At 37.2% G+C, this 68,016-nt stretch overlaps 3 protein-coding genes and 2 non-coding genes across 6 annotated transcripts; 1 reads left to right on the top strand and 4 right to left on the bottom strand.

Annotated features, from left to right (window-relative positions):
- Positions 1-8,676: 8,676 nt before the first annotated feature.
- LOC140855933 (small nucleolar RNA R71) lies at positions 8,677-8,783 on the bottom strand. The gene has a single exon (XR_012139376.1). It is a non-coding gene; the product is annotated as a small nucleolar RNA R71 (small nucleolar RNA).
- An 8,430-nt stretch (positions 8,784-17,213) lies between these two features.
- On the bottom strand, positions 17,214-17,320 carry LOC140855932 (small nucleolar RNA R71). Its single transcript, XR_012139375.1, has one exon. It is a non-coding gene; the product is annotated as a small nucleolar RNA R71 (small nucleolar RNA).
- A 27,123-nt stretch (positions 17,321-44,443) lies between these two features.
- Positions 44,444-48,003, top strand: LOC105044436 (rac-like GTP-binding protein ARAC7). 2 transcript variants are annotated; one of them, XM_010922340.4, is made up of 8 exons: positions 44,459-44,881; positions 45,516-45,603; positions 45,696-45,805; positions 46,488-46,551; positions 46,673-46,737; positions 46,854-46,919; positions 47,135-47,244; positions 47,618-47,994. In XM_010922340.4, exons 1-8 carry the CDS (start codon positions 44,783-44,785, stop codon positions 47,649-47,651), a joined length of 636 nt encoding a protein of 211 aa, XP_010920642.1. In that variant the 5' UTR covers positions 44,459-44,782; the 3' UTR covers positions 47,652-47,994. The 2 variants fall into 2 exon arrangements, with proteins under 2 accessions (XP_010920633.1, XP_010920642.1); XM_010922331.4 differs by having other exon boundaries at positions 44,444-44,881; positions 46,673-46,919; positions 47,618-48,003.
- A 51-nt stretch (positions 48,004-48,054) lies between these two features.
- LOC105044428 (protein PLANT CADMIUM RESISTANCE 8) lies at positions 48,055-50,422 on the bottom strand. Its single transcript, XM_010922318.3, has 4 exons — positions 50,116-50,422; positions 49,783-49,854; positions 48,503-48,715; positions 48,055-48,405 (listed from the first exon to the last, which is right to left on the bottom strand). Exons 1-4 carry the CDS (start codon positions 50,399-50,401, stop codon positions 48,332-48,334), a joined length of 645 nt encoding a protein of 214 aa, XP_010920620.1. The 5' UTR covers positions 50,402-50,422; the 3' UTR covers positions 48,055-48,331.
- A 1,970-nt stretch (positions 50,423-52,392) lies between these two features.
- Positions 52,393-59,250, bottom strand: LOC105044421 (uncharacterized). Its single transcript, XM_073252802.1, is given in 7 exon segments — positions 52,393-52,800; positions 52,802-54,336; positions 55,077-56,032; positions 56,111-56,532; positions 57,146-57,341; positions 58,544-58,748; positions 58,870-59,250. Coding segments are annotated over 6 exon segments (3,294 nt in total). The 5' UTR covers positions 58,605-58,748; positions 58,870-59,250; the 3' UTR covers positions 52,393-52,676.
- Positions 59,251-68,016: the final 8,766 nt, after the last annotated feature.

Genomic DNA, 68,016 nt, shown 5'->3' with positions numbered 1-68,016 from the left:
TATTGAGTTAATGGACTCATTATCAAACACCTTAATGGAAGGCTATGACTCAGTTATCTCCATAACTTTATCATTTTAAGGACCTAATAATTTTAGAGGATTTAAATAATATAGAGGATGAAGTCAGATGAACCAGCTTATCATGATCCTCCCACTGGCTTCACCAAGTCAGCTTAAGGGAGATCAGGACTGGTCTAGGAGCACCTAAATCAGTCACACTGATTTACCTAGCTGACATGGGTCAGCTCGAATAGTCAAGTGATCCGATCAAAACATAATTTCACCAAGAGGCCAGGTAAGTTCGATCAGTGGGAGGGTCTACCAAAGCTTGCCTTAGACACCATCAGAAATGGCCAGGTAAGCGGGATCCCAATTAAAAACCACCGGTCTGGTTTACCTTAGACACCAACTGGTTTAATTAGTTTTGATTAGATCAACCTAACAGTTCGTGCTAGACCGCTTAGCTAAGAATCAAGTCCATTTGGTTCTCGTTAAAGACATGGACTTGACCAACTACAACTATTGTAATTGATCTAGAGAATCCTTGACCTAATCTAAGACAACAATTGATTAGATTTAGTCAATTCTCTAATTAAGTCCATCTTCAATCTAACCATAGGTCTAACCCAATTAATGGACCTAATTCCCGCTAACCCATTAACCCAATGTGTTATGGTTTGTGTCTTAGGTTCTTCAATTCACAATCCTAGAACCTATTCAAACAACTTCTTAATTCTTAATTAAGTTTTGGGCTGAGGGTTGGGTTTGGCTTTCAAAAAAATAATTTTCATATTTGTAAAATAATTTTATAATATGATTCTACCAACCATATTGCATGTTTGATTCATAATCAAGATGCAAGTGAAATAAACATGAAACTACTTTAGATCTAATCTAAACAGGTTCATGTAATTGAAATAATTTCAACTTTAAACAATTTTTTTGCACAAAAATTATTAACAAAGAGATTTTATTTTAGATTTAAACATCTTTTAAATCTAATAAATCATAAATTTAATCTAGATCATATCTAACAAATTTATGATTAAAGATAGATTTACACAAACTAGGACAACCTTTGCACTGTAAGGGGTAAACCTTACAGCAGGACAACCTTGCAGTTTGTGATTGATCTAAAATTTTAATTTTAGATTTAATAATCAGATTATAAATTAGATTTAATCTAAAAAATAATCTAAGCATATATCAATAATCATGTAATAAAAAACCTGGGCTCTGATACCAATTGTAGGAACCAGATCTAGGGTTTCAGGGTTAGATCTTGAAACTTTTTCAAGATCATACAGCGGAAGACTAAAATAAATCAAAATTTATTTTCTAAAATCAAAAAATCCCTAGATCTAAGATTCTATTACATGATTATTACATATCATTAAATCAAAAATTGAAATATATAAATATTGCATGAACTACATGTTGATCATATCAACATGTTTCTATACCACATCTAATGTATGTATTAAACAATAGATCAGATCTATTACCTTGCAAGTTAGATGCTCTAACCTCACTGATCCGGGCTTAAGGATGATGTTGCAAGCCGCACATGCGTCCGGCCTCTAGGAGTCATCCACACGAGCCCACGAATCTCGATCAGAAGTTCTGCTTTAGGAAATCAGCACAGTATGCTAGTACTGCGCTGATCCTTCTTTGATGGTTGATCAGGTGCCTCCTTCTTCTTGATTTAGACTCTTTCAAAGATAAAAAGTTGAAGGAGGAGTTTTAGATCTAAGACGCTCTCAGGAAACTCAAGATGGAGGGAAGAAAGATATGAAAACAAAAACCCTAGAAGAAGACCCTCTTCTTCTTCACGTTTTTCTCTCTAGACACTCAAACTTGCATCTTTTATATCTCCAAGACCCAAAGGTATTTCTCTCTAATTTTTGGATGGAACAAAGGTCTCTCAAATCTCTAATTTATTCTAAAATTTTACAAAGAAAATCATCTTATATAGAGAGATATGATAGAGTCCTTAACTAGGTCAAACACCTAGTCAAGGCTTATCCAAACATGGCAAGTTAAGGGTGCCCAACTCTTGAGCACCTCCTTCATATTTTTATATATGGATCACCAAAAAAGGGTGCATAATATATACCCTAAAAGCCACAAAAATTCCAAAAAAAATTTGGATATATTCGGTGCAAAATTAAAAGAGTTTTGGATTTCTAAAACTCTATCTCATAGAATTCGAAATCCAAACTTATTTCTTTTAGATTTGATCCAAACCACCTTCCATGTAAGAAAGAAGAGAGGAGACCTTTTGTGAATGTGGGAGAGATCTGGGAGAGAGCTTTTGTCACACAAAATAAGTGGAGATTGGCATTGAATAAGAGAGAGGGCGTGGAGAAGGCTTATGTGGCGCAAGGTGGAATCCTAGTCTTACTAGGATTCTGTCTTATGACTTATTTTAATTTGGTTTCCCAAACCAAATCAAATCAAAATTAGATCAGCCTAATTAAAATAGGTCTTAACCCAATTAAGAATCTAATTTAATTAGATTAAATTAGATTTAAATCTGATTTAATTTTCTAATCAAATTAGAAATTAGATTGACCCAAGTCCTAGTTGAACTAAGACTAGTTTTTCCTTGCACTTGGCTTATCCAATAAATCAATTGAACTTGATCCAATCATGCCCAAACCAAATCTAATTAAATCATATTTAATTAGACTTAATCTCAGCCCATTGGCTTAATCAAATTAAGCCAATCAGCAATCGAATTGCTAATAGATCCTCCTGCAACACTTACACTGGGTTAAATGTCAATCGTATTGATCATTTAACCCTAGAATGATTCTTAATCGTTGATCAACCATCTGATCGGATCATGAACTCTAATATGTGTGACCTCATAGGTTCAAACCTAAGCCGGTAGCATAAAAATAAATTTCTATACCAATCGAAGTGACCATCTAGCAATGGTACCCGACGACCGGATAGGTCGAATGTGTAGAACAACATCCTTAGAACCCATGCGGATATAGTTTTCATATAATTCATCCCCTTGACCAAAATAATCATAGGACACCCCAGAGTTTAACTGTCAACTCTGATCAGGTTGTCCACATTGTATTTCAAAATATCAAATCCATCTGATGGATTACCCTGGCCAAGGTTTTGCTAAATTGAAATACAGCGACTCATTCTTCTCCAACTCTTAGAGTGGTCAATCCCATCTCGATCACACTCTGACTTCGCAAGTACTTGATTGTACCCAGAAGCCTTCCATCCCTGAATTAGAAATTCAGTTAGTCCAGTACCAAAGCACAGTGAGTTGCTTGCAAGTCACTGAGGCGATCTCAAGTCTAAGGGATACTTATACCTATATCCCATCAGAGACATTCTCGACAGTAGAATACTCTGGAGTTGGTCACGTTCAATGATGATGTACCCTTACATCTCACCTGTATGCCATACCAGTGTCTCCACACTCCTTGGTTAAGAGGACAACCAACCCATATGGCCTATAGCGACCTATGCTCGATAGAAGCTGTTGTCCTTATTAACAGCTTATCATTTGGTCGTGAACAGTTTTAAGGACTAATCGATAAATCCTCTCTTTATCAAACTTAAATAGTCCTAAGGACTTCATCATAACAACGGAGTTCATTAGAAGATGAAAGCTTATGATGAAGATGCCAAATATATTTTATTTATTAACAAATCAATTACAATACTTGGTTGCTCAACCGTCAACAGCTTGACGATTGGCTTTTTGGGACACATTTCCCAACAGGTTGAGCCACCCGAAGGAGTAAAACCCATAGGGTGTAAGTGGGTCTTCAAGAGGAAGAGGAGCGCAGGCGAAAAGGTGGAAACCTATAAAGCCTGTCTGGTTGCCAAGGGATATCGTCAACGTTATGGTATAGACTATGACGAGACATTTTCTCCTGTGGCAATGCTCAAATCCATTCGGATTATGCTTGCGATAGCTGCCCATCTGGACTATGAAATCTGACAGTTGGATGTGAAGATAGCTTTCCTAAATGGAGAGCTGGACGAAGAAGTGTATATGATACAACATGAAGGATTCACATCCATAGATGAGTCTAAGGTGTGCAGACTACAGAGGTCCATTTGTGGACTTAAGCAGGCATCCCGAAGTTGGAACATACGTTTTGATAGGACGATCAAGACGTATGGCTTCGTTAAAAATAGAGAAGAGCCCTGCATTTATAAGTGGGCTAATGGTCCAGTAGTAGTATTTCTTGTATTATATGTGGATGACATTCTCTTAATCGGGAATGATGTCCCTGCATTACAGGGAATAAAGATTTGGCTGTCGTCATAGTTCTCCATGAAGGATTTGGGAGAAGCTTCCTACATCCTAGGGATGCGGATCTATAGGGATAGATCTAAAAGGTTGCTTGGTTTATCTCAGTCCATGTACATTGATACTATGTTGAAGAGGTTCAGCATGGAGAATTCCAAGAAAGGCTATCTTCCGATAGGCCATGAAATTTCTCTCTCAAAGAGGGATTGTCCGACAACACCTCAAGAGAGAGAGCGTATGGGTAGGATTTCATATGCTTCGGTAGTGGGATCTATTATGTATGCCATGACATGTACACGATCAGATGTGGCATACTCACTAGGGGCAGTGAGTAGATACCAATCTGATCCAGGAGAGAATCACTGGAAGGTTGTTAAAATCATCCTGAAGTATTTAAGAAATACTAAGGACCAGTGGCTTGTTTATGGTGAATCGGACTTGAGACTTATAGAGTTTACAGGCTCTAGTTTCCAGTTTGATCACGATGATAGCAAAAGTGTGTCGGGATTTATTTTTACCCTTAATGGTAGGGCTATCTGCTAAAAAAGTTTCAAGTAGCACACAGTGGCTGATTCAGTTTGCGAGGCGGAGTATGTCGCTGCATCAGATGCTGCCAAAGAAGTGGTGTGGCTGAGAAAATTCATCACCGAGCTCAGAGTAGCACCCTCTCTTGTTGGTCCAATTTTGCTCTACTGTGACAGCGCTGGAGCCATTGCTCAGGCGAAGGAACCAAAGGCACACCAGTGGATGAAGCATATTCTGCACCACTACCATCTCATCCGAGAAATTATAGATCGAGGTGACGTCGATCTTCAGAAGATCGATGGAAAGGAGAACCTGGCTGACCCATTCACTAAAGCCATTGCAGTGAAGGAGTTCGACAACTACAAGTCGAAGATGGGTATTAGATACTGCACCGATTGGCTTTAGGCCAAGTGAAAGATTGTTGGGAATAGTGTCCCAAAGTCAATTGTCAGTCTGTTGACGGTTATGCTCATTTTTATATATATACATGAATTATTAATTAATAAAAATTATTTTGGTATTTTTCATCACAAAATGTTTCATCTTCTAATGAATTCCTATGTTGTGGTGAAGTTCTTAGGACTATTTAGACTCAACAAAAGAGAATTTATCGTTTAGTCCTTAAATCTGTTCGCGATCAAATGATACGTTGTTACCAAGGATGACAACGTTTATCAAGCATAGGTCGTTGTGTGCCATATAGGTTGGTTGTCCTCTTAACCAATGAGTATGGAGACACTGGTATGGCATACAGGTGAGATATAAGGGTACATCTGCACTGAATGTGATCGACTCCGGAGCTATTTCTGCTGTCAAGATTTGCTCCGATGGAATATGGATATAAATGTCCCTCTGACCTGAGACCACCACGGTGACTTGCAAGCAACTCACTGCACTTAGGCACTGGACTACCTGAATTTCTAATTCAGTGACAGAAGGCTGCTGGGTGTAGTCAAGTACTTGACTTGTCGGTGCGTGTGTCAAGATGGGATTGACCACTCCAGTTTAGGAGCTGTGTATAGTCGTGTTTCAATTTAGCAAAACCTTGGCCAGGGTAGTCCTTGTGAGGAGTCATAGGACTGTTTGAGTTGAGCACGATTCGGATGATCTGATCAGGGTTGATAGTTTAATCCTGAGTCGTCCTAAACACAGGGGTCAAAAGGATGAATTATACAGTAACCATATTCATGTAGGTTCTGAGTGTTTGATTTATGTCACAAATTGACATAAAAAGTATCAATTAATATCTAAATTATCTAACTTTATTAAGAAATTGATACTTGTTATTATATTTTGTAGAAGAAGAGATCATCAATAGAAAGAACAAGGAAAGAGGATTCCAACGGCGCAAATTTTATGCAAAACGGAGTTAAATTGACCCAGGAATTGAAGAATGAAGAAAGAAGACTCAATTGGATCAAACCCCAGTCAAATCAGATCAAAATTGATCAAAAATCAACTGATTTGGTGATCTGATTAGCCGCCTGGTCCACAGCAACAGGCGCGTGGACCATGGACCCATCGGCGCACCATAAACCCCCCTAACAACTCTCTAAAACCTCTTAGTCCCACATCGAAAGTTTTGAAAACCTTATAACCCCCAAATGCCTATAAAAAGCCCCCTAAGGCCCTTGTTTTATGTATTCTTCCTGGAGATCAAGCTTGTAACCCTAGATAGTGGGGTTTTTAGCTCTCTTTTCAAGCCTCGAGCTTTGAGGTTTTTGTAATAAATTTTTTTTTATATATAAAATCTTATTTTTATGCAATTTCATCTCTTTACATTATGCAATTTATTTTTCTTGCAATTAGGATAGTTTAATTTATGCAATTTAATTTTATGCAATTAGGATAGTTTAATTTATGAAATTAGGGTAGTTTATTTTTCTGCATTTAAATTTTGCAAGTAGATTTAGATCATGTCTAGCTAAGCATCCCTTCTAGGGTTTGCGATGAAGCTAGATCATGAGTAGGGATTTTACATAGAGTTCTTTCTTTTTCTTAGGATTTCTTTTTCTTCCTCTTTTGCCAAGAATTTTTGATGAACTACAGTTGGGTCAGAGTCCCTTCATAGTTCATGCTTGATTCAGTGCATAGGAGGAGAAAACCCTAAGGGATCCTAGTTACTACTCCCCTGTAAAGAATCTTGATGGATTATCGTTGGGCCTTAGTCCCTTCATAATCTATGCTTGGGAAAGACAAGAGGAGTAGTCGTTAGGATCAATAAGAAAAATTCTAGGTAGAATTCCCTAATCTAGATCTAGTGGATTCAAAAAACCCTAGATCCTTAGTCTTATTGTCTTTAGCAAACAACTTTCGACTTTCGATTTTTGTTAAAGCTCGCTTGAGCATAGATTTGAAAATCATTTTAAAAACCAAGTCTCTGTGGGATCGACCCGTACTCGCTGGTCGTGCTACTCTGCACACCGTGCGCTTGCGGTTTTATTTACAAATTTTAAGATTTGCACATCAAGTTTTTGGCGCCGTTGCCGGGGATTTGGCATTTTAAATTGTTTTCAAATATTTGTTCTTCATGCATTATAACTCTCTTTTTTTTTTTCTTTAGGTTTCTATATTTAGTTGGTGATTACTGAAAAACTCAGGTACGCTTCTAATTTTTCTTTTATTATTTTTAGTTAATTACTTTTGCTTTTAGACCTAATCATTTGAATTTACTTAATCACAAAAAAAATATATATATATAAAACAAAACAAAAGACATTTCATAATCGTGAAGTAAAATATCAAAATAAAAAAAAAATTCTAAATTAAAATCTTTTACATTCTTGGTCATCTTGTTTATTTGTATTTGCATTTTCATAATTAATCTAAGGGCATCAACCCATTAACAAGATAAGGTGGGGATTTCATTACCCTTCCTTAGCCCAAAAACCATCTCCATCATATTGCATTACCTAGACTTTTAATCTTAAAATCAATTAGACGTCAACCTTAAGGAATTCGAGCTCAATAGGACAAGGAACCCTAAGAGTTCTACCAAGTTTGAGTTGTTTGATTAGTTGGTGTCTAGGCAAGTCCCTGAGGGTGGTTTGTTAAATTGGTTCAGTTGCTGGCCTGGCCAACTCGTTTGGTGTCTAGAAAGGCAACGATGAGTGAACCTCCCACCTCTTATACTTACCTGGCTAACTAGTTGATCAATCTCCACTTGGAAGGTTTGAAGGGTCATCTTGGAACAGTTAGGAGCTGTCTAGATTTAGGTTAACCCTAGGATAGATTGAGTTTAATTTATTGATTCACTTGTTTGAAAAAAAAAAAAAATTAAAATTTAAATTAATTTGGTTACTTTTCTTTAGATTTAGGACTCCTTAGGATCTTCTCTTTAGAACTTTTTCTCTTTTTTTTCTTTTCCTTATACATAAAAATTTTATTAAAAAAAAAAAAATTGTATAAACATCGAGAACCGTACACCTCGTGTGTGGAGAAGAGTGTCGGGTCGTCTAGTTAGAATTGAGTCAATTCCTGTTGTTCCAATGGCTGAACCAATCCAACCCATGACCCTTGAGGATTTGTGTTATCCAGTTGGCTCCATCCAACCATCTTGTATCAGGTTGCCACAACCCACAGCTAACAATTTTGAAATCAAACCTCAAATCATAAATATGCTTCCAAAATTCACAGGATTAGAGGATGCTTATATATTTATTAGAGAATTTGAGGAGGTATGTGCAACCATGAAACTGCAATTAACAGAGGATGAGGTCAAACTTAGATTAATCAACTTTGCCCTTAAGGACAATGCTAAGAAGTGGCTTTATAGTCTGCCAAACTATTCTGTCACTACCTGGGAGGGCTTTGTGAGAATATTTTTAAAAAAGTATTTTCCCCATCATAAAACAGCTAGGATTAGGAATGAAATAAATCAATTTTACCAACTAGCTGGTGAATCATTTTGGAAGTACTTTGATCGTTTCAAGAATCTTTTGACCCAATGCCCACACCATGGAATAGAAACTTGGAGACTATGCCAGATCATCTATGAGGGGTTAGATTCAAACTCAAGAACCATGCTAGAGTCCATGTGCCAAGGCCAATTTATGGACAAAGAAACTACTGAAGCTTGGCAATTCTTAGAAGACCTAGCCGAGAAAAATTTACAGTGGGAAACAACTAGGGAACCTGATAAAGCTACACCTTCAAGAGGAGGAATGCATCAAATTCAACCAACCCTAGCATCAGAGGCCAAGATTGCAACCTTAACACGTAGATTGGAAGCCTTAGAATTACAGAGACCAGCCAATGTAAATCAAATATCTGCACCCATGTGTAAAAGGTGCAATACACCAGACCATGTCTTAGAAGAATGTTCCTATTCGAATGAGTGTGCACAGGTGAATGCCACCTATCAAGGACCATTGAACAATCCTTATGCACCCACATATAACCCAGGTTGGAGGAATCACCCGAATTTCTCATGGTCCCAGAATCCTAATGTAGGTAATCCAAATTTCAATCAGCAAAATCTAAGGTCCAACCTAGTGATGAACAACCCGCCAGGCTTCCATGATAATGACAAGAAAATTTCCTCTTTAGAGAAAAGCCTAGAAGCCATGATGAAAACACATACCAGCTTTATGCAAACTACGGGTCAACTCATAAATAATAACACCCAAGCTATAGCCCGTCTGGAAATGCAAGTAAGTCAGCTGGCTTCGACCATTAGTGAACGAGAACATGGTAGGTTACCTAGCCAACATGAGCCAAATCCTAGGAACCAAAATGGTCCACGACCCCAACAAGGAAACCAAGTTAATGGTGTAAATGCCATTCATACCTTAAGATCAGGAAAACAAATAGACAATAAGGTAGTTGCACTTGATGATATAGATGACTCATCTGCCGAGTCACCTTCTAAAACTACTACCTTTCAACCTCAAGCACCAGAAACTGAAAATTCACCTAGTCCAGTACTTAAAAATCCTAGAGCTCCTTTTCCAAACAGACTGAAATCCAATAAATCTGAACATTTAGACAAAATTTTAGAGGTATTTAAACAAGTCCAAGTTAATATTCCTCTTTTAGATATAATCCATCAGGTTCCAACTTATGCCAAATTTTTAAAAGATCTTTGCACTAGGAAAAGGACCACTAATGTACCAAAGAAAGCATTTTTGGCTGCAAGTGTCAGTTCATACCTATCTAGCCATGTGCCAATTAAATATAAGGACCCTGGAGCTCCAACAATTTCTTGTGTTATTGGAGAAACCAATATAAAAAAGGCCTTGCTAGATCTAGGAGCTAGTGTGAATATCCTTCCATATTCGGTGTATGAACAACTAGGATTAGAAAAACTTCAACCTACTGGGATCACATTACAGTTAGCCGATAGATCTCTCAGGATCCCTAAGGGAATGGTCGAGGATGTTCTGATAAAGGTTGAAAATTTTATTTTCCCTGTAGATTTTATTGTTTTAGAGACTGAGCCAGTTGCGAATCCTAAAGGACATATACCTATCATTTTAGAAGACCATTCTTAGCTACGGCCAATGCTGAAATCAATTGTCGAAATGGTCTAATGAAGTTATCCTTTGGGAATATGACCATTGAGCTTAATGTTTTTAACTTAGAACAGGAATCATCTTCTCATGCTGATGTCAATGTAGTCCAAGATGGTATTTATGAATCCATTGACATTAGTGATGATGAAGTCGACCTAGAGTCTAACCCCTGGTTAATCCATGAGTCTGAGGATGTCAATGAAATACTTAAAGAAAATCAGATTAATCAAGAATCGACACTTCCTACTGAACCAATCATTGAGATGGTGAAATCATCACCTAAACCATCGATAGAGGAAGCACCCATTTTAGAACTGAAATCCCTCCCAGAACATCTCAAGTATGCATATCTAGGACCCAAAAAAACTTTGCCTGTAATTATTGCATCAGACCTAGATCCCAAGCAAGAGGAGGAGTTAGTGTCAGTTCTAAAAGCAAATCAGGAAGCAATAGGTTGGACCATAGCAGATATCAAAGGAATAAGCCCTTCTATAGTTCAACATAGAATATACTTAGAGGAAGAGGCTAAACCAACAAGAGAAGCCCAAAGAAGGCTTAATCCAGTTATGAAGGATGTAGTTAAAAAGGAGATTCTGAAACTCCTAGATAGTGGAATAATTTATCCTATTTCTGATAGCTCTTGGGTAAGCCCAGTTCAAGTAGTACCCAAGAAATCTGGGGTAACAGTGGTCCAAAATGATGCAAACGAACTTATCCCAATTAGGACCCAAACGGGATGGAGGGTCTGTATAGACTATAGAAAGTTGAATGCTGTGACAAGGAAAGATCACTTTCCTTTGCCATTTATTGATCAAATGTTGGAAAGAGTAGCCGGACAAGAGTTTTACTGTTTTCTTGATGGATACTCCGGTTACAACCAGATCCCCATAGCCGCTGAAGATCAAGAAAAGACTACATTCACCTGTCCATTTGGTACTTTTGCCTATAGACGAATGTCCTTTGGACTATGTAATGCACCGGCAACCTTTCAGAGATGCATGATCAGCATGTTTTCAGATATGATAGAATGATTTCTAAAATTTTTATGGATGACTTTTCTGTTTTTGGTCTAACCTTCTCCGAGTGTCTGAATCACCTGCAATTAGTTCTAGAACGATGTAAGGAGAAGCACCTAGTTCTCAACTGGGAAAAATGTCAGTTTATGGTCAAACAGGGAATAGTTCTTGGCCATGTCATTTCTAAAAAGGGGATTGAAGTGGACAAGGCCAAAATAGATCTAATTGCAAGTCTTCCACCACCTAAATCTGTGAAAGAAATACGTTCATTTTTAGGTCATGCTGGATTCTATAGAAGGTTTATTGCCAACTTTAGCAAAGTAGCACGTCCACTGACTAATCTTTTGGCAAAGGATACCAAATTTGAATTTACTCATGAGTGCTTGGAATCCTTTGAATTTCTAAAAAATACACTTGTATCAGCTCCAATCATTCATCCTCCTGTCTGGTCTGAACCATTTGAATTAATGTGTGATGCGTCCGATCATGTTGTGGGCGCAATCTTAGGTCAACGAATAAATAAGCTGCCTAGAGTGATATATTATGCAAGTAAAACCTTAAATGATGCGCAGCTTAACTACACCACAACTGAGAAGGAGTTCCTTGCCGTTGTCTTTGCTTTAGAGAAATTTAGATCTTATTTGGTTGGGACCCACACCATTGTTTACACCGATCACTCAGCCATTAGACATCTCCTAGCAAAGAAGGATGCCAAGGCACGTTTAATTAGATGGATTTTGCTCCTTCAAGAATTTGACCTAGAAATTAGGGACAAGAAAGGCACTGAGAACGTTGTAGCAGATCATTTGTCCCGAATTCCAGTTGCACCATCTAGTGAACCATCCATCAATGAATCTTTCCCAGATGAGCAACTCATGTCTTTGTCTACTGAACCTTGGTTTGCTGATATTGTAAATTATTTAGCCATAGGCAAGATACCTTCTCATTGGACTAAGCAGGATAAATATAAATTCTTTGCCCAAGTGAAGTATTTCATTTGGGATGATCCTTATCTTTTTAAACAATGTCCTGATCAAATTATTAGAAGGTGTATCCCAGATAACGAAGTCATGAATATTTTATCTTTTTATCATGATCAAGCATGTGGGGGTCACTTCGCGTCTAAGAAAACTGCTGCTAAGGTTCTCCAATGTGGTTTTTATTGGCCCAATTTGTTTAAGGATGCTCACGAATATTGTAAAAATTGTGCTCAATGTCAGAAAATGGGCCGAATCACCAAGCGACACATGATGCCACTCAACCCAATCTTGGTAGTTGAAGTTTTTGATGTTTGGGGAATCGATTTCATGGGACCATTTCCAAATTTCTTTGGAAATAAATATATTCTAGTAGCAGTTGATTATGTTTCAAAATGGGTAGAAGCAATTGCATGTAGAACACCCGATAGCAAAATGGTCATTAAGTTTCTTAAAGAAAATATTCTCTCCCGTTTCGGTATTCCTAGGGCAATCATTAGTGATCGGGGAACCCATTTTTGTAACCGACCTTTTGCAACATTGATGAAAAAGTATAATGTCACCCACAAATTGACCACACCATATCATCCTCAAACTAGTGGACAAGTTGAAGTGTCAAACCGACAAATCAAACAAATTCTGGAAAAAACTGTTAGTGCCAATAGAAAGGATTGGTCTTTGAAATTAATTGATGCACTTTGGGCATACCGAACCGCTTTCAAGACCAATCTAGGAATGTCTCCTTATAGGATTGTGTTTGGTAAACCATGTCACTTGCCTATTGAGATAGAACACAAAGCCATGTGGGCCATCAAACAACTAAATACAAATTTGAACGACGCTGGAAACCATAGAAAGCTTCAGTTGAATGAATTAGAAGAACTTAGAAATGAAGCCTATGAAAATGCAAAGATATACAAGGAACGAACCAAAGCATTTCATGATCAATCAATTATGAGAAAAACTTTCAATATCGGACAAAAGGTACTCTTATATAACTCTAGATTACATCTGTTTCCAGGAAAGCTTAGGTCTAGATGGACAGGACCATTTTTAGTAAAGGAAGTCTTTTCACACGGAGCTGTTGAGATTGAAAACCCAAGTAATGGTGTTATCTTTAAAGTTAATGGTCAACGATTAAAACCATTCTTGGAATTACCTGTCAAGACTATTGAAGATGCCATGGTTCTTTATGAACCAACTTATTCTGATTAAGTTGCTTCGAGGTTTGGTCTGACTGAAGACATAAAACTTAGCGCTTCTGGGAGGCAACCCAGCTTATTTAATTTCTAATGCTTTCTTTGTTTTCAGTTTGCTTAGGACAATTAAATTAGATAAACTCCATTGGGGACAATGTCGGTCAAGTTGGGGGGAGAGCTTGAACAAAATCAGGTGTTATCATTTCCTTTTCCTTCCACTATGAGTTATTTCTTGCATTTAATATATTATGTAAAAAAAAAATAATAATAAATAAATAAATATATATATATATATGAAATAAATTAATCTATAAAAGAAATAAGAGTAAGTTAGAAAGTATTTGCTAATGTAGTGAGTCACGGAGAAGATTAGCTGGTTAGACTCTTGGTGGCTTAGGTCATTTAAAGACTATTAGCACTTCCAATTGCACATGCACACTAACAAGGTAAAGTAGGTGTTAATTGTAAGGTCAATTAAGGATTTGAGTATTATTTAAATTAGATAATTTTCTCTACACCCCAATTGAAGAAATTTGAATTTAAGGAAAGAGCTACCTGCCTGAAATAAAATGCAAAACACAGAGTAAATGTGGATTGCCCTAAGCCTAGTAACCGGGTCTCTTCACCTAAGTCAAGTGTTGAGATTCGCATCAAACGGTGGTGGGAAGGCCAGGATGCTCAGCAAAAAAAAAAAAAAAAAAAAAAAAAAAAAAGATATACAGTGTGAAAGCTACCTTAGTTCTTTGTTTAATCTGGGGTGTATAGAAAATTAATCGAACTAAGTTATGAAAAATGATATAATTGGCCTGTACAAGTTAATACTGAAATACTAAGTTAGTTATCACTCACACAAGTGCTATAAAACTTTAAGTGTACTCTAAGAAAGCTTCTAAGTAGACCGACTATCGATTCTAATTCGAAGCTCATTACTTAGTAATATTAGAAAACTTCTTGAATTTCGATCTTAAATTAATTTGCAAAAGAAGAATCTTTTTGAATTATGATCTTATTTTGGTACATTGCTAAGGGACTAGCAATGATTAAGTTGGGGGGTGTGATTTATGTCACAAATTGACATAAAAAGTATCAATTAATATCTAAATTATCTAACTTTATTAAGAAATTGATACTTGTTATTATATTTTGCAGAAGAAGAGATCATCAATAGAAAGAACAAGGAAAGAGGATTCCAACGGCGCAAATTTTATGCAAAACGGAGTTAAATTGACCCAGAATTGAAGAATGAAGAAAGAAGACTCAATTGGATCAAACCCGAGTCAAATCAGATCAAAATTGATCAAAAATCAACTGATTTGGTGATCTGATTAGCCGCCTGGTCCACAGCAACAGGCGCGTGGACCATGGACCCATCGGCGCACCATAAACCCCCCTAAAACCTCTTAGTCCCACATCGAAAGTTTTGAAAACCTTATAACCCCCAAATGCCTATAAAAAGCCCCCTAAGGCCCTTGTTTTATGTATTCTTCCTGGAGATCAAGCTTGTAACCCTAGATAGTGGGGTTTTTAGCTCTCTTTTCAAGCCTCGAGCTTTGAGGTTTTTGTAATAAATTTTTTTTTATATATAAAATCTTATTTTTATGCAATTTCATCTCTTTACATTATGCAATTTATTTTTCTTGCAATTAGGATAGTTTAATTTATGCAATTTAATTTTATGCAATTAGGATAGTTTAATTTATGAAATTAGGGTAGTTTATTTTTCTGTATTTAAATTTTGCAAGTAGATTTAGATCATGTCTAGCTAAGCATCCCTTCTAGGGTTTGCGATGAAGCTAGATCATGAGTAGGGATTTTACATAGAGTTCTTTCTTTTTCTTAGGGTTTCTTTTTCTTCCTCTTTTGCCAAGAATTTTTGATGAACTACAGTTGGGTCAGAGTCCCTTCATAGTTCATGCTTGATTCAGTGCATAGGAGGAGAAAACCCTAAGGGATCCTAGTTACTACTCCCCTGTAAAGAATCTTGATGGATTATCGTTGGGCCTTAGTCCCTTCATAATCTATGCTTGGGAAAGACAAGAGGAGTAGTCGTTAGGATCAATAAGAAAAATTCTAGGTAGAATTCCCTAATCTAGATCTAGTGGATTCAAAAAACCCTAGATCCTTAGTCTTATTGTCTTTAGCAAACAACTTTCGACTTTCGATTTTTGTTAAAGCTCGCTTGAGCATAGATTTGAAAATCATTTTAAAAACCAAGTCTCTGTGGGATCGACCCGTACTCGCTGGTCGTGCTACTCTGCACACCGTGCGCTTGCGGTTTTATTTACAAATTTTAAGATTTGCACATCAAGTTTTTGGCGCCGTTGCCGGGGATTTGGCATTTTAAATTGTTTTCAAATATTTGTTCTTCATGCATTATAACTCTCTTTTTTTTTTTCTTTAGGTTTCTATATTTAGTTGGTGATTACTGAAAACTCAGGTACGCTTCTAATTTCTCTTTTATTATTTTTAGTTAATTACTTTTGCTTTTAGACCTAATCATTTGAATTTACTTAATCACAAAAAAAAAAATATATAAAACAAAACAAAAGACATTTCATAATCGTGAAGTAAAATATCAAAATAAAAAAAAATTCTAAATTAAAATCTTTTACATTCTTGGTCATCTTGTTTATTTGTATTTGCATTTTCATAATTAATCTAAGGGCATCAACCCATTAACAAGATAAGGTGGGAATTTCATTACCCTTCCTTAGCCCAAAAACCATCTCCATCATATTGCATTACCTAGACTTTTAATCTTAAAATCAATTAGACGTCAACCTTAAGGAATTCGAGCTCAATAGGACAAGGAACCCTAAGAGTTCTACCAAGTTTGAGTTGTTTGATTAGTTGGTGTCTAGGCAAGTCCCTGAGGGTGGTTTGTTAAATTGGTTCAATTGCTGGCCTGGCCAACTCGTTTGGTGTCTAGAAAGGCAACGATGAGTGAACCTCCCACCTCTTATACTTACCTGGCTAACTAGTTGATCAATCTCCACTTGGAAGGTTTGAAGGGTCATCTTGGAACAGTTAGGAGCTGTCTAGATTTAGGTTAACCCTAGGATAGATTGAGTTTAATTTATTGATTCACTTGTTTGAAAAAAAAAAAAAATTTAAAATTTAAATTAATTTGGTTACTTTTCTTTAGATTTAGGACTCCTTAGGATCTTCTCTTTAGAACTTTTTCTCTTTTTTTCTTTTCCTTATACATAAAAATTTTATTAAAAAAAAAAAAAAATTGTATAAACATCGAGAACCGTACACCTCGTGTGTGGAGAAGAGTGTCGGGTCGTCTAGTTAGAATTGAGTCAATTCCTGTTGTTCCAATGGCTGAACCAATCCAACCCATGACCCTTAGGATTTGTGTTATCCAGTTGGCTCCATCCAACCATCTTGTATCAGGTTGCCACAACCCACAGCTAACAATTTTGAAATCAAACCTCAAATCATAAATATGCTTCCAAAATTCACAGGATTAGAGGATGCTTATATATTTATTAGAGAATTTGAGGAGGTATGTGCAACCATGAAACTGCAATTAACAGAGGATGAGGTCAAACTTAGATTAATCAACTTTGCCCTTAAGGACAATGCTAAGAAGTGGCTTTATAGTCTGCCAAACTATTCTGTCACTACTGGGAGGGCTTTGTGAGAATATTTTTAAAAAAGTATTTCCCCATCATAAAACAGCTAGGATTAGGAATGAAATAAATCAATTTTACCAACTAGCTGGTGAATCATTTTGGAAGTACTTTGATCGTTTCAAGAATCTTTTGACCCAATGCCCACACCATGGAATAGAAACTTGGAGACTATGCCAGATCATCTATGAGGGGTTAGATTCAAACTCAAGAACCATGCTAGAGTCCATGTGCCAAGGCCAATTTATGGACAAAGAAACTACTGAAGCTTGGCAATTCTTAGAAGACCTAGCCGAGAAAAATTTACAGTGGGAAACAACTAGGGAACCTGATAAAGCTATACCTTCAAGAGGAGGAATGCATCAAATTCAACCAACCCTAGCATCAGAGGCCAAGATTGCAACCTTAACACGTAGATTGGAAGCCTTAGAATTACAGAGACCAGCCAATGTAAATTAAATATCTGCACCCATGTGTAAAGGTGCAATCACCAGACCATGTCTTAGAAGAATGTTCCTACTCGAATGAGTGTGCACAGGTGAATGCCACCTATCAAGGACCATTGAACAATCCTTATGCACCCACATATAACCTAGGTTGGAGGAATCACCCGAATTTCTCATGGTCCCAGAATCCTAATGTAGGCAATCCAAATTTCAATCAGCAAAATCTAAGGTCCAACCCAGTAATGAACAACCCGCCAGGCTTCCATGATAATGACAAGAAAATTACCTCTTTAGAGAAAAGCCTAGAAGCCATGATGAAGACACATACCAGCTTTATGCAAACCACGGGTCAACTCATAAATAATAACACCCAAGCTATAGCCCGTCTGGAAATGCAAGTAAGTCAGCTGGCTTCGACCATTAGTGAACGAGAACATGGTAGGTTACCTAGCCAACTGAGCCAAATCCTAGGAACCAAAATGGTCCACGACCCCAACAAGGAAACCAAGTTAATGGTGTAAATGCCATTCATACCTTAAGATCAGAAAACAAATAGACAATAAGGTAGTTGCACTTGATGATATAGATGACTCATCTGCCGAGTCACCTTCTAAAACTACTACCTTTCAACCTCAAGCACCAGAAACTGAAAATTCACCTAGTCCAGTACTTAAAATCCTAGAGCTCCTTTTCCAAACAGACTGAAATCCAATAAATCTGAACATTTAGACAAAATTTTAGAGGTATTTAAACAAGTCCAAGTTAATATTCCTCTTTTAGATATAATCCATCAGGTTCCAACTTATGCCAAATTTTTAAAAGATCTCTGCACTAGGAAAAGGACCACTAATGTACCAAAGAAAGCATTTTTGGCTGCAAGTGTTAGTTCATACCTATCTAGCCATGTGCCAATTAAATATAAGGACCCTGGAGCTCCAACAATTTCTTGTGTTATTGGAGAAACCAATATAAAAAAGGCCTTGCTAGATCTAGGAGCTAGTGTGAATATCCTTCCATATTCGGTGTATGAACAACTAGGATTAGAAAAACTTCAACCTACTGGGATCACATTACAGTTAGCCGATAGATCTCTCAGGATCCCTAAGGGAATGGTCGAGGATGTTCTGATAAAGGTTGAAAATTTCATTTTTCCTGTAGATTTTATTGTTTAGAGACTGAGCCAGTTGCGAATCCTAAAGGACATATACCTGTCATTTTAGGAAGACCATTCTTAGCTACGGCCAATGCTGAAATCAATTGTCGAAATGGTCTAATGAAGTTATCCTTTGGGAATATGACCATTGAGCTTAATGTTTTTAACTTAGAACAGGAATCCTCTTCTCATGCTGATGTCAATGTAGTCCAAGATGGTATTTATGAATCCATTGACATTAGTGATGATGAAGTCGACCTAGAGTCTAACCCCTGGTTAATCCATGAGTCTGAGGATGTCAATGAAATACTTAAAGAAAATCAGATTAATCAGGAATCGACACTTCCTACTGAACCAATCATTGAGATGGTGAACTCATCACCTAAACCATCGATAGAGGAAGCACCCATTTTAGAACTGAAGCCCCTCCCAGAACATCTCAAGTATGCATATCTAGGATCCAAAGAAACTTTGCCTGTAATTATTGCATCAGACCTAGATCCCAAGCAAGAGGAGGAGTTATTGTCAGTTCTAAAAGCAAATCAAGAGGCAATAGGTTGGACCATAGCAGATATCAAAGGAATAAGCCCTTCTATAGTTCAACATAGAATATACTTAGAGGAAGAGGCTAAACCAACAAGAGAAGCCCAAAGAAGGCTTAATGCAGTTATGAAGGATGTAGTTAAAAAGGAGATTCTGAAACTCCTAGATAGTGGAATAATTTATCCTATTTCTGATAGCTCTTGGGTAAGTCCAGTTCAAGTAGTACCCAAGAAATCTGGGGTAACAGTGGTCCAAAATGATGCAAACGAACTTATCCCAACTAGGACCCAAACGGGATGGAGGGTCTGTATAGACTATAGAAAGTTGAATGCTGCGACAAGGAAAGATCACTTTCCTTTGCCATTTATTGATCAAATGTTGGAAAGACTAGCCGGACAAGAGTTTTACTGTTTTCTTGATGGATACTCCGGTTACAACCAGATCCCCATAGCCGCTGAAGATCAAGAAAAGACTACATTCACCTGTCCATTTGGTACTTTTGCCTATAGACGAATGCCCTTTGGACTATGTAATGCACCGGCAACCTTTCAAAGATGCATGATCAGCATATTTTCAGATATGATAGAACGATTTCTAGAAATTTTTATGGATGACTTTTTGTTTTTGGTCTAACCTTCTCCGAGTGTCTGAATCACCTGCAATTAGTTCTAGAACGATGTAAGGAGAAGCACCTAGTTCTCAACTGGGAAAAATGTCAGTTTATGGTCAAACAGGGAATAGTTCTTGGCCATGTCATTTCTAAAAAGGGGATTGAAGTGGACAAGGCCAAAATAGATCTAATTGCAAGTCTTCCACCACCTAAATCTGTGAAAGAAATACGTTCATTTTTAGGTCATGCTGGATTCTATAGAAGGTTTATTGCCAACTTTAGCAAAGTAGCACGTCCACTGACTAATCTTTTGGCAAAGGATACCAAATTTGAATTTACTCATGAGTGCTTGGAATCCTTTGAATTTCTAAAAAAATGCACTTGTATCAGCTCCAATCATTCATCCTCCTGTCTGGTCTGAACCATTTGAATTAATGTGTGATGCGTCCGATCATGTTGTGGGCGCAATCTTAGGTCAACGAATAAATAAGCTGCATAGAGTGATATATTATGCAAGTAAAACCTTAAATGATGCGCAGCTTAACTACACCACAACTGAGAAGGAGTTCCTTGCCGTTGTCTTTGCTTTAGAGAAATTTAGATCTTATTTGGTTGGGACCCACACCATTGTTTACACCGATCACTCAGCCATTAGACATCTCTCCTAACAAAGAAGGATGCCAAGGCACGTTTAATCAGATGGATTTTGCTCCTTCAAGAATTTGACCTAGAAATTAGGGACAAGAAAGGCACTGAGAACGTTGTAGCAGATCATTTGTCCCGAATTCCAGTTGCACCATCTAGTGAACCACCCATCAATGAATCTTTCTCAGATGAGCAACTCATGTCTTTGTCTACTGAACCTTGGTTTGCTGATATTGTAAATTATTTAGCCATAGGCAAGATACCTTCTCATTGGACTAAGCAGGATAAATATAAATTCTTTGCCCAAGTGAAGTATTTCATTTGGGATGATCCTTATCTTTTTAAACAATGTCCTGATCAAATTATTAGAAGGTGTATCCCAGATAACGAAGTCATGAATATTTTATCTTTTTGTCATGATCAAGCATGTGGGGGTCACTTCGCATCTAAGAAAACTGCTGCTAAGGTTCTCCAATGTGGTTTTTATTGGCCCAATTTGTTTAAGGATGCTCACGAATATTGTAAAAATTATGCTCAATGTCAGAAAATGGGCCGAATCACCAAGCGACACATGATGCCACTCAACCCAATCTTGGTAGTTGAAGTTTTTGATGTTTGGGGATCGATTTCATGGGACCATTTCCAAATTCCTTTGGAAATGAATATATTCTAGTAGCAGTTGATTATGTTTCAAAATGGGTAGAAGCAATTGCATGTAGAACACCCAATAGCAAAATGATCATTAAGTTTCTTAAAAAAATATTCTCTCCCATTTCGGTATTCCTAGGGCAATCATTAGTGATCGGGGAACCCATTTTTGTAACCGACCTTTTGCAACATTGATGAAAAAGTATAATGTCACCCACAAATTGGCCACACCATATCATCCTCAAACTAGTGGGCAAGTTGAAGTGTCAAACCGACAAATCAAACAGATCCTGGAAAAAACTGTTAATGCCAATAGAAAGGATTGGTCTTTAAAATTAATTGATGCACTTTGGGCATACCGAACCGCTTTCAAGACCAATCTAGGAATGTCTCCTTATAGGATTGTGTTTGGTAAACCATGTCACTTGCCTATTGAGATAGAACACAAAGCCATGTGGGCCATCAAACAACTAAATACAAATTTGAACGATGCTGGAAACCATAGGAAGCTTCAATTGAATGAATTAGAAGAACTTAGAAATGAAGCCTATGAAAATGCAAGGATATACAAGGAATGAACCAAAGCATTTCATGATCAATCAATTATAAGAAAAACTTTCAATATCGGACAAAAGGTGCTCTTATATAACTCTAGATTACATCTGTTTCCAGGAAAGCTTAGGTCTAGATGGACAGGACCATTTTTAGTAAAGGAAGTTTTTTCACACGGAGCTGTTGAGATTGAAAACCCAAGTAATGGTGTTATCTTTAAAGTTAATGGTCAACGATTAAAACCATTCTTGGAATTACCTGTCAAGACTGTTGAAGATGCCATGGTTCTTTATGAACCAACTTATTCTGATTAAGTTGCTTCGAGGTTTGGTCTGGCTGAAGACATAAAACTTAGCGCTTCTGGGAGGCAACCCAGCTTATTTAATTTCTAATGCTTTCTTTGTTTTCAGTTTGCTTAGGACAAATAAATTAGATAAACTCCATTGGGGACAATGTCGGTCAAGTTGAGGGGAGAGCTTGAACAAAATCAGGTGTTATCATTTCCTTTTCCTTCCACTATGAGTTATTTCTTGCATTTAATATATTATGTAAAAAAAAAATAATAATAATAATAAAAATATATATATATATATGAAATAAATTAATCTATAAAAGAAATAAGAGTAAGTTAGAAAGTATTTGCTAATGTAGTGAGTCACGGAGAAAATTAGCTGGTTAGACTCTTGGTGGCTTAGGTCATTTAAAGACTATTAGCACTTCCAATTGCACATGCACACTAACAAGGTAAAGTAGGTGTTAATTGTAAGGCCAATTAAGGATTTGAGTATTATTTAAATTAGATAATTTTCTCTACACCCCAATTGAAGAAATTTGAATTTAAGGAAAGAGCTACCTGCCTGAAATAAAATGCAAAACACAGAGTAAATGTGGATTGCCCTAAGCCTAGTAACCGGATCTCTTCACCTAAGTCAAGTGTTGAGATTCGCGTCAAACGGTGGTGGGAAGGCCAGGATGCTCAGCAAAAAAAAAAAAAAAAAAAAAAAAAAAAAAAAACAGTGTGAAAGCTACCTTAGTTCTTTGTTTAATCTGGGGTGTATAAAAAATTAATCGAACTAAGTTATGAAAAATGATACAATTGGCCTGTACAAGTTAATACTGAAATACTAAGTTAGTTATCACTCACACAAGTGCTATAAAACTTTAAGTGTACTCTAAGAAAGCTTCTAAGTAGACTAACTACCGATTCTAATTCGAAGCTCATTACTTAGTAATACTAGAAAATTTCTTGAATTTCGATCTTAAATTAATTTGCAAAGGAAGGATCTTTTTGGAATATGATCTTATTTTGGTACATTGCTAAGGGACTAGCAATGATTAAGTTGGGGGGTGTGATTTATGTCACAAATTGACATAAAAAGTATCAATTAATATCTAAATTATCTAACTTTATTAAGAAATTGATACTTGTTATTATATTTTGCAGAAGAAGAGATCATCAATAGAAAGAACAAGGAAAGAGGATTCCAACGGCGCAAATTTTATGCAAAACGGAGTTAAATTGACCCAGGAATTGAAGAATGAAGAAAGAAGACTCAATTGGGTCAAACCCGAGTCAAATCAGATCAAAATTGGTCAAAAATCAACTGATTTGGTGATCTAGTTAGCCGCCTGGTCCACAGCAACAGGCGCATGGACCATGGACCCATCGGCGCACCATAAACCCCCTAAAACCTCTTAGTCCCACATCGGAAGTTTTGAAAACCTTATAACCCCCAAATGCCTATAAAAAGCCCCCAAAGGCCCTTGTTTTATATATTCTTCCTGGAGATCAAGCTTGTAACCCTAGATAGTGGGGTTTTTAGCTCTCTTTTCAAGCCTCGAGCTTTGAGGTTTTTGTAATAAATTTTTTTTATATATAAAATCTTATTTTTATGCAATTTCATCTCTTTACATTATGCAATTTATTTTTCTTGCAATTAGGATAGTTTAATTTATGCAATTTAATTTTATGCAATTAGGATAGTTTAATTTATGAAATTAGGGTAGTTTATTTTTCTGTATTTAAATTTTGCAAGTAGATTTAGATCATGTCTAGCTAAGCATCCCTTCTAGGGTTTGCGATGAAGCTAGATCATGAGTAGGGAATTTACATAGAGTTCTTTCTTTTTCTTAGGGTTTCTTTTTCTTCCTCTTTTGCCAAGAATTTTTGATGAACTACAGTTGGGTCAGAGTCCCTTCATAGTTCATACTTGATTCAGTGCATAGGAGGAGAAAACCCTAAGGGATCCTAGTTACTACTCCCCTGTAAAGAATCTTGATGGATTATCGTTGGGCCTTAGTCCCTTCATAATCTATGCTTGGGAAAGACAAGAGGAGTAGTCGTTAGGATCAATAAGAAAAATTCTAGGTAGAATTCTCTAATCTAGATCTAGTGGATTCAAAAAAACCTAGATCCTTAGTCTTATTGTCTTTAGCAAACAACTTTCGACTTTCGATTTTTGTTAAAGCTCGCTTGAGCATAGATTTGAAAATCATTTTAAAAACCAAGTCTCTGTAGGATCGACCCGTACTCGCTGGTCGTGCTACTCTGCACACCGTGCGCTTGCGGTTTTATTTACAAATTTTAAGATTTGAACATCAATGACCCAGGCCCACGCACACGTGCGCGGGGGTGTAGCGGCCCAGATAGCCCGATCCACCGTAGATCAAGCGGTGCATGGTCGGGGTTGTGGACTGAGGGGGCATTTCCCCTCGGTTTCTTGCGGTCCATCATGGACCGAACATCATTTCCCCGACGTTTCTCGCCATCCTTGGTTTATTTTGTGGACCATGTCACGATCTGAGGGTCCTGGGCACTGCCAGTCTCGATCCGACGATTCAGGAGAGTTCTTTGGGTGTTGTGAGGAGTCCTAATCTTATTTTTCAATGGATTTAAGCCATTAAAAGGCCCTGATGCGTGAACAGAAGTTGTCGTGGCGTGTGGCGCGCTTTCGTCAGGCAACAAACCCAGAGAGCAGAGAGGCGACACGGTGTCGAGAGGAGAAGGAGCAGGGCTTCTGGACAGCGGTTGCTTCAAGGGTTCAGAGAGGTCTTCTTAGAGAGAAAGCTTTTGTAAGAAAAAACTTCCTGTGAGGAAGAGATTGGGTGTACAAAGATTGAGGGTGTGATCTCTTCTTGTAATTTTTCTTCTCTTTTCTCATAGTGAAATTTTGTATGCCCTGTGAGGACGAGCTTTTTTTTGGCTGATCTATGTATTTGATTATTTCTGTTCTATTTCTTCTTTCTTCCTGCTGTGACGTACGGTATCGAAAAGATCCTGGGAGGTGGTGTCCTGACCAGACATCCACCAATAAGTGGTATCGGAGCGAGGTGATACCAGGACGCAGATTGCAGCAGTGGTGAGCAAAATTGAAGATGGAGAAGATAGGATCAATCAAGATGAAGATCAACAAGTTTGATAGAAAGAGCAATTTTTCTTTATGGCAGGCCAGGATGAAAGATGTGCTCATCCACCAAGGATTGATTGATGTTCACTTATGCGAGGAGAAGCCGACTACCATGAAGGTATAGGATTAGAAGCGGCTCCAGATGCAGGCGGTGAGTACCATCTGCATGCATCTAGCGGATGAGGTGGTAATCCATATGCTTGACGAGATTTTTCTGACGGTGCTGTGATCGAAGCTCGAGGAGTTGTACATGACGAAATCTCTCACCAACACTCTCTTTGTTTGGAGGCAGTTCTACCAGCTACGGATGACTGAGGGATAGAACGTGCAGAAGTATCTCAGCCACTTTCAAAAGATCCTCACCGACCTCCTCAGCGTTGGCGAGAATGTTAAGAAAAAGACCAGGGCGCTGGTCTTGCTAGCGTCACTTCCTCCTTCGTATGAGTCCTTGGTGACTGCTTTTCTAGTGGGGAAGAGCACCATCAAGATGGACGAGGTCATCGCAGTGATTCTCCAGAATGAGGTTCTCAAGAGGGAGAACCCAGCTTCGAGCTCAGGCAGCGGCGGCTCAGCTTTGGTGGTTTTTGAAGGAGAAGGAGGTAGTAAATGGAGCGATAGGAGATCGCGACGAGGGCAATCCAAGTCCAGAATGAGGGACTTGAGCAAGATCAGATGCTACCGGTGTAACGAGTTGGGGCATCTAGCCAGAGATTGCTCCTAACTTAAGAATCGAATGATGACTACTGTAGCGATGGCCAGTAGCGATCACAGGGTGATGCCATAGAGATTTCTGATGATCTATCTACTTCTTCTCAGCAGTGGATATTAGATTCTGTATGCACCCATTATGTATATTGTAGAGAGGAGCAGTTTGACTCTCTAAAGAGTAGTGAGGGCACTGTTTATCTGTCGGATGGATCGAGCTGTGTGATCAGAGACATCAGGACAGTCAACTGGAGGACACATAATGGTGCAGTGAGGAGATTGGGGGAGGTTCGATACATATCCGATTTCAGGCAGAATCTTATCTCACTGAGCAGATTGGATTCGAGAGGCTATAAAACAGTAGCTGGTGGAGAAATTCTGAAGGTGCTACGCAACGATAGGATTGTTTTGGAGGGAAAGAAGAAGATGAGAGGACATTACTACTTAGCAGGGAGCCCAGTGCAAGGTAGAGCTTCAGGAGCCAAGAGGAGTCTAGAGCGAGGTAGAGCTCCAGATGGAAGTGGATCGGACACGAGATGCGAGACTCGAGAGGATGAAAGATGATTGTCACGCCCCCGATTCGAGATTGTGAATCGAGGGTCATGACAACCGCCGCATATTCATAGAAAACTCATCCCATAAGCATGCAAGGTATCTTATCATGTTATCTTAAAACAACAGCGGAATAATTAGTCAATAACTCAAATCCAAAACATAACGATCTAAATTTTTTCTTTAATATCTTAATAAATTCAACAATGGATCATAGGCCTTACATCAAATTCAATAAGACTTTCAACCTAAATTAAAAATATGGAGATTCTGCTTCTGATCACTCTTCCATTCATATCTTGTATCATCTTAATTCCTCAACATCTGTAAAAACCATAAAATATGAGGTAATGAGCTAAACAGCCCAGTAAGCAAAGATCACTTTCAATAGATTTCATCAGATATTTAAGTAAATAATCATTTATAGAAAATAAGCATATCGAGTTCATTAATTCGAAATCAATTTTCAATTATGCAATATAATTCATGTCAAATTCATTTCTTTTTTTTTCAAAAATTCAAGTTTCTTTTGAGATTTTAATTTCTTTCATTTTTAAATTCTTTTCATCAACCATGAGCTATGGCCACATTTTTTCTGTGGCAGGATCATAACACCGCGTATCTTCTTGTAGTGAGCTGCGAATCATCTGGCAGCAAAATCCTTCGGAACCGCTGGTCTCTCTGACGACATAAATTCTCAGGACAAATCAATTACCAACGTATATGCCCCATTGGCAGGATCCTTTACATAGTCAGATTGTCAATTCATAATGTTTCTTATATCATAATTCTTCATAAATCATATTTCATATTCTAATTTTGATAATAAAATATATAATCATGTAGTATCGAAATCAATCAATATAATGCATCATGAAATCAATATGTTCAATCATGCTTCATCATAACATTTCAAATAAGATATTTTCATAACAAAATACCATTCATCCAATTCATGCATCGTTTCGCAAATCATGTCAGAAAAATATATTATAATTTATCGATAAATCTAAAAAAAATGAAACATTACTTACCTCGAATGCATTCCAATAAATCCACATAATTCTATAAATTTTTTTTTAAAAATTCTGTTCGTAGATCATATTGCGATATCCCATGATCAAACATCCACAGTCCTATACAGAATCAATTTTAATAATTAGAAAGAATACGAATACCATATTTCAACGGTTTAGATTGGATCCGATCATCTAATTTTATCTAATCAAAATCTAATTAGGACCTAAACGATCCAAAGTTTGACTATCAGATCAAATCGGATTCGAAGTGATAGGACCAAGGTTTCTTCATCGATTTCATAAAATCAAGTGGAGAGAGAAAATTAGAGGAGAGAGAATTCATGAGGTACAATTCGAATTGATCAGGTGACACAATCCAACATTACGATTGTCCAATATCTCGAGTGGTGAAATCAACATGATCAAATCATGATTAAATTGGGATCATGGATAATTAAATTGATAAATATCGGATCTGATCAAGGTAAGTACCAGTACACTGCCCGACAACCATGGATCAAGGTTCTTCATTAGAATCAGATCAGGACTATTAAAAAAAATTTTTTCGTTCACTAACCTTTTTAGAGAGAGAATCAATCAAGAGAGAGAATATTTTAGAGAGAAAAAATTCTAAAGAGAGAAAATTCTAGAGAGAGAAAACTCTTCTTGAATTTTTCAGACAATATGATTTAACAAATTCGATCGATCGGATCAAATCATGCTGAAATTATCATATGAATAATTCAATAAAATCATAAAAAATAAAATTTTAAAATATCTTATCTGATCAAAGTGGATATCGATGTACCGTCCGACGATCACAGATCAAAAATTCATCATGAGGATCATTTAAATTCATCATCATTCTTCTCAAAATTCTAAAAATCTTAGGAGAGAGAAATAATCTAGAGAGAAGATTCTAGAGAGAGAAAGTAGAGAGAAAAAATCTAATTCTAGAGAGAGAAAATACTAGTTCAGGCTGAAGAAAGAGAGGAAAGAGAGAGAAACTCTTTTTTCTCATATTTTATTATTTATATCATTATTTATTAATTAATTTAATAATTTTTCTTTTCTTTTCTTTTCTCTCTTTTTTTTCCTTTTTCTTCACAGAAGAGAGAGGAGAGAAAATTCTATTTATTATTATTATATTATTTTTTTCTTCTTTTTCTTCTCTCTCTCCTTTTTTTTTCTTTTTCTTTTTCTTTTTTTTTCCTTCTTCTTTTCTTTTTCTTTTTCTTTTCTTTTCCTTCTTCTTCTTTTCTTTTTCTTTTTCTTTTCCTTCCTTCTTCCCGTGGGTTCCTTTGGGCCGAAACAGGGGATCTCACAATCCCCTGTTGGCTGGCCGACCGGTGGTGCAACCGATGTGGGGCGGCCATCGGCAAGAGGGGGGCGACCTGACGATAAAAGGAGGGCCAAACCGGTGGTCGGCGGTGACCACCGGCATCAAAAATCAAAGAAAAATGAACAAAAATAGAGGTTCTTCCGTAACAAAATTCGGCGACTCCGGTCGCCGGCGAGCATGCACACAGGCATGAAAAGGAAAGGAGAGAAGAGCGGAAGGGAAGGAGGCTTACCTCCGACGCCGATGAGGCTTTTCCGACGAGCAATTGGATGGGTCTCCGTGAGGATTTTCCAACGATTGTCGCCGACTGGATCTCAGGTCTTTAGTGGAAGGGAGAGAGGAGGGATCTCCTCCTTAAATAGAGCCGGAGGGGGCTCTTTCCGACTCCGATTGGGAGCCGGCGAGAGGAGGAAGAAGACTCCCTTCAGGAGTTCTTCTCCTCTATTTTTCTCTTTTTTTTTTCTTTTTCGTTTGGGCTTTGGCTGATTCTGGACTGGGATTGTTACATGGGCCGGGCCAGGCTATGACATTCTTTCCCTCTAAAAAAAATTTCGTCCTCGAAAATTTTCTTGCTTGAGTCTTCATAGTTTCTTACTTGAATCTCATCCATAAATATTTCAATATTCTAATTCTTGATATAAATTCATTCTTAAATCATTTCATAAGAAAAAAATCGATAAATCAATTATCGATCTGAAATGGAACCATTCATTTTCTTATTTATCAAAATCAACATCTCAAAGATTTTCAATGTTTCAAGATTTCGAAATTATGATCTCATTTTCTGTAAAAATTAATGTTCAATATCTCATGACTCAAATTAAAATCAAATCTATTTCTTGTGAATAGAAGAAGGTCAATGTCTCTATTCTTGCATAAGAACTTCATTCATCATCATTCATTTATTTATTTATTTATTTATTTTTTAAATATTAACCACTCTTAATTTCAACCCATCATAAGATAGGAAAGCATACTTCTATGAATCATTTGATGACATCTTAATCAATCAAAATTTAAAAATATTTTTTTTCTTATTCATACTTTCAAAGGTTGAAGATTTATCATTTCAATCTCATTCTCGAACTTTTGATATTTTAATTCTCGATACAACTTCATCATTAAGTCATTTCATAAAGATCAATATCACCATTGTTGATTGAATCAATATCACTATTTTTAGTCATCGAAATTCTTAAATATTCTAATTCTTGAAGCAAATTTTATCATTAAGTCATTTCATAATAAAAATCAATAACTCAAAAATTGATTTAAATCAAAACTATATTTTTCTTATAATCAAAATCAATATCTCTATTCTAAGTAAGTATATCAATTTTCTTTACCTAAACATTAACAACTCTTAATTAATCGATTCATTATCAAATTAAATTATAAATAACTCAAATCCATCTTTTGTAGAACAATCGTCAATATCAATAGATAACCTCAATCTTTTTCATTCAGTCAGAAAAATAATAATAATCAAAAGAGTCCAAACTTCAAATTTTATTATACTCTGGAGATAAATATTTGAGTATAATAATCTAAGATCAAAATTATTATTCAATAAATAATCTTAAATTTTTTTTAATAAATAAAAAATTATAAAATTTAATTCTAGGATAGAAAAAATTTATCTCTAAATATTCTAAATCTAAAATAAAAAATCAAGGATCCACTCATCCTAGAATTAGGATGCTAAATTTTTTTTTTTTTGGCATAGTAGACGGAAGTGCTACTTTTGAAAATCACATTAGGGATATCCAAAAATTATTCTTTCCAATATCAATGAATTTATTGTATCAAATAATATCATCTATCATAATTCTTTAACTCAAAGAGTCAATATTCCTGACTTACTCAAAGTAATCCAGATTACCATGCTTTCGCTGCGCACTCTGTTCTAACAATCAAAATTAATTAGGTTCACCAAAAAAAGTTTTGATCAAATTATTTCTTTACCTTATCAATAAAAAAAAAAATTAAATTTTAAATTTCAATTGAAGCCAAAGATTAGCTTCTGATTCTCATTCATACTTCTACTGGTATACAATAATCTTGATTAACCCTTGAGTCCAATATCATATTTAAACCATCATATAGATTTACTATTATCAATATGAATCAAATCTTAATTCTCATATCAATTCAATTCGATAATTTTCAAACCAAAAATCCTTATAAGTCAAATTAATGAAGAAAAAAAAATTCTTCGATGCTCCACCAAATTTGGACATAATCAGAATATATAAGAATTTCAAATTATTAATATTTTTTTTCTAAAATTTTTATCATCAGGATCTTCAATATATATCAAATATCCTTTCATAACAATCATACAAGCTTCAAAAAATTAAATCTTTATTTAATAGTAGATTCAATTAGGGACCTCGTTAACAAAAGCAAAAGAACTCCATATCAATTCTTAAATCCAAAATTTTTAAATTATAAATTCACATGGATCCTTTAATCTGAAATAAATATAAATCAGATCTTTTATCTTAATCTAAAGATATCAATTTTTCATTAACAACCTCAACAATAATATCAAAAAATCTCTTGATCAACTTAGATACGAAATCTTTAAATTGAAATTTCATACATATCAGGTAGTCTCCAAGAGACATAATAAGATCCATTATTTAGATCTAAGGATAATGATTAAATATTCCAGTACGATGAATATTCTATAATCTCATAATCGATTTCATCAATAAGAAATAGGTTTCTTTGCAATATCCTCAAATATGCATTCATCCTAATATGCCACTTTATATATAATCCACATACCAAATTTAATTTCGATAAATATTCCAATCAAGCATCATAAAAAAATTTTCTTAGCCCATTCTGGAACAACATTTTATTATCAAATCTTTATCTTGCCAATAATAGTCAACTTCTCAACTAGAAGTAATATCATAGTATTATTCTCACATCGAATTTGAATTTACGATTCACTTGAATAACCATAATGCACAATAAAATTTTATGTCAATCCTTTTGTGATTACTTTCGATCAAGATCTAACTAATCATATCATGATCTACAGATTATACATCATATTTCAAACTCCATATGTCATAATCTCTTGCGATCCTTTTATACATAATCTCAATGTTTAACCAAAATTTTTAAATATTTCTCCCACTACAATCATCAAAGATCTACACTATAATGTCTCTGGTGTCTATCTACTAACACCCATTCTATATCTGATTCTATGTTTCATAATTCATCCACTTATGCTCTGATACCATATTAATTGTCACGCCCCCGATCTGAGATTGTGAATTGAGGGTCATGGCAACCACCGCATACTCATAGAAAACTCATCCCATAAGCATGCAAGGCATCTTATCATGTTATCTTAAAACAACAGCGGAATAATTAGTCAATAACTCAAATCCAAAACATAACGATCTAAATTTCTTCTTTAATATCTTAATAAATTCAACAATGATTCATAGGCCTTACATCAAATTCAATAAGACTTTCAACCTAAATTAAAAATATGAAGATTCTGCTTCTAATCACTCTTCCATTCATATCTTGTATCATCTTAATTCTTCAACATCTGTAAAAACAGTAAAATATGAGGTAATGAGCTAGACAGCCCAATAAGCAAAGATCACTTTCAACAGATTTCATCAAATATTTAAGTAAATAATCATTTATAGAAAATAAGCATATCGAGTTCATTAATTCGAAATCAATTTTCAATTATGCAATATAATTTATGTCAAATTCATTTTTTTTTCGAAAATTCAAATTTCTTTCGAGATTTCAATTTCTTTCATTCTTAAATTCTTTTCGTCAACCATGAGCTATGACCATATTTTTTCTATGGCAGGGTCATAACACCGCATATCTTCTTGCGGTGAGCTGCGAATCATCTGGCAGCAAAGTCTTTCGGAACCGCTGATCTCTCTGACGGTTTATCGCTGGTCTCTCTGGCGACATAAACCCTCAGGATAAATCAATTGCCAACGTATATGCCCCTATTGGCAGGGTCCTTTACATAGTCAGGTTGTCAATTCATAATATTTCTTATATCATAATTCTTTATAAATCATATTTCATATTCTAATTTCGATAATAAAATATATAATCATGTAGTATCGAAATCAATCAATGTAATGCATCATGGAATCAATATGTTCAATCATGCTTCATCATAACATTTCAAATAAGATATTTTCATAACAAAATACCATTCATCTAATTCATGCATCGTTTCGCAAATCATGTCAGAAAAATACATTATAATTTACCGATAAATCTAGAAAAAGTAAAACATTACTTACCTCGAACGCATTTCAATAAATCCACATAATTCTATAATTTTTTTTTCAAAAATTTTATTCGTAGATTATATTGTGATATCCCATGATCAAACATCCACAATCCTATACAGAATCAATTTCAATAATTAGAAAGAAAACGAATATCATATTTCAACGGTTTAGATTGGGTCCGATCATCTAATTTTATCTAATCAAAATCTAATTAGGACCTAAACGATTCAAAGTTTGACTATCAGATCAAATCGGATTTGAAGTGATAGGACCGAGATTTCTTCATCGATTTCATAAAATCAAGTGGAGAGAGAAAATCAGAGGAGAGAAAATTCATGAGATATAATTCGAATTGATCAGGTGACACAATCCAACATTACGATTGGTCCAATATATCGAGTGGTGAAATCAACATGATTAAATCATGGTTAAATCGGGATCATGGATAATTAAATTGATAAATATCGGATCTGATCAAGGTAAGTACCAGTACACTGCCCGACAATCATAGATCAGGGTTCTTCATTAGAATCAGATCAGGACTATTAAAAGAAATTTCTTCATTCACTAACCTTTTTAGAGAGAGAATCAATCAAGAGAAAAAATATTTTAGAGAGAAAAAATTTTAGAGAGAGAAAATTCTAGAGAGAGAAAACTCATCTTGAATTTTTCAGACAATATGATTTAACAAATCCGATCGATCGGATCAAATCATGCTGAAATTATCATGTGAATAATTTAATAAAATAATAAAAAATAAAATCTTAAAATACCTGATCTGATCAAAGTGAATGTCGGTGTATCGTCCGACGATCACAGATCAAAAATCCATCACGAGGATCATTTAAATTCATCATCATTCTTCTCAAATTTCTAAAAATCTTAGGAGAGAGAAATAATCTAGAGAGAGAATTTTAGAGAGAGAATTAGAGAGAGAAAGTTCAATTCTAGAGAGAGAAAATACTAGTTCAGGCTGAAGAAAGAGAGGGAAGAGAGAGAAACTCTCTTTCTCATATTTTATTATTTATATCATTATTTATTAATTAATTTAATAATTTTTTTTTTCTTTTCTCTCCTTTTTTTTTCTTTTTCTTCACAGAAGAGAGAGGAGAGAAAATCCTATTTATTATTATTATATTATTTTTTTTCTTCTTTTTCTTCTCTCTCTCCTTTTTTTTTCTTTTTCTTTTTTTTCTTTTCCTTCTTCTTTTCTTTTTCTTTTTCTTTTCTTTTCCTTCTTCTTCTTCTTTTTCTTTTTCTTTTCCTTCCTTTTTCCCGTGGGTTCCTTTGGGCCAAAACAGGGGATCTCACAATTTCCTGTTGGCTGGCCGGCCGGTGGTGCAACCGATATGGGGCGGCCATCGGCAGGAAGGGGGGCGATCCGACGACAAAAGGAGGGCCAAACCGGTGGTCGGCGGTGACCACCGACGTCGGAAATCAAAGAAAAATGGGCAAAAATAGAGGTTCTTCCGCAACAAAATCTGGCGACTCCGGTCACTGACGAGCGTGCACACAGGCATGGGAAGGAAAGGAGAGAAGAGAGGAAGGGGAGGAGGCTTACCTCCGATGCCGGCGAGGCTTTTCTGGCGAGCAATTGGATGGGCACAGGGACGGATCTCCGTGTGGATTTTCCGGCGATTGCCGCCGACTGGATCCCAGGTCTTTGGTGGAAGAGAGAGAGGAGGGATCTCCTCCTTAAATAGAGCCGGAGGGGCTCTTTCCGACTCTGATTGGGAGCCGACGAGAGGAGGAAGAAGACTCCCTTCGGGAGTTCTTCTCCTCTGTTTTTCTCTTTTTTTTTTTTCTTTTTCATTTGGGCTTTGGCTGATCTGGGCTGGGATTGTTACATGGGCCGGGCCAGGCCATGACAACGATATTGCAAGGCGAGATTTCTGTTGTCGTAGGATGATATCCTGAGCAGATCTCATATCAGGAGGAACACAGCATACAATGGAGATAGGATCGAGAGGCCTGGCTCGACTTCCATATCTGTCCATCTATGATTAGCAGGCGATTGCCTCAGGGCATGGGGCGAGGAGATCCAGAAACTCTCAGAGTTAAGAGGAGACCGAATGTCGAGTCGAGATAGAGATTGTTAGAATTTGATATCTTGAGATTTGATCCACACTGAGTCCATAGCGAGGTCTGCGATGAAAAATGAAGTCCAACGAGCCCAAGATCACTCCAAACGGAGTCCGGATGAAGGAGATACGTTCGATTGAAGTTGGCACGAAGTTTGAAGTGGTGGAGGACTGGCGGTGACCGGTGGCGGGCCGACGGAGCGACGATGGCACAGCCGCATGTGGCAGCGCGTGGCTCGGGCGCGCTAGAGCATGGCCCAGGCCTGGGCGCACTCGTACGGGCACGGCCCAGACCCATGCGCATGCGTGCGGGGGTGCAGTGGCCCGAATAGCCCGATCCACCATGGATCGGGCGGTGCATGGCCGGTGTTGTGGACCAAGGGGGCATTTCCCCTCGGTTTTTCACAATCTATCATAGACCGAATGCCGTTTCCCCGACGTTTCTCATGGTCTACAACTTATTCCGTGGACCATGTCGCGATCTAAGGGTCCTGGGCACTGCCAGTCTCGATCCGACGGTTCAGGGGAGCTCTCTGGATGTTGTGAGGAGTCCTAATCCTATTATTTGATAAATTTAAGCCTTTAAAAGGCCCTGATACGTGAACAGAAGTTGTGGTGGCATGTAGCGCGGTTTCGTCAGGCGAAAAACCCAGAGAATAGAGAGGCGACGCAATACCGAGAGGAGCAGGAGCAGGACTTCTGGACAGCGGACAACGGTCGCTTCAGGAGTTCAGGGGGTTTTCCTAAAGAGAGAGCTTTTGTGAGGAAAAACTTTTTGTGAGAGAGAGATTGGATGTACAAAGGTTGAGGGTGTGATCTCCTCTTGTAATTTTTTTTCTTTTTTCTCATAGTGAAATTTTACATGCCCTATGAAAGTAAGTCTTTTTTTGACTGATCTACTTATTTGATTATTTCTGTTCTATTTTTTTTTTCTTCCTGCTGCGATGTATGGTATTAAAAAAATTTTGAAAAATAATATCCTGATCAAACATCCACCAACAAAAGGCACAGCTTGTCATCAGATCCTTTGGAATCTCCGGGAGGCTCATCATTATGGCAAAAAATGCTGTTTTTTTTTTTTTCCTTAAAAAAGTTCCAGTCAAATAAATAATGTCAGAGGAAAGGTTGTTAAGGGTCGCGTTCTCCAACCGGGGGTCATCCACCGGAGACGTCTTCTGGGAAAATGGGATAAACAATGTGAAGGTAAGCCAGGATGAGTCACCAACAATGGGTGATAACTTGGGATATGCAATTCTTGTGCCTCTACGGAGTGGAAATTAAGTCTCCACTTTGGGTCTAGTTGCCATGCGTGACAGATTTTAAGGTTTGGAAGCACTGTTACAAAAGTTCCATGGTATATGGAGCAGTGCATTTCTGAATCTCAAAGCCACCTTGTAGTTACAAAAGTTCCATGGTATATGGAGCAGTGCATTTCTGAATCTCAAAGCCACCTTGTATGGCAGGTAGACCGGCGAAGAAATTTTATTTCCAGCTTGCAGCCGGGTTAAATGGCATATGTGATTAATAAGGGCACAAATTGCCCTTTACCAAGTTGTTTGGGGCCGTGCATAAGCGCCCATAAGCCACCCATCAAGGCCCTCCTTTTTATCATCCAAAATATGTGTGTATATATATATATCCCTTAAACTATGGGCACATTTATACTGCTGTCAAAATCTTAATCAAAATAGATTGAAATCGAAATTAAAATTGACGGTATCTTCAATATATTTGATTTATGATGGAAATTAAAATTAAAATTAAAATAAAATTTAAATATTAAGATAGAATGGGGATTCGATTTTTGAAGGATTAGGACATTACAGTTTCTTTTTGAAATCAGAATGGAATGGAAGTCACTCATTCCATTCCCATTTTCCTTCTAAAATTCAACTTCTCCTAACTAAACATGCCTTAGATTTATATTTTGGATGCAGACTCATGGATCAGGGGCATTAATGGATAGAGATCTATCAAATCTACGAGCAGAATCACCAAGTGCAAATCAAGCCTAAATCAGATATTGTATTCTGCAAGCAGTCTAGTGTTGGTTCGTTTAAATCCTATGCGCTAGCGTGGCCCATCAGGACTCCCAAGGGCCAACAAGTTGATGTCCTTGGCTTGCAATGTAATGTGTTAACTAGTTTATAATCCCATACGACATGTCTGTAATTTTTTTAAAAAATATTTTATTTTATTTATCTATTTTATTATATTTATTTATATATATATATTAAATAATAAAAAAATATATTTTGTGTATAGTATGGATTATAAGTTATCGGATAAATCTTACGAAAATTAACAATCCTGATTCCATAAAACCCCTTCATAAATCTATCATTTCTTATTATTTTTATTTTTAACTATTTTTAAACCTTTCCATCTCTCCTTCTCTTTGGGACTGTCACAATGGACTTGGTCCATAGGATCGGTTCGGCCTAACCCTATAAATGGGGTGGACTGGACTGCCATATGAATAGCCCAAATAACAATCGGGCCTATTTGGCCTACCCTATGTCAGCCCAAGAGCTCATATGAGTTGGGCCGAGCTAGCCTGGGTGGGCCATGAATTTTTTTTTTTAAAAAATTTATTCATTTTTTAATCCCTGATTTCTGAACCCCGCTGCCCCACATCGCCGGCCTGCTGCAGACCAGCAAGATGATTGCCTCCGCTGGTTCCTCTCCCTTTCGCCTCCCAGCTCTACATATCCCCCCTCCTCCTCATCGCCGGTGCCGCCGCTTTTGACCTCCGAGTCTGATCACGAATCAAAATACGCCGGCCCCTTCCTCCCTTTGAGTTAGATCTGCACTCTTTGAGTTAGATCTGCACCACCTTCGGTCCCCTTTCAGGCTCTCTCGATCTCTCTCCACTCTTCAGGGTCGATCGCTTGAGGCTCTCCCCCTCTCGAGCTTTTTGTCTCTCTTTTTTTCATTCTTCAATCTTCAATCATTTGAGGTTCAAAGCTCATGGGCTGGTCTGATCCGACCCACGGTCCTTAAAGGACTGGGTTGGGCCAGCTATATTGTGTTTCATTTTTTTTTTCTGGGCCTAGCACTGTCCGATCCATCAAATTTTAGGTCTTTATGGATAGGATTGGATCAACCTATTTTGATAATACTGTTTTTTTTTTTTTTGATTATCTCCTCGTATATCCTCCAACTCTTTCAACGATAAAGCCGACAATATTACTCATTGATCATCATTATCACCGATGACAGTAGTACCTTTGAATTTCGAGCGGGGCGAAAATATATCAATATAGTGAGTTCTTTGTATTCTTTTCTTAAATAATTTCTCTCAAACTCGATCGGAGAGAAGAATTAAAGATGAGTCCCAATCAGCCTTAACCTTCTTCTACCGTATTTTGTTTTGTGTGGTGAGGCTTAACACGTATCAAATGGAAGCTGTGCCAACGCGTAAACCTCTGTTTTAATATACAAAATTTTGACACTGACATTATGCAAAGTGTTGACACCAAAAGATCATCTTGCGAGTGGACTTCTTTCCTTGCATGTCTCTTGTCTAACTATGGGATGAAAAAGAGAATAAAAAATTCAGTCTTCCAAACCCACCCTGCTTGCCGTTTTTGTGTCAGAAACCACTCTAACTAAAATGAAAAAAATTCAATCTTCTGATCCTACTCTAACTAATTAAACCAAAGCAGACGGATCCCTTGTATTTTTGCTTTCAAAAATGCATTTATTCTGCTCAATAAATTGTGCGAGGGGAAATCGAAAAGGTGAAATTGATGCAAATGATGACACCAAGAAAGGAAGAACCGCATGAGAAGACATCTTATACAGAGAGACGGAAAAAAAATGAAAAACCAAAGAGGACAGAAGAATCGATGGAGGAGGCTAAGACCCATCGTGGATCCGAAGCTGGTAGATCATGGCAGAGATCCTATTCTTGTCCTCCTCGGGAAGTGAGTCCGGATCTCCCAGCATGCTCTTGTCTGTCTTGTCCTTCTCATGTGCTATCCACCTTCCTGGGGCTCCGGGGTTTTGGAGTGACGGAGATTGGGAGCTCCAAACGATTAAAACTCTTGGCCATCGTTCATGGTGCATATATATCCAACACTTGATCGAGGGCTGTAAATTGATCGTATGTTTGATCCTGACTTACATGCAACACAAATAAAAAAAAAAATTTGCTGTCAACACGTGGTGAAAGAAACTGCTAACACACATATCTCTATTTTAATATATATATATATATATATATATATATATATATTAGATGTGTCATCAAAAAATTAAATTATTTTTATCTTGAGCATGGATCTTTCTAAGCATGCACATGGCACCATAAGATGCAATGCATCGGCAGAATGGACAGCTGGCATTTGTGAGTGCATTGCATGACCGTCCATCCTGCGTTGTGCACATAGCACGTGCGGTGCACCCTTGGATGCCATCCACATAGGATGGATAGTCTGTGCTTGTGCTTGCATTGTACGGCCATCCATCCATTCAGAGGTGCACCGCATCCGTGCCGCACATGCATCGTAGGACATCCTCTCCAAACAAATAAATTGATACGGCAGATAAATTTATTTAGCTGGGCCTTTTTCCGGGAGGTAGCGAGCTATCGGAAAGTTCGACTTCGTCGACCGTGCATCGCCTGCCCCCTTCAAGGGCAAAACAGCACTACTTCGATCAGAGATGTATCTTTATTTTTTTATTATCTCTTTGTTTTTGTCCACCGTTCCATCGTCCACGGTGGCCCATTTTGAAACCTTCATCAGCAGCATATATAGTGTCCAAATCCGAAAACAGCGTGATTTCGGACGTGCTAAAATGTCCAAATCAATCATTGTAACATATATATATATTTCTTTTTTTTTTTCTTTTTTTTTGGGGGGGTACTGCCAATTGTGGCTTGTAAATGGACATGGCAGAGCTATCTATGGGCTGTCTTCCTCGTCGTTAACTGGATTGTTCAATATACTGCAAAGGGTTCTGCTACTTTTGTTTGGTGGCTTTAGTTTTTGTTTATTGTTGTCCTGTTACTACAGTATGAATTTTGATTTTTCCTTTTTGTCAGTGGACTCTGTAACTATATTACGACTGCGTATCGTCCAAATATAATTTTCAGTGGACTCTGTGACGTACGGGAAACCAGTTCCATGTGAATCACGTAGGCAAGGATAGGACTATAAGGGACAGCATGAAGTGTGCCATAAACCCACTCATGCATGTTACTTGATCCAATACATTTATTCTTATTTCTTGCTTGTTGTCAGCTAGAATTGTTGCGCACACGGGATATCAGTGGACCTCTTTTTTTTATTACTCATTCTCATGAATGGATTGGACTTCCCCTTGATTAAATCTCTTTAGGTTTCATTTCATATATGCTGGCCAAACAAGGATTGTATCTTTCACATGAACATGGAATTCATCTTTCTTCATGTAAATCTACTATTGGATGGTCGTTTTGTGACCTATGCAATCAGATAAATGAAGTTTGGAATCTTTGAGCGCTGTGCAGAACATGATCCAATGATCAATACTGTGAAAAAGACCAATTATCCTTTCATTCATGCATGAGAGATACGATCGGAACCCATATCTGGCCTGCCTTTGGTAAATGTGACCTGTCTAGATGATCCAAGCCACAACCATCAACTATGCCTTGTTCTCATCTGTTTGTCGACTTTGGCGAGGGCTGTCGCGTAGCAGAGACATGCATGGAAGGTTTCTGTGATGGTTCATGGTTCTGGAGACAGTAGGGTGGGTGGTGTCCTTGGCCAGGACTACATGACACTTGCTAGTAGTTTATCTCTTTCGCAACTTTTCCTCCCGGCATGCATCGAAAAGGACGACAGCCCATCCCATGCCCATCTTTTGTTCTTGTTTGGACATCCTTTGTGCATGTTAAATATATATTGTTCTTGATATTTCAGAATATTATCTCAAGGCAGGTTGGTTTGTGAACGGCCATCTCATCCATTCTATGAGCGAGCCCTGAATTGAGAACTGGTCCGTGACGATCTATATTTTAGGGTAATGTTGCGGAGCCCAAGAATTATCTTAGTTGTTTTTTTTTTTTTTTTCGCGGGGTGATGATTCCGTCTTGTATTATGTGGACATTTTGGGACTTGCGAGGCTACGCATGGCTCGAGTCGTACATCGATTCGTGCCAAAAGGTGGATGGGGACGGTAGGGTTGCCACCAAATAGATAGGTAGCCACCGCTCTCCCCGCAGCCAAAAAGAGCAAAGATGTTGCCACCAGTGTTAAAATTTATTTTAATCTTTTTATAATATAAAAATAAAATATAAATAAAACAAAAATACAAAAACAATATAAAAGAACAATCAAATAAAATTCACAAAGCCGTAGATAATACAATCCTTGAGCATCAGCAGCTAATAACAACGCCAAATCCGGATGAAGCTGAGTAGGATGAAAAATGTTGACGATGTACCGTGCATCTTTTTTTCTTTTTTTAGTTATTAGTATAGTGACTTATTGAATTAAATTTTGGATGGCCAAGCCTTCTTTATTTTTTTATAAAAAAAATATTTGCATAGTGACAGCATTCCTTTTCTGTTTTTTGGTAAAAGACAGTATTTTTTTTTTTGGGGGGGTGAGAAAGTAGGGGAATGGAATATATTCTAATAAAAAATAACAGTGTCTGTTTGCAACCCAACCCTAGGGAAAAACAATGGAGAAACGCAAGAACAAACTAGAACTAGTGCAAACTCAAATGCTAAGAAAAAGAGGTACCAAGATAAAAGAAGACAGCAGAAGTCGGGTATTACAAACAAAAGATATCCAAACCAAATAATGTTAAAAGGATAGGAATACAGCTGAACGACAAGCAAACATAAGACATGTGAAAAATCAAATATTGAAGCTTCCTGTAGGCTGATGTCTTGTGCTCCCAAATAGCAAAGCAAGAGACACTGGGTTGATCAGCTGAATATGAGAGTATAGATGAAAGTTGGGCAGCATAATAAAAGATAGAACATAAAAAACCGAGGAGAAATAGTACTTGAAGTGGAGCAATATAATAGCCTTGTTTGAAGTGGAGCAAGAAAGTAGTTGATATGCCAATGTAGCAGCTCTCTATAGCCGAAAAAGACCATCTCATTACAACCGCTAGTGGATAGAACACATGGATTGTACCAGCAGAAGGAATAGCCAACAAGTTGCAAGAAATATATTAAGTCAATAGAAGTTAAAGCCAGCAATTACAATTCAAAGTAGAAGCTGTCAGCCCACAAAATGTTAAACATGTAGGGTGGGACAGGGCAACGTTCCCTTAAAATAGGTTTCATACATTGAACTTCTTCAAATAAAGAGGAATGTAAACCAAGATAAAAACTCATCAACCATGGTATTTATAAAATAAATATGCAATCTATATCCAAGAAGGATAGAAATATGGATGATTTGATTGTATCAGTTTAGGACTTAATTGTACCCAAGACCAATCTGATATATAGTCTTATATGGGATTAAACATATATCAGTATGAGTCCTCCCATCAATAGAATTAGTTGAACTTAATCATTTCTTATCCATGATTGACAGAACTCATTTACAATACTTATGGACAAGAAAAGTGCCATCGAGACTTGGCCAACCAAAATATATCAATCAATATGATTTTGTTATTCACATATAGTTCATGATAAGAATTGCACCTAAAATATGGGATAAGAGTTATTAGAAATATCTTTTCATTAGGTGAATAGTATGATTGGTTGGATCGTTTCTTTTATGACGGAGTACTCTGGAGATTAGATTTGAAGATAGAACGATATTTATCTACTAATCCTATGAGATCTTTTGTACTTTAATTTTTTTTGATTGCTTTCGTATTAAAATAATATTATCATCCGCATATATCAAAAAAAATATAAAAATATTTTTTTCATTATTATTGTATTGTATATAGTCTTACAAATTATCATAAATTATCATGTGATGATGATAATTTTACGGTATATGGAATGCCAAATTCGTTCACTCCTGCTAACTTTGAAAAATTTAAAAGAAAAAAGAAATAAAGGCACCTCCCAAAATATGATACTCCTATTAATTTCTACAGTTCAAAATCAAAACATTTATTACTATTCCAGTCACGTGAACAGACAGTCTCTCCATAATTAGCGCGGAATTGCGAGTATCATGTTATTGTACAATTCACAGGGCAAAGAAACCATGGGTAAAGAGAGTACACTATTTGGGGCTAAAAGGACACACGGATGGGATGGAGAAAAATCACATATCATATGGAAAAGAATGCAATTAATTAAGATTCCCTTTAATTAATTTGATACAACTTAGATTCCCTTTTAATCGAGTCAAACCAAAATTCGAAGACCTAGGCTTTCAACTCGCAAAAGCGAGCCAGATCCCGGGAACCAAAGTCCTGACCGTGCACCACCTATTTTTATAAAATTCTCTTTTCGAAATTTGAATCGGTGCTGGCGGTGGGGAGAATCTGGTCATTCTGCCTCCTTCCAACGGCTCTTTTATGATTCGAGCGTGGTCCCCGGATTCGGCCGGTAGACTTCCCACCAAACCAGATACCTCCTCCAACTAAAATTGGCTAGGGCCCAAACTTAAGATACCAAACTAGTCCATCACCACGTGTACTCCATGAACGCCGTGAATTGCCCAAATGTCTCGTGTCAAATGGCAAGAAGAAGTTTGGTATGATACTAAATTGGCATCCATAGCATTATCTCTGCTCCATTTATTGTTTAAACTTGGAAGCGCAGATGGACATCACATCGGACAGTGGACCAACGGCTATATTTTCATTGAGCACCACTGCGTCACCCTTTCAGTGACCTATTCCAACGTGGCGAAAGATAATAGTTAGCCAGCTCAGTGCCACGTCAGACGGGTACTGCAGTGGGTACACAGTAGCAATGCATGGCATCTTGTTAGGAAGAAAAGGTACAAAGACAAGGAGCGAGATGAAATCCAACGCACAGATCCTCCTGAATTAAACCCTGGTCCGGCCGTCCTCCTCTTAATTATCCTCTTTTCCCCGCTCCCATAGAAAACAGAAGATAATAACAATAATAATAAACAACTAAACTAGGTTCAAAGTTCAAACATCCGACAGCTTTGCCTTAATAATATTTTCTTTAATGTTGTGTTTCGTCGGACTTGATCGATGCACGTGTCCTTCGTTGCATGAGAAACAGGAAATTTGCTGTCAAATATAGCTTAGCTAGAAAGTGCTAAAGATATGTATGATAGCCACCCCACTTTGCCTCTTTCTTTGGGTCCTCATTTTTTTTTGACTGGAGGGGAGGCAATACATCTTTCTTTAGTTCTTCTTAGTCCTTGTAACAGCACTCAGACCAACAAAGCTACAGTTTTTTCTCTCACTGTCTTACCACTACCCTTGTCCTCTTGTTGGACATAGTATAGTGCTTATATATCATTTGCTTCCTTTATTTGCAAGCCTTGGAGACACAGTTTCTTATTCATCTTCTTCCTCAAGTTCTGCTCTGTGTCTTTTTATCTATTCCCCTTGAACTCTGTGTGTGTGTGTGTGTGTGTGTGTGTGTTTGTTGTTCGCTTTTGCTCTCTCAAGAGGTTTGCACTCTTTCAGTGGGGAGAGAGTGAGAGGGAGAGGGATGAGTGCTACAAAGTTCATTAAATGTGTTACCGTTGGGGATGGGGCTGTGGGGAAGACCTGCATGCTTATCTGCTACACCAGCAACAAGTTCCCCACTGTATGTATCTATTCCTCTTTCCTTTGATACCCAAACTCAGAACGTCGCTTTTTTTTTTTTCTCCATATATATGTCTAAAGAATCTTGGGGTTTGTTTTTTTAAGGATCTTGCCCATTTTTTCGCTCCATTGTGAGTCTACTCTCGTTTGTTTAGTTTTTGTAGATTTACTCTTTTTTTTAGTTCATATTCTATACATTTCTACTTATGTTTGCCCAGAAACCAAACCTCTGTTTTTACAGCGTCTATATTCTCTTCGCATTGCAGTTATCACTCTCTCCCTTTGTTTCCCACCCATTATTTCTGTTGCTTATTGCTTAGATCCTAGTCTTGTTTTTTTGGCATTTTTTTTTTCTTTTTCCTTTCTGAAATAATCAATCCTTTTTCGAGAAGAAACAATCAATAGCTGCTAACTCTTGTTTCTGTAAACTTTATGGCAATTTACCTTTTTTACCTATTCTAGTACCCTAAAGTTCTTAGGTTTCTTTTAAGGACCAGACTGAAAGAATCATTCTTAGTTTCAAGCATAGATTTTTTTAAAGTTTATAGTCCTCATACCATTTGCTTGTCCTGAGATTATTTAAGGTATCCCCATGATTTAGATCTTACATCCACTATAATGTGACTTCTGGGCAGGATTATATTCCCACTGTGTTTGATAACTTCAGTGCTAATGTTTCTGTGGACGGGAGCATTGTCAACTTGGGATTGTGGGATACTGCAGGTAATAAGTCTTTTTTTTTTTTTTTTTCCATTTGTTTTTGCATGTTTGATTTCTATTAATAAAGCTATGACTTTCCATGTTTGCCTTTATAGGACAAGAAGACTACAGCAGACTCAGACCCCTGAGTTATAGAGGTGCAGACATATTTGTTTTAGCTTTCTCTTTAATCAGCAGGGCTAGCTACGAGAATGTTCTCAAGAAGGTCTGATTACACTATCGCTTTATTGCTTTCTTTATTACCTTTCCACAGAGGCTATGGTCTCACCATATCCGAGCAGATGAGTTTGTTATAACTTTTTGGAGTAAAAGCTCTAATTTCTGGCTTTCCTTTAGTTCTTTTCCTGGGTCTCACGTCAGGACATTGACCATGTAACATTTTTTTTTCTTTTAACTTTAATTTGAATTGACATGTTCAAATTATGTCTGAACGATACATAATATGAATTCACACTTATGGTGCATATCAGGGGTAAATGTTACATAATTTGAACTCACACTTATGATGCATATCACGGGTAAATGTCTGTTGTACCTCAGTTTAGAATTTCACAAAGCCATGGGACTCAATAAAAAGTTTTCAAGCTTTTTCCTTTTCATCATTGTATTGGCTATGTTTTCACCATGTTTGAAACAAAAGTGCAAGTTTAAATTTGAAGTGTTGTGGTGAAATCTCGATTGGATTCTAATCATCTCCTCCTTAATTTATTCCCTTTTGATTCTTACCCGTTCTTACCATGGTTTTCTATGATGTTCAAATAAATCTTTTTATTTCATATGACAATACAATACTCGGTTCTTCGTATCTCAAGTGTCCTTGTTATTTATACGTACTATTAATGCTTTCAATAAATGATTGCAATCTTACTATTTTGTTTGTTAATCAGTGGATGCCTGAACTTCGCCGCTTTGCACCAAATGTTCCAATTATTTTGGTTGGCACTAAGCTAGGTGTGTAATCATTTAAATACTACTGTTTTGACTTCGATATAATCTAAGATGAATATACCAGGGCTTGTAGAATTGTAGCTCTTTCAAAAATGTTAAACTCTTTGGTGCCTGATAATTTCAGATCTTCGTGAAGACAGAGGTTATCTTGCTGAACATCCAGGTGCTTCCACAATAACACCGGCACAGGTAAGTTCTCATGGAATCAATCTATGGAGAACCTATCTCGCACCCAAAAATGTCAATAAAGTTGGGAAATACTATAGTTTGGAACTATCTAATGAATACTTTTACTTCTTGTTTAGGGGGAAGAACTTAGGAAACAAATTGGTGCCGCAGCATACATCGAATGCAGCTCTAAAACCCAACAGGTATGTGATTTTGATGGAACAAATCAAATATTGATAGCCATGGTCTTGTCAGTTCTCTTTTGTTGTTTTACCATAATATCTCGAGCATTAGTACAGAATAACTACCATTTAACTGAACTTGTGTGGCACATAATGACGACCCTTGTAACTAACTTTGATTTTGCTAAAGTTCATGTCATAAATAATATATATTAATATGAATTTTTGGTTAATAGAACGTCAAAGCTGTTTTTGATACTGCAATCAAAGTGGTTCTTCAACCTCCACGAAGGAAGGAGATGATGCCCAAGAAAAAACGGAGAAGAAGCTCTGGCTGTTTAATGATGTGAGTAACCGACCATTGCAATCATACATTCATTACTCTCTGGATGCGCATAATTGTATAATTGCACTTTATAGTTTATGTTCATGTTAAGGATACAGTTCTTTCTTGACCCCCCCCCTCCTTTTCCTGTTGTGCTGGGACAGGTTCCAGTTGCATTAGTATTAGCATCTCAATGTAGGATTTCTCTGTTCCATGTTCCTTGTGACTCCATTGGATGTTTCGTGGTAATTTACATGGATGGTGCATTTAGTTGAGATGATGCAATTCCACATTTCCTGGATGACATCACATGAAATATGTTTCTCTTCTAATTCATGAGCTTCGCGTTGCCATCTTCGCAGTCTAATGCTTTGATTCCTGATTAATTCTGCAGGAATCTTGTGTGTGGAGGCATGTGCACTGCATAGGACAAAAGAAGCGACTACATTTGGTGTGCTGATAAGTAACTCTGCTTGGGTGCATGCTAGCAGCAACCTCTTTCTTACCTAGAGTTTTCAGTTCCATGGAAACAGCCGACAAACATTTAGTTTCGTTGGTAGAGGGAACCATTGGTTCTCTAATACTTCAGGGAATGAACCAGTTCTCTTGTTTATGTAAGAAAGTAATGCCTGAGTACTTTATATGGTTTCCAGCTATTGCAATTTAGTGATCATGTTGATCTATGCTGATACTCATTTAGAAGTAATGATACTTTGTGAATGCTATGGTGGTGATTTCGGAAGAACAGAAATTCCCTCTTTTTCCTCACCTCACAATAGTAGAGCATGCCATCATTATATATGTATGTGCTTATGGTGTATTTTGTTTCTGAAAGAGATAAGTATTAACTGCTAGAATAAGTGAAATTGATACAATGTGTCAGTTGCCACTATGCGATAAGCTAGTGTTCTCGTTGCTGCTAAAATGCAGGTGGAAACCAAAAACTTTTCTTTAAAGCGCAGTCCAACAACCCATGAACTGTAAGCAAGATGAACGGTCCGATTGTTCAAGCTCAAACTCGGAAACACAATAATGCAAGTCTATTACGCTCTTCTGAAATAAAGGTGAACAAGATGACCCGCCTGGCCTGCCGAAAAGATCATAGCTTTCATGCTTTCATGAATTGGTTCTGGGGAGGAACAGTCCTTGTTTCTTGTTGTTTTGCAAGATAACCCATCCAGCCTTCAAAAAGGATAAGTTAAAAGAGTCAGGTCTCTAAGATGGCTCACTGAAGGCATACGTACCCAGAAAAAAGTAAAGAAGTAATAAATTTCGATACCTAGAGAGGGGTCGATTCCTCTGTTTCGGAGCTCTCTGAACTCCTGGCAAAGAGCGCAGAAAGGGCAGAATAGATGGAGAATCCAATCCTCAGCTGGAGCCTGAACCAAGTTATATTTTTTTCTCAGCTTAAGCCTGTAGCTGGAACCTAAAATCCAGCAGGTGCAGAGAGCTGGTGCCATCAGAATGTACATGAAGCTGCCCAGCGTGCAACCTACAAAATATATATCATCTAGCGGATGAAACAAAAGCCTCACTCTGTAGACGAACAGGTCTACCATCTCCAAAATGCTAATGAAACATAATAAGAAAGGGTAACATTCTAATTTATGAGATTATCCTAAAAATACAGAATAATTTGGTTCATCATGTGTTGCCTTATGAAGGCCTCAAAAGGCTGATAATTTGATCAATCAAATTGGCATGGTATTTAGCAGCTATCTTGGGATGTTTAAAATATCCGCCATATTACTGGATGTTATTTAACTACCTTCAGAAAATTTGTGATTGAGAGTTATAGGGTCATCAACTATATTTCTCAGGTTCAAATTGTTTAACAATCTACATTTTTTTGAAGAAAATGAAGATGCCAATACCTTCGTTAATAGAGAATAATAATAGAATGCATCTTGACTTGCTTTTGTTAAACCAATACATTCCTGTAGTTTTAAGAACTATCATGTATCTTTAGGTCTGTTCTTCAATACAGAAAATTTCTTGAGCATGAAAGATGGAGGGTAGATTAAGAGCTGTGGATCTTGTTTAATATTCCTAAGCGAATATATGACATTTTCACTTAAACAGCAATTTTCTTTCATGTTTCAGTTTTGGTGAGAAAATGAAACAAACATTATCTAGAATGCGTAAGTTCTGATCGACCCACCCTATCAGGTACATGGGTGATGGCAATAGAATGATGCGCCTATTTAGTACCTTGCCTTAGCGTGTAGACATGGTCATGCCTCTAGGAAACATTTCATGGCCCATCGTGGCTCACGCGGTGCACCTGATTATGATCAGGTAACATTGGTGATAGCATGGTATTCTACTAAATTGTTGACCTAATTACAGTGGCTTCACCATTACAATTATGAGCTTTGAGGGCCCCTAAGATGACACTTTTTAACAATTAAATAGCACACAATCAATCCACAAACAAGCGATTGATACCCATCGACCAAATATTTAATAGCGGAATCCAAAGACTAAATCCTTAATTTATTTCCTGTTTAGGAAGAAAAGAAAGTCATGTGACAAGAGAGGAATATTGTAGTTTCTTACTGGTTTGTCCCTCATCTAAGATCTCGGCAATCTGCCCGAAGGTTACGCACGGGAAATAGGCAGTCATAACAGCTGCAATATAAAGACATTGATAAGTTATTACATTTGTACTCAGAATTTAAACCAATACAGAACATTGAAATAAGTTCATGTCAATTAATTTCTAACATGATAAATATTAGAAACAAGGTTCTGGGGAAATAATGGAGTACTGTAGCTTTTCATAAAGGTAATATTTCAATTATGTCTAACAACAGCCTTCATCATATCTAGAATCTCATATATACTTGCCACGTTCTAAGTGATGGAAAGATTAAGGATATATAGAACTACCATTTGTTTGATTCAAGCCACAATCAAATAGTCCTGTCGTCCATGGGCGCCCGATGTTCTGGCCATTTGGTTGGACCGGAGTAGTCCCTGGATGCCCTGGTGGTGGCACCTCTGGCTCAGGTGGAGGGTATGACACTGGAGTGTCAGAACTGACAAGAGACTTCTCAGGTGGAGGAGAAGGCGATGCATAAGGAGAGCCGCCCGTTGGCGAAGCATTGGATTGCATGTCATGGCCGGAATATTCCTGGCCGACAGGCACGGTGTCATTGGGTCGAGGTCTTCCCATTGCGCTACCAAGATCCTTCCACTCTTGTTCTCAATGAGACGTCCAACAAATTAGTCTAATATATAGCTTGCAGGCCTAGGTGAGGTGCGTTGTGCTCATCGTCCTAAGAGCTTTAAAATATGGAAAATAATAGCTATCTCGTTCTCCAAGTCGTTTTCCTATTGGAAACAGCTTCGTGTTTGTTGAATGGTTCCATGAAATGCTATGTTTTCAACGTAAAATTATGAGTTGGGTTCAATGCTACAAACGTGCTAAACTGGTGCTATCAAGCACATAAGATGGATATTAATGGACTGCTGAATTGGATGGGTCCCTTTGCATGGTATCCAACTTAATGGATTCATCCTTGTTGCTTGAGAAGCAACGTCTATTGACCTTGTGCACTTGGCTTTGTCTATTAATTACCCAAGTGGTACCCCACAACGAGCTGGGATTGCACGACTTGACCTGCTTCCAAGCTGGCAATCGACAAGGCACATTCGGAGGATGGAATTCTTGGCTCGCCATCGCAACCCCAGTTCAAGAAAATGGAAGCTTTTATTTAACGTTTTGGAAGACGTACAAAGGTCTAATATCGTGCTTGCCGTGCCACCTTTGGTCGTAGGTGTAGGTGGTCCAGCATCCTCTGAACTACTCTTACAAGGTTCAGCGCCTAGAGATAGCAGAAAACAAATTAATGGTTTCAGAAATTCTAGCGACGTTTGTGATGAGTTCTAATCAAAGATCAACCACTATCAAGATATAAAACATGGCTAGAACGACCGGATGCTAAGAATCATGCAGGAAGGCATTGTGAGCTGTTTCATATCCAGATCAGCAACATTATTTGTCATGATAATTAAGATGCTGTCACAGTAAATTGCATGACATTGCTGCATGTACTGCAACATCCTAGAAAATGATAAAGATAGTTTATCCCCACAGTGTTGATCAACATTTACTCCATAGACGACATTATACATGTTAAATAAAATACTTGATTTTCCGTAAGTAGCCAAGTTAGTCATAAAGACTAAACTGCAGCATGCTCTTATTTTATCCTACTGATAGAACTTGAGCAATTTTCAAAAAAGAAGTATTAGGCTTATCAAGTGGACGGATACACAACAAAAGTAAATGAGGTGCAGGTGGACGGTTTGTGCTTATGAAATGGAATTGTATGATTCAGAGGTGAAATATTTACATTAAAACACCAAATACTACTGAGAAGCAAATGGCAACAAAATCATCAAAAAATATGCTAATGATCGCCATTTTGGAAGAGGAATTGTCAGATAGGCAAAAAAAAAACAAAAAAAAAAAAAGGAAGAAACTTCATTTGGATGGGTCCATGTATTTTATTCTCCATTCTAATTATATAGAAGAAATCTTAATTTCAATTGCAATTCCTTCTTCCCACAGTATCTTGATTTCATGTAACTATGGCAGTGTCAAGTCGTATGAGACTTAATTCCACTGCATGAGACTCTCAGTGTACCATTGCAACAAAATAAAAAAAAGATTAATGAAATTCGTGCTACGGTCACAAGGGAGAGATCCGATTGTTTCAGACGCACTAGCAGCTTGGCTTTACCATAATTGTACAAGACCATCAGAGAGGTCAACAAGCTAAATCAAGTCGCCTACGTGCATTTTTCTCAAATTAGATTATATTCTACAGGCTAATCATTCAAATGTCAGTCCCACCATCAGTCCAGCACACATTGTACGACGGCTTTGTGCCTCGTCTGCAAGCTCGAGTTTGGCTTGCTCGTTTCAGAAACAAGCCAAGCTAGAGATAGTCTCAGCTCAACTTAAAATAGTAATATATAAATAACATTTTATTTAATTATTATTTTATAATAAATAGTAGATAATATAATTATCTATTATAAATTAACCTGGGCTATGTAGTATAATGTATTATAACTGTAAAATTAAATATAAAATCATGAATTTACTCCAAATTATACAAATGAAAGCTTCAAACGACTTAAAATTCACACTAGCTCTTAGACAAATTGTTCCTATAAAGCGAGCCAAGCAAGAGCTAGGTTTAGCTCAGCTAATTTACACCCCTACCTGCAATAATACCTAACAGAATTGATAAAGAAATGTCAGTCCAGCCATGATTAAATAACTCAATTGCAGCAGCCTCTACTTTTAAAGCAATTCTATGACATTGACAAGGGTTAACATGAGCAAACTAAATCCCAAGCATACACACACACACACATACATACATACATAACCATTGAAGGAAGTCAGACATGTATCGAAACTCTTGAAAACAACATCAAGCTTGAAATTCAATACATCTTAGCTCCTCATAAGCCCTTAGAGCAATGAGCTTCATCACTAGCTGCTGCTTGCATCCATCTGGAGGAGTTTGATACAGCAGGCTTTTTTGAGAAGGATATATATCTGGTTCTTGGATCATTGCTCCCTATGGTATACTCATCTTCATCAGGTGTAGCAAAGTCAGCAGGGTTTCTATTAACGACACAGTTTCCAAACTCACAGCGACTTGTCGGAGTCTGAACTACTTTATCCTTATTGCTAGTTCCAGCTTGATCAATCTCATACCTCCTGAGAGAGAATGAAGAACGTGCAACAGAGTCTAAATCAGAAAAGATCTCTTTAGAATTTACACCCATGCATATAGAGGTCATAGTTTTTCCAGTTTGAGGATGAATGGCTGAGCGAGAGGCATCTGTTCTGACCTTTCTAATATTATTGTGCAGTGGCAATTCGTTGGGATGCCTGGCCTGAAAGCCCTGTAGAATTTGACAATTGTTTGATTGAGTAACAATTTCTTTGTGCAACAAAGATCCAAGAACACTGATTCTAGGAACTGGATGGCACGGTTTGCTAGAATTCCCTTGATGCTGATCTTGATAAGAGTACCCAGCTCCCTTTGGATGATTAGGCATCTCTTTAGTTCTGAATCCAAATTCTAACCCCTGTAATTCCTTGAATTGATCAGTACAATTTAAGTCAGACTCTAAAATAGATCTTGATTGATTTGTATCTGATGCACCCAACCCTGCTGTTCGATCCATTAGCCTGAGCAAATGCAATGCTGATATGGTTTCATTGGCATATAAATCCAATGGCTTGATTGTTCTAGAATGACATCCATTTCCTGCCTCTGCGAAAGCACGACATATATTGATTGATGACTTGGCTTTTTCCTTGCCAAGTAGAAGTTGAACACTGGTAAACTTTCGATCATGTGAATCATGGCGACCAATCTTCTGATCTACAGTCTTTAGACTTTGGTCAAGGCATGAATCATGTGAATCCACATTCACATAATTGAAGTCAGCATGGTGCTTCCTAGCGATGCTTCCAAAGGCTGTGCCATTTAGTGGCGCTGATGTACCATCATGGTCATTCCTGCTGGAAATCTTCGTTGTAGTTGCATGATCCCTATGACATGATCCTGAATTTTGCATCTTCATTTTGTCCAATCTAAAATTTGTTCTATTGGAGATAGTAACAGGGTGCTCAAGTCTACCAAGTGGATCTCCACTACATTGTGGAAGTTCCAGGAACTCCGTTGGTTGTTGATTCAGATCAATATGAAGGTTCTTTTTATGAAAATTAAAAGAATCACGGGCTTTTAGTCTGCAATCATCCCTCTCATTTCTCATGGTTGTGTGGATGGCATCTACTTCTTGATTGAAGTGAGGAATTTGCTGGGAAAGGTTTTCAGGTGCCGCATCCGATACTTTGCTTTCATCACATCTTCTTTCTGAATCTTTGCCATCTCTCATGTTTCCATTCATTTCTGACAGATTATACATGTTTTCATCAGCAACACCAGCACTCATCAGGCATCTTTCATGCTGATGTTTGGCTAAGAGTTCAACAATATCCATTGGGATGTCATCTAAACCTTCCTGTTCGCATATATTTGCAATCTTTTGCTTCTTTATTGCTTTTTTCTTCATCTGAAAACCACAGTGCTCAAAAGTATCAAAAGAATCCTGAAAATATACATCAATCACTGCCATACATGAATTTTTGCAACATTTATAGGAATGTAGCTATAAAGTTAATTCGACATCAATCCTGCTATAAATTTATAGGAATGTAGCTATCAAGAAAAATGCCTTGTTTTGAAGCTAAAAGCAACATATTCCATCATACATTTGCTCCCTGAACTCTGTCTATGTCTCTGAATCATTGTTGTATAACATATAAATATAACAGTAAGGTTCTTGCTTCTATGCGTAGTCAAGCTAAACTGAGCTAAGCAATACATCTGATATCTGAAAACTATTATAAAGCCCCCTTCTCAACAATGTCCTAGAAGCTCTGTATCTAAATCTAGCAGATTTGTTCTAAACATGAATTTAATTGTTTTAAAGAATCACATTTCATCAAGACTGAGGAATAATAATACTCACCGATAATTTTTCATTTTAGATGCTCAAGCAGCCTTGTGATAATTTACTTGTTATTGATATTCACACCTCAATAATAGGATACCAAGAAGAATGATGATCGAACAAACTAAAAACTGGAGCAGAGAAGTAGTAGAACAGTGACATAAATTGGAAATATGTCTTGGAAAAAACAACCCTTACCGGATAGCCTTGAAAATTATTTAAAAAAACAAACTAAATGAAAACAAATAGGCACAGATACACACATCAAGACTAGCAAATAGGAAGAGAAAATCACATACCTTTACCCTATCTTCAACTGAAGGTGCTTTATTCTTCTTCTTATTAGTCAAGATAGCCTTTGTATTGGTCCCTTCTTGAATTTCAGGACCATGATGCAAGCTCTTCTCAGAGCCTATGCGTCCTGTTGATTCATTATTATCAATTTTGGCAGGGAGAAGTTTGGTTGGTACATCTTTGGCAATAAAAATATCCTGTTGAGGAACAAGGAAAGGCCAACCAGGTTTTAGTGGAGGCAATTTATTTTCGTTTTTCAAAGCACTTTGTAGCTTATATCTTCTTGGTCCTTGCCCAGAAGATGAACCTGAAGTTGTACCAACTGCAGCATCAATGTGCTTGTTTTCTGAATGTCCTTTACGTCCAGTACCCTTTCTAGATGCTCTCTTCAGCCAATCCATTAGGGAATTCTCCTCGTCTTCATTTTGGGAAGCCTCCATGGTTGGTGTTTCTTGGATATTTTGGTTAGCTAGATGGCTTTTATTAGCTGGATATTTAAGCTTCCAATTTGATGTGTCTGGCCTTGTATCACCATCATTCTTACTTTGACTGGCATTTGTATCTCCACTGGAAATGTGAACCTTTTTATACATGCATAACTCCTCACTTCTTATGATGTCATCCAATAAACGCACTTTCCGAGACTTTTTATGGTGAAATCTTCCAGATGAATTACCAAGTTGACCGGAATGATCTTGGTTTTCTTTGATATCATTAGACAAACCCATGCTATTGTCAGATGCTTTGGCGGGCCTCTTGTTCAAACACATTGAATCATGATCTGGCACACAAGCTGAAATAGCAGCTAGAGCATCAGCTTTTGGAATGTAGATGTCGACTCCCTGTGGCATGTCACACTCTTTTGGATCAACTGTAGGTTCTGCTGCAAAAATAGTAGGTTTGCTTGACTGGTTCTGAATTTCTTCAGATATACCTGGGCCACCTTTGCGAATTTGGAGACCTGTGAAGAACAAGGAATAGGCATTCATATCAGCTCATGAAGTTTAATAGCTGCAAGTGATCAAGGGCCTTGGGTTACCTTCTTTGGTCAGCCCATGGCTTGTTGATGCATTTTCCTTTCTGTCACAACATAGCGATGGGCTACATTCACCATTACTGACATTAACAGAAGAATCTGCTTGAACCAATTGTCCACCTAGTATGTTCCCTTCAGATGGTTGTTGAAAGCCAGAAAGCAAATTTGTTGCACTGGTATTTATTAGAAAAGATGTTTTGCAAGTATTTACCTCATCATTATGAACATTTATAACTGCTCTATCTGCTATCACATCTTCCAGAGAACTGGTCTCACTAAGACACTTTTGGCAATTCCACCATCTAAATTTAGTAACAGGTAGTGGAGGAAGTGAACTGGCTAGTTCACCTGATGTCTGATTATGATGCGAAAGTAAAGGCCAGGAAATCTTTGCATTTCTCCTCCGAACCTTTGCAACATATCCACTGTGCTAGAGATAGGCATAACTCATCAGAAAAATTAATAGATAAGAAATATTTAAATAACTTGATAGCTATTTTAAAGCTTTAAAAGAGTGGAAGGCTTAGGCCTTCCATTATATCCCCTCCACTACCCCTAAAATGTACAAAATTTAGAAAGGAGAAAAAGGGATGTCTATTGCTTATCATTGAGTACAATATTCTTAATAGAAAATTAGAATTTGCAGAAGAAAATGCCAAATAGTAAGCTGCATGACAAGGTTAACAAAATGCCTTGACTGTCACTTTCCTAATATCTCATATAAGAAGCAGGCAGGCGAAGAAAATGTGCTTTTTAATGAGTTTTATGTTTGGGAAACTGATATTTGATAATGAAATGCAGTACGTGAAGTATTACTATGGTAATTTTAAGTTAATTCCATAAAGGAACTGCATTTATCTTTCAGTTATGGCAAATAAGCAATTGTATCTGACCATAAACAATCTGTATTGGGCAAAAGATGTTAGCAAAAGTCCAGCATTACATGCAACTTCTCCATCAAATCAAGAAAAACCTCTACTTGCTTTCAGAATATAGTGAAGAGAAGAAAGCAATAATTACTAAAAGCTGCACGCTTACCGAATGGTAAAGTGTTCGCATTTGTTTGCTTCTTCGTCATCATCAGCCACAGCTTGCTCGATGGGTTTCAATTTTACCAGGGAATGACGAGAATTGGAATCAAAATCGGGTTCCTTGCCTTTGAAGTCTAGCTCCTTTAAAAAACTTACTTCCATCACATGAAACTGACATAACAATAACTTCAGTGCATCCTGCGCTGATAATAACAAAGTCAGCTTCTTTATTGACTGAAAGTTAAGTATGGAGACTGCCACAATCCACACTTGGCTAGAATATCAATTCTGAGCACGACCGCTTACTGCATCGAAATATCCATTTTTAGTTAAACTACTCTTTGTCAAGTGTTTAACAGATCTTTAATGAGGATCCATCTAGTGCATTTTCAGCTGACAGATCTTCTGCAGAAGGCACCATCACCTTCCATTATCCAATATGCACAACATAATCTCCATGAGATAGAAACATGGTTCAAAGCCACATGCCATGCAAAAAATCTACATATGATACATTGCATCTTTTATGCAGTAACTCTTACCATCACATGTTAAAGAACAAATGATAACATTCATTTGCTTTATCAAAGAGTTACGATTTCACCAGACCATGCCATGTAACCAAATTTCATGATATTCTAACGATCAAATGCTCAAAAAACTAAATCATGGTTCATAATATTATACTTGCCGAGCAAAACTGATAGAAAACAAAGCTACATATCTGTAGCATTCATAACGGAAAACAGCCATAACATGGATCACGCAAATAAAAAATGAATGCTCCAAAAAGTCACGAAACAACAGATGCAATGCACTTTGCTCACAGAAGAACAAACTGCCACAGAAAACTGAAGAAAAGATAGAAAAACACTTGCATATCTATGCACGCACTAGCTGATAACAGCATATAAATATTCAAAAGAAATCAAATCAATGACATACAGTCATGACACTATAAGTTGCATGAAAAGAAGAAAAGCATGCAAGGGTTTGCCAGCACAAGATTGCATTTGCAACATAAAATATAAGAAGAAGAGATAAATTTTTAAGCTAGGAGAAGAATGAAACTTGAGAGTCGCACAAGAGGCCACCTCTACCTGGACAAAACGAGACGTAAAATCATGTGTAAAAACGAGATAATACCACACAAATCAAGGTTTATATATAGATGATAATAGGCTTCCTTCATGAAATAACATTGATGATGGCTTCTTTATCTTTACAGGAAGTAACACAACTATCAGGTCAGCTAATAATCCACCACTTCCAATCCCATTAGAATCATAAAATCATGCATACCAAGTCAACAACAGAAGGCTTCAACGGGCCTACTCTCAACATATCGCCCTTATAAGATAAAACTATGAAGTTAGAAACAAAATTCGCCATTTTGATGTCATACCGCGTTTATCCAAAAACCTAATCCTCCAAGCGACAGAAGAAGGCACCCTACGAGAGCCCATAAACGAGCAGTCGCTCCAAGTTACCTATCAAAAACGTCCTTCACTTCAATATCTCCACAGTCACGTCAATAAATCACCTATCAAGACCTCAAAGCAACCAAAGGCGATAGCAGCATCCAAGACCCATAAATTCGCAAGCCAATTCTATAAGCAAACGATGAACAGAAGAGAAAAAATCCCATCTAAACTCAAACTCCACACTTATCAGATAAACAAAAGAAACAGCAACAGCTATCAAATCCAAGACAAATCATGGAAACAGTACCCGAAATATAAGCGTGGGAACGGTAAGTAATTCCTATCACTCCTCCAGCAGTGATTCAACTAATATTCCGCGGCCGAAGAAGCCGGCCGATTGGGGCCAAAACCAGCTGCGGGTCGATGGGAATTGGAAGGCCAGAAGGGTTCCGAAGAAAACCTAACTTTTTCTTCCTCTAGGGTTTGGAAGACAGAAAGGGGGTGGAGAGAATCCAAGTGCACAGGGAGTATTTCGTCCTCTTGATTTAAATATGTTAAGAAATCTTGGCCATGTGACATGTCATTCCAACCATATCCCTCTACGGCATTGTGTGCCAGAGAAGCAAAGAAGGGAGGAGAGAGACGGAAAGTGGCGAATGGGATGCGTCCACCACGTACCATGCCAAAGGGAAACCCTAACCCTAGAAAGAGAAAACCCTAACCTAACACTAACACTAACCTCACCCCCGGAAACTAACTGGGTTTAATTAACCACAGTTTGAGGATTCCCCTTCGGAAGGGCAAAGAAAGGGTGGGGGAATGCGGGGCCCAGGAAGTTGTACTACAGGTATCATCTCGGCCGTCCGTCAGGTGGTTCGGCTGAAAAAGGGCAGCGTCCGGTCCATGGGGCCCACATGAAACGTGTGGCCGTAAATGACGGTTTTCCTTCTTCACAATTTAGCCATCACGGTTCTTTAAATTGGGCTTCGGCATTTTATTTTATTTTTTTTTGCGGGTGAAGTACAAAAAAAAAAGAAAAAAGGATTGGGTACACCTGATCTAAAAGTGCCACCGTTGCAAAACATGCAATGCAACGTAAACAGCCTCGTGATGCATCTGATCATCACCTTCGAAATGATGCACCCATATTTTTATGGATGTCATGCAACTTCATCAAAAATGACTCACCATAGCACCCAAGCCAGCCTTCCAATCATTCTGATGATAATAAATAGCTCGTATGAAATTCGGAAATGATGAAAAAATTGTCCTGCCTTACATGATTCCAAGAAGCTTACATCCTTTTCATGCCAGATTGCTTCTTCCTGGATGAGCACTTTGTGCTTCTTTTTGCTGGTAAAGACACTTCATGCAAACCAATAAAGGTAATGCGTAAGCATCCGCACTAATAGAATGAGCTACATTCTATGACATTGTTCAGTGCATGTCATATTTGCCAAACAATCACATGATTTGCTTCTCGAAGAATATGAAGACAAGTAAAGTTGGCCAGAATGGTGCATAGCACTGTGTTCGAATGGAACTGAATACTGATCGGCTTCTCAATGAGTCTGACTTGGTTAAAATTGTGTTGTTTTAGCAGCATTAGTGCATTTCGGGTTGCGAGAAATGAGACTAGGTTCGAGAGGACATGTAAATCCTGGCTTCTTTACCTTGCTTTTGGAATCAATGAAAGCATCAATGGAGCCATCTACCTTCCATGGGGAACAAAATAATAGTGACTGCACTATAATAAATAGAAACAGCTCAGCTGTGGCTGTGGAGCTCTATAGTTCGTGGAACCATTTGACCTTTTCTTTTTGGTCATTCAGGTATGTGCTGTCTTCACTTCCAGAGCTTTATATGGCTGAGGTACGGAAAGAGAGTGATTGCTGGGGGAGATGATGCGTTCCTTTTCTTTTTATCCTTTTTTTTAATAAAGAATATAAGGGTCCTCTGCTTGTGATAACAATGAATGATTGCCTCGCTCTACAGTGGAGGGAGATCGTACGTAGCCAAATATGAATTAATTAGATGTAAGAACCAAACGAGATGTGCTTTTGAATAATTCAAGCATTCATCATTTTTTATCATTATTATATGAAACTTAGACACATGAAATGGACCATCTACCAAAATGTTATAGGAAGATTCTCTGATTAAAGTATCAAATTATTCAACCAATCCGCTTGAAGTTTAATTTCTGTCATCGTCACCTCCACACACACGTCAAATCTGAGGACATACCGGGAATTTGATCCTTGGGTCTGTAATCTCCATTCCCTGCCAAGGAAAAGAATCTAAACATCATCACTGCAATTGTTGTAATTATATAGAAACCAAACTTTGCTATTTTGTCTTATTAATCATTTTTTATGGTTCTTTTGGGTGCTAGTTTTCTAAGATATCAACATTTAATAGCAGCCATAATCACGAGAGGAGACTAGCTGGAATAGAGCAGAAAGAAACGATAAAGAGAAGATATGCAAAATATGCTATTAGCCTATTGATAATTGATGAACCGACCTGCATGAGAAATGGAAGTCATTTAATTAGTTCATGTGATATGTTGGAGCTTGAGTGAAAGGTCCCATTCATTTATATTTTGCAAGATATCTAGTGATAGGTCAATTCAATGGTTGGCGTGACAATTTGGTTTCTAAGGGTCTGCTCCAAATGTAGGCTTTCTGAAGGAAGGTCTTGTAAACTTCTACTTGGCACGTTTTTATTCAAGAAAGAAATGAACCGAATTGTGTCCCTTCCTTTCCGTGATGTTAGTGTTACATAGATGATAGATATTGACTTCAAGATGAAAAGCCCATATCAAGTATCGATGCATCCACAAGTAAACAGTTGAAACATTTTGGATTTGAGGACAGATTTCTCTCTCGCACACAGACATGCAAAAAAAAAAAAAGAAAAGAAAATATAAAAATAACAGACCGATCAGAAGAACTCACACATGGACTTCCAGGAAATTAAGAATAGGATGGGAAAGATTATACGTTACAGCTATGCTATATGTACAGCGATAAGTTAGACCACAACTCAACATCCAAACAATTCAAAAAAAAAAAAAGTAGTGTTGCTGATTGATACATAAAATATAAGCTAATAAGCTTCAGATTCTCAACTTATTTATAGGCTTATCCTACAACAGCTGAATTGCAAGTGGTGTAGTCAAAAAACTGATTTTATAGCAGAAACTCCGACAAACGTTGTGCTTCTCATCTTTATCAAAATGTATATAAAACAGTAAACTAGAATTAGTGCCGAAGCTCCTGATCTTTTTGAGTAGCATTATAGGTTTCCTGCATTTATAATTAGGATATCATTGATTTCTTGGGAGATTGCATCCTACAAGTATGGAGTCGTGAGGGAAAAATGCAGCAAAATAATGGTTTTTTTTTTTAATTTTAATGTCGTGTTTTTTTTTTTTTTTCTTTTGGGGGTGTTGTGGAGGGGAAAGAATATTTGACCAGGGAACTCCTACCAAGAGCTATATAAAGTTAACCGGTTGCTGCCACCTGAGATTGGCCTTAGTTACAGCCTTCATCCTGATTCACAATAAAAGCTGCGTGTCTCCCGGGAAAGGCGAAATGAAGGACGAGCAGCTGTGAAGCAAGGCCGTGTTGACATGTAGTGCACCTTTACTTATTATAGGAAAAGCGGTTATTACTTTTGTATGATGGAACCAGGATTCTTTTCTATCATTTGTTGCAGAAATTAGGAGAGGTTAATATCCCCATCTTTTTACCATTTACCACACCAATCACATCCTTGCCCGGTTAGCAAGGGATAATACCATCCATGCATACAACCGAAATCAGTATGAGGAATTCTCACTTTGATGATTTAATTGGCGAGTATCTCCAATTAATTTAAAAAAAAAAAAAAAAAAGAGATGCCAAAAAATTTAGTTATACGAGAAATTAGTCTTTTAAATCTAGACTTATTTGGATTTGTACTCGAGAGAATTAGTGATTAGGATGATTTGTAGGTTGTAATGGGGGTAGAAATTAACTATGAATGTTTATAGCATAATAGTGCCCGTTATTAAACATGCATGCTGAAGTCCACCAAAAACTGTTCACCGGCCGGTTTAGTGTGATCACACCTCTTAGAAGGACAGATGACATGACACCTTATTTCCAGGAGGGGAACCAGGATTTTTTATTTGGGGGACCAAAGATGTACGAGTGTTGATCTTAAAATTATTAATAGATTTTTTTTATTGATATAAATATGTAAATGTCATCATATCTAGTATGAAATTATTATTCATCACGGATTGTTTACTAAAAATATTAACTAGCTGTACATGATACAATTTTTGACTTTCTATTTTCCTTTTTCATAAGTATTATTGTACAACGAGTGGATTTTGAATAATTCCATAAGATAAATATGATTATATATTAATAATTAGTAAAATTTTCTATTACCCATCTTTTATTCAAGTTATAATTTTTCCTTTTTGCCTAAAATGTTACTCTAACATCTTGTATATAATATAGATGATTGCGTAAGTCATACTGTTACTTCAATTATCAAAAGAGGACTGGTTGGTGAATTACCCCTCTCCTCGATACCTAAAATATGGAAAAATGAAGAATAGTTTGACATCTAAGTTATACGAGCAATTTGTACACAAGTTTCATTTTCAGATAAAGAGATATGGAGAGGTGGGAGGAAGCGTGGGAGAGAAATAGGAGAGGACACTGGAGAATTAGAAGGATGAATTGGACGGTTCATTAAGATTTTGATTTCAAATCATAATTATTTATTTTAGTTAGACTAAAAGATTGCTAAATTCTTAAGAAAGATATCTTAGATCAATTAAATAATAATTAACTTCATAAAGACTGAAATCAAATTGGATATCAATATATGTATATACATATTTATTTTGTTTGAAGGATATAAATATGGATACGAATATTAGTCGGATACAAAATATTCATATTTATATTTATTTTAAAAAATAAAAAATAAATCAAATCAATAATATATTAATATGATCATTTAATATTTTTAAAAGATCATGAGTGTTATATAAAATTAAATAAGATTAATTATAAATAAAATGAGATATTTAGATACGGCTCAGTTAGTTGTCTGTCTATTTTTATATTTATTTTTTTAATATATATAAATATTAGTTATATATTTGAATTTTTATTTATATTTATATAAATTTAGGTATGAAAATGAATTTAGATGGATACTACCTAATCTATTTTCGCTCCTCACTCACTCCTGTTAGATAGGAATATCACAAGCTGCCGGCGTCATGCTGCTGACCGAAATGACGCCATGTATGCTGGTTTTACGCGTCCGACTCCCTCAAAATATGGCACGGGAGATCCCATGAGATGTTATAACTAGGACTACTTTTGCTTTTGGAGTATGCTGAAACGTTGAAGAAAAACATATACAAAATTTTAGATACATCAGTACGTTTAATTATATTATTCTTTGTTGATTTCTCAGACAAAAAAACAGGACTGCAGCTTTTTCCGGTCATGGCAGATGTATCTTATTAGCGAAGACTCCACCTAGACTGAAGGATATGTGGACCAAATGGAGTGCCATACCATAAAGGATTTTATCATCTTATCTCCCAATGACCCAAAGGACTTGAGGAGCTTGCTAATGGATACGATGGGAAGATACGATACAAGTTTTGGTTTGCTGCCAGGGTATCAGTTCTAATGGGGCGGCCTGCCCCCTTATTTTGTAACCAAACTTGTATATCTTGCAGAGATAACGGTTGTGGGGGCATGTAAGTTTTTCTTCTTCTTTGTTTGGTTCTTAGGAACCCATGTAATGCCAAAAAAAAAAAAAGGCAATAAGTAGAGACTAATAGTTCTGATTCATGATGTGTGACAGTGGTTCTCCTTTTGTTAGTACGAATTGATGACATAGGACTGAACAAAGAGATGAAGCATCAACGGTAATTTGCTTTGTTGGACCTAGGATTTACCAAAAAAAAAAAAGAGTCCTTCAACAGTATAGCATTTATCAGAAAAAGAAATAGATCAGGTTTTCCGCCACATGAGTGGCATCGGAATCCAAAATTAGGGTGAATGCCCATGGGCAAGGGAAGAGAATGAGAGGTTAGAGCAGGTATGGGTTTTTTGGTATGAGATTGTGTCACGCCCCGAACCTAACATCCGGGTCGGATACGTGATGGCCGCACACTCCTTAGAGTAAACCCTAAAGAATATGCAAGGCCAAATTAAATCATTACAATCTTAACAACCATAATATTTAATTTCAATAATAATTCATAAAACCTTGCATAATTACAATTTAAATTTCTTCAATTCTCTGATCAGATGACACTTTTATCTATCCTTCTGCTCACCCATAAATTCAGACCATAGCCAACCATAAGCATCCTGTAACTCTGAGAAGAAAAGAAAGATGAAGGGGTATGAGCTTTACAGCCCAGTAAGAATTCTCATATCACACCAATATAATAATATAATCTGAAAATAATGATAGGCAATAACACATAAAAGTCGATGTTCACTGTCCAAAATACTGCAAACATTTATAGATTATCTGTTTTATCAAAATAGATGCATCATCATATGTTAAATAAGTGAAACAATTTTATTCAACGATTGTTTCATGTCTTATCTTTCTATTTTCTTCTATTATCACATCATCTTTAATCCTTTCTTTTTGGCTTTAGCTTTAGCTTTGGCTTTGGCTTTGGCTTTGGCTTTGGACTACCAAGATCATGCGACGATCTTTTATTCGGATCGATTTCTGTGATCTTCCTCGGATCGAAATATTCATGATCTTTCTCGGATCAAAGTGGCCATGATCTTTCTCGGATCAAATCATTCATGATCTTTCTCGGATCAGATTCTTCATGATCTTTCTCGGATCATATTCTTCCACACATAAGCCTGTGGGGGCTGTCCCAGGCATAAGCTCCTGGCAAGCTATTCCACATGACAAAGCCAGTCCAAACCATATTTCTCTTTCTTTTCATTTTCATTAAATTATAATATTTGACTTCATTAATCAATTCAAATTTTGCAATGTAATAAATATGTCATACACATATAATCATGCCATCAATCGCTGATACATTTGTATTGATATAGCATACTCATGCTCAAAATCACATAAATAAATAACAATATCTCAGATATAACAAATTCATCGATCTCAAATCCAACGATGCAAAATCAAGGAGATAAAACCAACGGTAAAATAACATATATAATGATGATCATGTACAGGGATTCTTACCTTTACCGGTGACTGATCCAAACACAAAAATCAATGTTTTTCTTTGATTTATAAATTTCTCTAACAAGATATTCCACTTGATATCTTATGCAGACAATCATCTCTTCATAACCCTGATCAAACATAAAAATCATATATAGAGAAAATTATCGATAATCGATCCTAATAACACAGATCGAGGACCTCTCTTAGGATTAACCAAAATTAGGACTTATCTATGTATCAGGATCCTCCACTAACCTATAAGACTTCTAGAGAGAGAAAATCCAAGAAGAAAGAGAAAATTTCTAGAGAGAGAAAATAGAGAGAGAAACTTTCGCATCCTTTCGATGAGGCACTCATGATCGAGATCATCAGAGGTCCTATCAGAGTGACTCAATATGAATCAAGTGTTACAAATTTTGAATAGGATCGAACTGGGATCAGATCTACTGCACGAATTTCGGAGCAATCTCAATTCATCATATTTTTAATTCAAATATATCCTAGGGTTTGTGATGCAATCAGAGAGAGTAGAAAGATTCTAGAGAGATAAAATTTCACAAAAAGAGAGAAAGATCTAGAGAGAGAAAATAGAGAGAGAATCTAGAGAGAGAAATTGGAGAGAGAAGGTAGAGAGATGAGAGAGAAAAAAATTTTCTCTTTTTATTTTATTTTATTTTTTATTTTTCTCTTTCTTTTTTTTTTCTTTTCTTTTCTTTTTCCTTTTTCTTTTCTTTTTCTTTTTCCTTTTTCTTTTCTTTTCTTCTTCTTCTTCTTTCTTCTTCTTTTCTTTTCCCGCAGCCTCCCTTGGCTGAAACAGGGGAGGACCGTGAGGTCCCCCCCTCGGTGGCTCGGGCTCCGGCGGCTTGGCCGGAGATCCGACAACGGCGGCCGACCATGCAAGCTGGCCGGCGAGCTTTCTTCCTTTTTTTTTTCGAAAAACAGGGGATCCGTCCCCTTTCTTCATGATTTCCGGCCATTGGCCGATCGCCGACGGTCGAGATTTTCAGGGAAGGAAGAGAGGGAGATGGGGGTTCGGTCTCGGGAATGGGACACCGCAACCGGCGGCGCCGGTGGCCGAAAAAGAGAAGAGAGGATCCGGCCGAAACAGAGCAAAACAGGGATTACCTTGTTCATGGATTTTCCGGTGATCCCGAAGGCCGGCGAGAGTGCACGAAGCCATGGAAAGGATGGGAAAGAAGAGAGGAAAGAGGAGAAGGGCTTACCTCCGACTCCGGTGAGGTCTCCGGCGAGTATTTGAGATGAACACGATGAGGACATCCGCGGCTTCAACGGAAAAATTCGAGAAAAATAAAAGAAAAATCCGGTGCTCGTCGTGACCAACCTTAGAGGGAAGGAGAGGAGGTTTTATAGGATGTAGGGGAGGTTGAATCCACCTCGGATTCAACCTCTTCATCGATGATTTGGGTGGAAGAAGACTCCCGTTGGGAGTCTTCTTCATTTTTTTTTTTTTTTTTTTTTGTAAGGCTTTGGGCTTTTTGGGCCGGGGTGTTACAGATTGTGTATAGAACTCTACAGACAATTCCAAAGAGGACTTCAGTCAAAGATGATCAGATTGGGTACAACTGCTGACTGCCTCACAAGCTAGCGACGTAATGATATCAAATAATGAACCCCTATGGAAGGGTCATTAACCGTTATAACTGAAATAACAGTCATTTGTATGTCTGGTCAATCCTTTAATGACTGTCACAGTGACTGCTATTAGTTGTTAAAACAGGATATAGTGGACAATCACAAGAGTACAACATCATTATTAAGTGTTCTTTTAGCTGCTTACAAAATTTTAAAACATTATTTCAATTTGATCTGTAGAAAAAATAAATAACATTTGAAAATCCTGTTGTGTAATGCATGCTGTTTAATTTCTTATTTATATATTTAATTTAATAAGGTAGACAGATCAAATCTGTTGAGTATAAAATAATCCCGACCGAAGTTCGTAAGAGGCCGATCCTCTCACAGCTCTTCCGGCTTTCGATTTTATGTGACATCTTTCTGAACCTCCCTGGCTGTCCGAGCTTCCATAATACCATCCGGACTCCTCCAACGGTCGGCCTTCCACAGTGTTCTCCAGATTCCTTCAGCGGACGAACCTCTATCGTGCTATCCGGACTTCTCCAATAATGAGCTCCTCCATTCATGTACCGGACTGCTCCAAATACTCTCTGGACTTCGC

This window comes from Elaeis guineensis, chromosome 2 (assembly GCF_000442705.2).
Source record: "Elaeis guineensis isolate ETL-2024a chromosome 2, EG11, whole genome shotgun sequence".
Classification (NCBI taxonomy): domain Eukaryota; kingdom Viridiplantae; phylum Streptophyta; class Magnoliopsida; order Arecales; family Arecaceae; genus Elaeis; species Elaeis guineensis.
Note: the sequence above shows the minus strand (reverse complement) of the source record. Positions and strands in the feature narration are given on the sequence as shown.

Coding starts and splice junctions, on each gene's coding strand:
- LOC105044436 (XM_010922331.4), top strand. CDS start 44,783: ATGAGTGCTACAAAGTTCATTAAATGTGTTACCGTTGGGGATGGGGCT. Junction 45,806..46,487: donor ACGAGAATGTTCTCAAGAAG/GTCTGATTACAC, acceptor TTTGTTAATCAG/TGGATGCCTGAACTTCGCCG. Junction 46,920..47,134: donor GCAGCTCTAAAACCCAACAG/GTATGTGATTTT, acceptor TTTGGTTAATAG/AACGTCAAAGCTGTTTTTGA.
- LOC105044428 (XM_010922318.3), bottom strand. CDS start 50,401: ATGGGAAGACCTCGACCCAATGACACCGTGCCTGTCGGCCAGGAATAT. Junction 48,716..49,782: donor CTTAGATGAGGGACAAACCA/GTAAGAAACTAC, acceptor TATATTTTGTAG/GTTGCACGCTGGGCAGCTTC. Junction 48,406..48,502: donor AGGAATCGACCCCTCTCTAG/GTATCGAAATTT, acceptor TCCTTTTTGAAG/GCTGGATGGGTTATCTTGCA.